Source organism: Mustela nigripes, chromosome 2 (assembly GCF_022355385.1).
Source record: "Mustela nigripes isolate SB6536 chromosome 2, MUSNIG.SB6536, whole genome shotgun sequence".
NCBI classification, from domain to species: Eukaryota; Metazoa; Chordata; class Mammalia; order Carnivora; family Mustelidae; genus Mustela; species Mustela nigripes.
The window spans coordinates 204312342-204383726 of NC_081558.1; the positions used below are offsets into that span (position 1 = coordinate 204312342).

General features: G+C 40.8%; 1 protein-coding gene across 2 annotated transcripts; it reads left to right on the plus strand.

The window, feature by feature from the left end:
* The first annotated feature begins 3583 nt into the window (after window positions 1-3583).
* On the plus strand, window positions 3584-48570 carry BACH1 (BTB domain and CNC homolog 1). Of its 2 annotated transcripts, none has more exons than XM_059392230.1 (5): window positions 3584-3770; window positions 27413-27706; window positions 29257-30603; window positions 32246-32452; window positions 44930-48570. In XM_059392230.1, exons 2-5 carry the CDS (start codon window positions 27473-27475, stop codon window positions 45386-45388), a joined length of 2247 nt encoding a protein of 748 aa, XP_059248213.1. In that variant the 5' UTR covers window positions 3584-3770; window positions 27413-27472; the 3' UTR covers window positions 45389-48570. The 2 variants fall into 2 exon arrangements, with proteins under 2 accessions (XP_059248213.1, XP_059248214.1); XM_059392231.1 differs by lacking the exon at window positions 3584-3770 and adding an exon at window positions 4830-4918.
* Window positions 48571-71385: the final 22815 nt, after the last annotated feature.

Below are 71385 nucleotides of genomic sequence, written 5' to 3' on the forward strand. Positions count from 1 at the left end.
TCCCTTCCTTATCAACACCAATATTTCCTAGAGGGGTAAAACTGGCCTCTGTTGACAACACTGCTCTAGGTGAATAAAATGATATAGGCCAGAGGTGAGTTAAAATACAGCCCCTCTACCAACTGTGTCACTTTTACTATATATATATATACACACACACACACATATATATTATATATCCTTAGTTTTGAAGAAATTTTTATTATTATGGAGTAGAATTTAATACTTGCATGAATTTTAAAGATAAAATATCAAGAGTCAAGGTTATATAGTCCTTGATGTGAACGTCAACAAATACATATAACAAAGCTATCGGGCTGGATTTTTCTCCGTTCTTTGCAGGCATGTGACCTTGGCTGAAGGCACTCTATGTGCTGTTTCTGACTTAGCAACATGCACAAACGTCACTGGCTCCACAGGAAAGCATTTGCATCAAACATTTAGTAACTTCAGTAATCTCATTCATTCATTATATAATAAGCATACTGTCCAGCATGACCTTCCAAGAGAATAACATTTTCTCTACTTCATTATATAAATATATGCCACAGAGTGAGGGAAATTTGGGGCACCATCAGTCTGTAATTGTGGGAAATTTTAAGTGTCAGGTCAGGGAGCTTGAAACAGGCTTAAGATGAAAGTCTTTTCTATAGATTTTTTCTTATTGAGCTGAACTTCCCTCTAAGCCCTGATCATTGGGTTGCGATTCTTCTTACAAATTAGGGGATGAAAAAGAAACTCCCTTTCTTAACGAGGAGGGCGACACAAATTTCACAGCCACTGTTAGTCCACTCTGGCCTCCGATTGGTTTTTGGAGGCACAAGGATTTTTCCATGCTGGGATTCTTCATTGAACCGCTTTGGTTGTCATTAAATCTGGTGTCTGGGCAGCACCACTTTCACCAGTTTGGGTCTTGTTCCACGAAGCTCTTCTCCAATACGGTCTTCTTTTTTCTCCTTCATCTGCCTTTTTTGGTTGGTTTGATCTTAGACTTTGTGCACATCTCCAGCCGGAGGTTACATCTCTATCCCCTTTGTTTCAGATGTCAGGTGAACATGAGGGCATGCTCGCCCATGCTGTTTCGGGATGTCCTCCTTGTTTTCTAATAAAATATGTTTATTTTCCACGAAAATCTCCCAATCAGGGACAGGGGAGATATGTTTCAATCACAATCCCTTTGGAGGGAAGACATGTCAACTGGCTGTTTTTCAAGTTGGTGACACTAATATTTATTTCTCTTGGTAATCATCTGCAGTTTAAAGCCTATTTTTTGATCCCCTTCCCTAAATATTGTTGCCTGGACAGCACATGAATTTTTAAAGACAAAAGGAGCTAAAGCAACAGAGATGGAGTGAATGAAGTTCTCTGGAATTAGCTTCTAAAAAGAATCATATGACTTGGGGCACACCTGGGTGGATCAGTGGGTTAAAGCCTCTGCCTTTGGCTCAGGTCATGATCCCAGGGTCCTGGGATTGAGCCCTGCATTGGGCTCTCTGCTCGGCGGGGAGCCTGTTTCCCTTCTCTCTCTGCCTGCCTCTCTGCCTACTTGTAATATCTGTCTGTCAAATTAAAAAAAAAAAAAAGTTTTAGAAAGAATCATACGACTTAGAGACCTCTAGGCACTCCCGTCAGCCCATGGAACAAAGGCCAAACTCTAAGAACAGTGTATGATGCCCATTCTGACCTGGTTTTATTTCATTCTCTAATTTAATTTTTACCCTGTCCCTACTACACACTATAAGCTCTAACTCAGTACTTCTCAAGAGTGGTTTGAAGATCACCTGTGTCACTATTAAAAATGCAGATCCTTGGATAATATTTAGACCCATGAAATCAGAATCTTTGGGGCAGGACCCAGGCATCTGTATTTTACAAGCACCCAGAGATTCTCACACTAAAATTGGAGAGTCATTCCTAGCTGTCTTGGTCTCCTCACCACATTTGTAAAACTTTTCAAATAATGAAGCAAATCAGAGGTTGTGCTAGAAAATATCACCACTGTCATTCAAAGGAGGAAGAGTTCCTCCCAAAGGGGAGGATCTGTTCTTCATCTAGAAAACAACTGTACAAGTGTGGGAGGAAAGAAGAACCTAATTTCATTGGCTTAGGTAGAAGGAGAGTGAAGACTTAGAAACTCTAACATGTGGAAGAACCAAAATCCTTTTATAGTCTGTGTTCTCTCCTCATTTCTCAGCATTTCTTTGTCCCCCACTGTGAACTCTGGCAGTCTGGAATTCCATCGGCCTCCTACCTCTGGCCTAAGAGCATGTTGCACACTGCAGAGCTCCAATCTTCCCAGTTAAGATCCCATGCAATGCTGTCCCCTGCCCTGATTTGAAGACACAATCACTTGACTCCTTGCACTTGTCACTTTCTCACGTATTCTGGATGAAACTCCGCTGTCCCTAACCTGTGAGTACACATTCAGTCACGTTAGTGAGAATACCTGACTTTACTATCTTGGTAACGTTTGTTTGTCCTGGGAGCTCCAGGGCTCTCCTCCTGTGTTAAAAAATGAGTCCCCACACCCTGGTGCTGCGGCTCTTCAGCCTCCAATTTCTCTCCATCTCCTCTCTCTCTCCGCTTGAACTCAAAGCCAACAGCAAAATCCCTTTGCACAGACAATTCCAACTCCAATCAGGTTGGCTGGCACAGTCTCAGTTCTCTCTCCAGATTGATAAGCTTGGGCTTTGCCTCGTGTGTATCTTTTCGCAGAGACAGTGCTTTGCACTCCAGAGGTGCTAAATGGCTTGGGACAGAGTTTTAAAACTGACAATTGGATAAACACCAGAATAAGCATCGGAGGAGGAAAGCCTGAGCAGGGCTCGAGCTGACCTGGCTGACACCACTGGGCGCTGGACCTGGCTCCAAGTTTCCTGGCAGCCACGGCCTAAAGGGGAACACCTGTTAGGCGGACGCCCTTATTTTCTTTGTCAGACAGCAGAAGTAGGGCTGCCAGATGCTTTCTACAAAATCCTGAACGCATTCGATACGTCCTACCAGCAAGCTCAAATGCCACCTTGAGAACCTGGGCGCCCAGCCACCAGTAAGGCATGGCAGAGGAGGGACCTCCTGTTGTCCGGGCTCTTGGCAGCTTCGTTCAATTCTGAGCGTCCTGGCAATGCTTGGGTCCACAAGGCCGTCAGCCTTCTCCTTTCTGTGCACCCTTGGGAAGGAGGAGGAGGTGGTCCTCGGTGGCTTTTCCGTGCAGGCGGCGGACTGTCCTCGCAAAGGGGAGCCGAGCGCCGCCCCCACCCCCCCCCCCCCCCGCTGCCGCCGCCGCCCCTGGGAGGTCTGCTCCGGGCCCGCGCAGTCCCTGCCCACGACCTCTCCCGTCGGCCTCGGGAGGGTGCAGCCGCTGCAGCCGCCGCAGCCGCCGCAGCCGCGGGAATCCAGCGGGCTGCAGCCCGCCGATTGAGGCCTCGAGTGAGGGCGGGGTCTCCGGCGGGAGCGGGGCTTAGCGCCGCGGGGTGGGCGGGGCGGGGCCTCGCGAGGCGGACCCACGGGGCGGGGCCTCCGGTAGGCGGGGTTTAGGCACCAGGAGGTGGTGGCGGCCGCCGCGGCGGCGGAGGGGAGGGGAAAAGAGGGAGGGGAAGGGAGGGAGAGGGAGGGGAGGGGAGGGGAGGGGACGGGAGGGGAAGGGAAGGGAGGGCCGGGGAGGGAAGGGGGCGGCCGGCCGCGGGGAGGGAGTGAGTCACCTGACCGCTGCCCGCGCCGCCCGCTGGGCTCGCTCGCCGCCGTCAGTCGGGCCGCGCGGCGCCTCGGCTCTGGTGAGTGGCTCGGCGTCCCTCGCGTCCTTCCCGGGAGGGTCCGCGCGGCGGCGCGCGGTCCGGGCTGCCCGCCCGTGAGGGGCCGCCCGCGGGCCGGGCCGGCGAGGCGGGGAGGCGGGGAGGCGGGCGGCGGCCTTCTGGGCGGGGGGCGGCGGCGGCCCCTCTTCCTGGAAGTGGCCTCGGCGGCCGGAAGGGGCGACCTGCCTGCGCCCCGGGCTGCGAGCGCGCGGCCGGCGCTGTTGTTGACCGGCCCGCGCCGCACTTTCCCCTCGGGCGGGCGCGGTGGGCGCGGTGGGGCGGGGAAGCGGCCGCGGCCGCGGGGCGCCCGGCGCCCCCGCCCCCTCTCCGGCGCCGGGGTCCGAGCCCGGCCCTCCGGGACCGTGTGACACATCAGCACCGCCCGCGCGGCCGGCCCCGGCTCCGTGTCGTCCTCCCGCCGCCTCCCACCGCGCTCCGCCGCCCCCGACGCGTCCCGCGAGCTGCCCGCGTCCGGTCTGCCCGGCCTGGGTGTCTGCGGCGCGTGGAGTCGCGTTGAGAATGGCCGAGGTCGTGGCCGGAGCAGAAATGCCACCTTGCGGGGCTGGGTTGAGCCGAGATGGGTTTGGGAGGACCGGACATCGCCGAGCTCCCTTTGTTGGAGTTTTGCCCACACGCTGTAATTAAGACTCCCACGGTGTGGTGAGGGTGGGCGCCCATGGCCGAGGCACCCGCTTTGTGCCTGTCTAAGGGAGCACGAGTGCCACTGCCTTCTCATTCTTGCGCGGCGGTTTATGTCACTGAGTAGTATTGTGCGGAACGCCTTTGTGCAGCGAGCCTTCTGCGTGAAACTTGGGCCGATTTAGGTATAGTGTAGTAGGAATTGTGAAAGACGTGTGGGGGGAAAACAAGCTACTGTGCGATGCTCGAGGGAACAAAGGCTGTTTTGTAGGGATGCTTATCTCTTTGGAGAACTGTGTCCGTGTTGGGACTGTTACCCTTGGTGGATGCCACTACTGGGTCTTTGTTCCTATACTTTAACGCTCCTTCTGTCTAACTGGAGGCTTTGCGTTTAGAGCCATCCAGAAGGACAAGGTGGGGGGGACACACCGGACGTGTTGGTGACCGAGCACTTGAGCGCTTCACATGGTCAAGCAGAGAAATGGAAAGAGGTGGGCACGCTGGCTTCTTCCTGGTCTTGGGTAGTGGTGCAAGGGCTGGGCTGGGTTGGGCTTGAAGGCACTTGCCACTTCTGTCTTTGGCTAAAGAAGCCTGGGGAGAAAAGGACTCTTGGTGAGTCAGCTTGGAGTGGGATGGCTTTGGTTTAGTGACTGCATTGCATGGTGTGTTATTGTTGTTTAATATGGCTGGGTCTGGTGGTTTACCATTGTTCAGTATGTTGGTTGGATAACAAGGTAGGATGATGACTCCTTAAAAAAGTTGGGTTGCTGAGTCATTCACCCCAGCCTGAGAGGTAATTAAGAACAGCTGGTGCAGATATGCTCATCACATGCCTCCACCATAAAAGGCCAAGGAGCGCTCAAGAGGGGCTGCTTCGGAGGGCTGAAGGGGACCCAGCCAGGGTTGTCTGTTTTGATACAGGTAAAGAGTGGGTGAAGAGCAACAGCAGTCTTAGGAAGTGGCCAAGTGGTGCTGAGGTTGTGTTTAAACACAGAGCGGCCTCATGACCTACTGCCTGAGAATGAATTTGTGCTGGAGAGAGCTAAAACTGAGCCAGAAGTTTACAGCTAGGGGTAACCTAATAACAGGATTGTCATAAAAATATTTACTACCATTACTGTACTTAGTTTTTTGTTTCCCTCTTGTGGTTTTGTTGTTATGTGGTTTATACATTTCAAAAAGTGAACTTAATTTGTTCCTCTTGGTTTTCTTGGCCCTTGGCTCTTCATGCATATAGTACTAGTTTCTGGTGGAGAGACAGGGGTAAGGGAGCGTATGAATGGAATTGGCAGGTTGCATTGGGTCAAGTCTAGAAGGAGCTGTCTAATGAAAAGTAAACCATATATATATACAAATCTCATTCTCTTGGTTATGGTGCTAGAGTGTATTTGCATCTTAGTTCATTACTTCTTGCTGTAAAAATGACCCAAGCTCACCAGACAGCCCCCTTATTAACAAAGTTTAGGAATGGAAAATGTGGAAGTTGGGGGGTGGGGAGGGCAGGGACTGGCCCTTACCTGTGGTCAAAAGAATGACTAATTCTTACTGATGGTAATTCACTTAAAACATTTTGTAAATGGAAAAGTAGTTAATTTTGTTGCTCTAAGTTTGAGACTATAGGAGATTAGAAAACATGAATTTTTCAAGTAAGTATTAGGATCTCCAAGGTGAAGTGCCGGATGATTCATTTGGAAGAAAATAATAAAACTTTGATTTTTACAATTTTAATTTTATGTAAAACAAGGAAGTTTCAAGATACAGATAAATAGGAGTCCATACATATTATAAAATGTGGGTACGGGCTCCTCTTTTACTGTTGGGGAACACAAAGAATTTGTTAACCGCCGCCAATATCATTCAGCAATTGGAGTATTTTTTCAAACTTCTGATTTCCTCTTAAGAGCTACCATTCTTTCAGAATACTCTTAATATTCATTCAATTTTTATTGCATATGTAGTTCTATTCTTTTTTATGCTGTACTTTAAAGATTTGAAGCTTGAATGTAAATTTATTACATTGTTGGTATCGGGAGTGGAAATAAAAAACTCAGAGTTGCTCTTTACGTATGATACCATGTATTTTGAATTTGGAAACAAGCCAGCTGGCTGGTTTGTTAAATATATGCGATCTGAAGTGTAGTAATCTGGAAAAGGGTGCAGTGGGAGCACCTGAAGATAATGTACACATTGGATTAGGACTTGGATATAACAAATTCTTTTAAAAGTTATTTTGTTCTGTTACTCCTTGAAGCCATTTTTGGGGGGCCGAGTTTACATCTGTTTTAGTAAGGATTAATAAGACTGCATATTCGGGGTGCCTGGATGGCTCAGTTGTTAAGCGTCTGCCTTAGGCTCAGGTCTTGCTTGATCCAGGCTTCTCTGCTCAGTTGAAGCCTGCCTCTCCTTCTCCCATTCCCCCTGCTGTGTTCTCTCTCTCTCTGGCAAATAAATAAACAAAATCTTAAAAAAAAAAAAAAAAAGAAAAAGAAAAAGACTACATATTCAGTACATCACTTGGGAAGTGGAATTTCCCCCCCGTAGGAGAATGTGTGTATTTAGAAAATCAGTTTCTGAGTATGCTAAGATTCAGTTAAATCTTGTAGGTCGTGTGCCTTCTACACTCCTGTATTGTGAGAAATAATGTTTAGAATAATGATTGCGAAGTTCTTTAAAATGACCAGTTGTCAGAAGTTCTCTTCACTGTAGAGATCTCTCCAAGACTTAGGTGTTAACGAATCAGCTCCTAACAATTTTCTAATGTTCTGTTAATGGGAGCATTGCTTTAATCTGAAAACTTGCATTTCTTGAGGGTTCTGTTAGATGGAGGGTTGTATTTGTTTATTTATGTATCTATTTACTTCTTTATTTTAAATATTTTATGTATTTGTCAGAGAGCAGAAGGGCGGAGAGCTGCAGGCAGAATAGGCAGAGGGTGAAGCAGGCTCCTGGCTGAGCAAGGAGCCCCATATGGCACTTGATTTCAGGACCCTGGGATCATAACCTGAACTGAAGGCAGACACTTAACTGACTGAGCCACCCAGGTGTCCCGGAGGGTTTGTTGTATGTGGTGGAATAGTTGACTTAAGAAACTTTCAATTTAAAAAAAAAAATGCCCAATAATCTCCCCAAACCAAAGGGAAACTGAGCACTCTTTGCCAGAATCCAGGCCCCTTGAAGAGATGAAACATTTCAGAACTGCAGATGAAATAGACTTACAGCACCTTGAAACCCAGACTTCTGGCTTACTCATGGACAGCATTAACGAAACTGAAGTTGCAGGTTCAGTCAGCGTGCAGCTGACAGAGAAGCAGTAAGCAAGGTGGTTCAGAGTGGGAGATCTGGAGCCAGACTGCCTTGGATCAAGTTCTGGCTCTCGTTACTTACCTGCTCTGAAGCCTTGGGCAAGCTGCTTCCCCTAGTTGTGCCTCCCTTTCTCATCTTCGAAATGGGGATGATGATGGTGATAGAATGTATATCCTAGAGACTATTTGGACAATAAATGCATTAATATGTGTTAAGTGTTGGCTCCATCTTAATACATGTGTGGTGTTACTATCTGTTCACAATCAGAGGGAAGTGCTCTGTTACACAGCCACATTCTGTAGTCTCTTTGAACTGAATCGCAACCACTGATCATCAGGAAGACTGAAGAGAGCATGTGGATGTGCAACACGTTGATACTACTGGAAAAACAGCCCCAGTGAACATTCTGATGTTAAGTCAGTAGCAGGAACTCAAACACCCAACTTCTGATGGCAGGGAACACAGGATGTGGCTTTTTTTCTAAAAGGATCTAACCATCTCAGCAAAGGCCTGCAGGTGGTCATCACCAGTTGGTTGGAATTGGCTTTTGAAAAAATAAAAGCACTTTCCATTCTGCATCTAGTCAATTCTTTTTTTTTTTTAAAGATTTTATTTATTTGACAGACAGAGACCACAAGCAGGCAGAGAGGCACGCAGAGAGAGAGAGAGGAGGAAGCAGGCTCCCTGCAGAACAGAGAGCCCGATGCGGGGCTTGATCCCAGGACCCCCGGGATCATGACCTGAGCCGAAAGCAGAGGCCTCAACCCACTGAGCCACCCAGGCGCCCCGCATCTAGTCAATTCTGTATGTAATAGTTGAGGACTCTGGTCTGGCAGGTTTAGTAACCTGTTCACTCCCTCCTTGCTTATTAATATCAGGGCAGACTCATTTCTAAATTCTTACTCCTGACCAGTTTTGGGGGAACATTTGAAATGTAAATATACCTGCCAGTTACTTCTAAGTATTGTATTTTCCTGAAATGACATGCCTATGCCAAGATAGAAAAATTAGCCATAAGAAACAGTGGATATGTTTATCATATGGCTTCTTGCACCTGTAGGTCATTCAGAAAGGTTGTGTCAAGCATTCTGACCATCCTTTAGGCTAGAGTGTGAGTTTCTTTTAATTTATTTATGTATTTATGTATGTATATAATCTCGACACCCAATGTGGGGCTTGAACTCACAACATGAAATCAAGAGTCACGCGCTCTTCCACCCGAGCCAGCCAGGCGCCCCAGAATGTGAGTTTCTTGATGTTGAAGATACTTATCTTCTGTTTTATCTCCCATGGAACATTGAATGTGTCTTGGCTGTGTGTGTTGCAGACTTTTGGTTGGTTGCTGCAGTGGTGGTATGGTATGGATTCCTTTTAGTCCTGTGGTTTTCAAACTTGGGAATTTTTGAGAGTGAAGGTGAGAACATGTGCTGTACCTCTTATGTTAAATGTGTAAGTTAAAACGTTTGATCATTTAAAATTCTGCTTTCTGGGGCGCCTGGGTGGCTCAGTGGGTTAAAGCCTCTGCTTTCGGCTCAGGTCATGATCCCAGGGTCCTGGGATCGAGCCCCGCGTCGGGCTCTCTGCTCAGCAGGAAGCCTGTTTCCTCCTCTCTCTCTGCCTGCCTCTCTGCCTACTTGTAATCTCTGTCTGTCAAATAAATAAATAAAATATTAAAAAAAATAAATAAATAAAATTCTGCTTTCTGTTTTCATTATTGATATGAGTATAGAGGGAAGCAGCTGAATTTATTAAATCATTCTTTTGGTTCATCTCCTGGGACAGAAAGAAAATTCATCTTGTGACTTCTTTTTTACCTTGTAATTGACTTAGAATTGAATTGAGCAAAATGTAATTTGGATTGTCCAGATGTTAGACCTCTTATGTATCTAATACTTTTCCGTCATATCCTCACTCCTTTAGAACAGATTCTTTGTTGTATTTAGGATCAGGGACAATTTAGAGAATATTAATGGGGTAATAAAAATTGCCCCAAAGCAAACATAAGGCAGAAATAGGAGTTGCCAGGAACTTGGTTGCTAATGACTGTTGTAGGAGCACAGTGGGCATGCTGTGAAGTTGGCAGGCTGCAGGTTTCTTTCTCAGCACTGGCACAGTTTAGAAAATGTTACTTTAATGCAGTTGAACCTATGTGTGAATCATGTTCTATTAAAAACTAATTTTCTTAATGCTGTGGAAACTTAGGAAGTATTCAAAAGAATATTTTTGTAATAAAGTTTTTATTCCCAGCTTCTATCTGATGAAGTTATTTTCACTTTTTTTGTTACTTCTTAGATTGGATCAGAGTTACATTAGACAGTTATAATCCATTTCCCCATTTCCCTTTAACATGGAATTATACTCAAAAGTGTTTCATATAATGGAGCTGACAATTGACATTGACAGTATCCTACCTTCATGGTAACAGACTAAATAGTGTGGTGAGGGAAGTGTTTTGCCCCTCTCTCTTGCCTTTTTTTCGCATTGATCTTTTTACTGACTTGCCTGCCTCCAGGATTCCAAGGGGGAAGTGGGTTTTGGCCTCAGAGGTGAACTTTTAGGGTCCTGTTGAAGAAATGGTGATAGGCACCCACTCAGCTTCCTATTTACTGGTATCTTCCTATGCCTAATGCCTTATTCCTTCTTTAAAGTGTGCCATCATCTTTTGGAAGTCAGCTGTATCAGTGAAGGAAATTATGCATCAGAGAGTTTGTTATAAAATATGCCTATAAAAGATTTATTAGTCTTTGAATAAATTTATGAGGTTATAATTATTAGGTTGTCATTTTAGAGTGGTTTTCAGTAAGATCAGTGATTTCATTAGTGTGTATTTTTCACTTAAATATTATTTTTCAGAAATGCAAAGTGGTTATCAAATGTTGGCCCAAGACACTTTTCATTTTCAAAGAACCTAACATTTCCTTATTTATTAAATTTTTCTGAGGAGTATTCCCAGCATGGTTCAGGGTTCTCCTACAGATAGATTTATCACTTAATTAGAAGGTGAATGAAAATATTCACTGACTTTTAAAATAACTTTTTCCACATTAATGGAAGACTTTTGAAGTAGAAAAGCATTTTGCTTAGCTTGATAGGGTTGCATACTTTCATTCCCAGCCTTTATCTAGAGAAATCAAATGAAATGATAGGGATGAGTCTGTAGCTACTCTAATTTGGCCTATTTAATGGTCTCTTTGTGGTAAAGGATTGTCGCAAGTTCTGTTCAAACTCTAGATATAGTTCTTTGGGTTTTTAAAAAATGTGTTTTGCCCCTCCTGGCGTGTCTGTTGCTATAGGCCTGGTTTGTTGTCTGTTCCAGACCCCAGGGGGACCTGGGACCCCTTTTCCTCTCTGGAGCAGGTCCGCAGCGGTGTACCCGCATGGCAGGCGACTCAGAGACCTGCCTTCCTGCATTTGCTTCTCAGGCCCTTGCCCTGTTCCTGTACTCAGTTAACTTTGAGCAGCTTTCTTATCTCTGGAGACTAAGGAATAATTGTGATTCTAAGTTTCAAGGCACTTTGGTCTCTTATCTTTCTGTCCGTGGTGCTCCTCTCCCCAGACTTAAACACAAACACATAATCAGCTTTTGTTGTATATAAGTAGTAGGGTTGGTAAATTCATTTCAGCATTTGTGGTATGCCTTTGTATTAGGTATTGGGTTTATGTTTGATTAATGAAACAAATATTTATGCCTTTTTATGCTAGGAACTTCTATAGATATTGGTAGTATAGAACTTCTTACAAGTTATTGTCTAGTAGACAAGCCATGTAATAGCATGTATTACTTTCTGTAGTAGCAACATGTAGAATGTGCCTGGGAGCCATAGAATGTAAGAAACCTAAGTTTTAAGAAATCAGGAAAGCCTTAGGAATGTCAATGATGAATGCATAGTTGAACAGAGGAAACAGTTTGTTTTGACATCTCTTGAGAAGTTTAGCATTGAAGAAGAGTAGAGAAGAGGGATTTTAGTAGGGGGAAGTTGGGTCAGGAAGGGTGTGTGTTTGTGTATGTATGAATTTTAAAAAAATGTCAGTAGGAAAAGGTTGAAGATGCAGTGTGTATCTTTGCTTTGTTCTTGGTTAGTTCCTATTATGGTTGCAAGGTGGCTGCTACAAGTTCAAGTGTCGTAAGTCAGTGACTAAGTTCCTTGGAAGAGGACTATTTTTTCCCCCCCACGGGATGTCTCTTAAGTAAAACCTGCCCCAAAAGCCTTATAATAGATGCCATCCTGACCTTCTCTCTGTTCATGGGCCAGCGTTTTACATAAGCCCATACCTAAATGAGTCAATATCAAGGGAAATGAGACCATCACGATTAGCTTAAATGGGTCATCGTTCGTCTTCGTTGGTACTGGGACCTGCTTCCCCCGAAACACATAGCCTCAGGGAGAAAGTAGATTTGTGAACATAATCAGAGGTTGGTTAGAAAATGAGGTGATGAATGGTATTGGGTGATCAGTGGTGCCCTCCTTGCCTGCCACTTAACCCATCACTACAGACACATACTTCTTTTTAAAAAATTTTTTAATTTTATTTTATTTTTGCTATTGAGTTGTATAAGTTACTTACATATTTTGGATATTATATATTTCTTTTTAAATTTTTTAAATTTTTTAGTAAACATATAATGTATTATTAGCCCCAGGGGTACAGGTTTGTGAATCTCCAGGTTTACACACTTCACAGCACTCACCTTCCCCAATGTCCATAACTCAACTCCACCAACCCTACCCCCCCCCCCCCCCCCAATCCTCAGTTTGTTTTGTGAGATTAAGAGTCTCTTATGGTTGCAGACACATACTTCTGAATAGAAAAAGAAAATGTGGTTGTCTCTGGATTTGGAATTTTAGGTGACTCCCCCCTCCCTTTATCATCTTATTATATTTCTTGACCTTTACAGTCAGATTAAATAAATTTTATTTAAAAATATTTAAAAATTGAAAACAAAATGCCCATTTTACAAGAAAAAAAAAGAAAAGAAAAAAGAAAAAAAAACCCTATGGAAGTAATCTAAATCTATTTCTTTCAGTACTCCAACAGTTCTAAAGTTCTGTCATTTCTTAAGGGGAAAAGGAGAATATACAATTAAGTTTTGTAGTTTCTGATTGTATCTATGCCAAGAGAATCTCTCTCTCTCTCTCTCTTAATCTGCAGGACATGTTCTCCTGTGATATCTGTGGCTCTCCTGAGTGGTGAGGCTAGAGTGGCTTGAATAGAATGGTTGATTCAAAAGAATGCCCACTTGGATGGGCAGGATTCTTTGGAACCCAAACTCTTGAGTTACAAACAGGAGCATCTTGTTTCCTCTCCACACACATTCCCCTAGTAGGGGGGAAGGTGATCCTGTGGTCAGTTCATTAGTTATTCTTTTGGGACTTCAAGAATAAGGCCACTTTAGGTTTATATAGTGTTCTTCGTGGTATGTGAAAGGCAAATAAATAAGTACACAAATAGCATTGTAAATTCACAAAGTAGAAGCTAATTGCTAAGAGTTTTTCCTATTTAATAATAACTGAGAGGCTGTGATATAGATGGTAAGTGTTTTGAAATGGTATTAATTTTTTAGAGAGAATTTAGAAAGACTATATATACTGCCAAAATAATTGTCTTAGGTAAAAAGCAATTAATATTTATCTACTTAGTGTTCCTTAAATAATATTTGTACTGAGAAATATTTCAGCTTTTTTTTTTTTTAATAGGCCTCATATTTACTTATTTGACAAAATCTTATAATTACTGTATTTGGGAAAGTGGCTATGAGGGTTTAGGTAGAAAGTCTACAGCTTGGATATCCCCGTTTAGAAATGGTAATTTTGACTTCCAAGTTAATACTGTAGCACTATGGTGACTGTCAGGGATTAGTGGATCAGGTTATTTTTAAATAAAGCATTTCAATTTCATACCCTTACTTAATTAAAAACAATTTCAGATCTGTGATTCATGTAATATTCTAATTGTTCCCCTATAACTGCTGCCTTATTTAATTAAAATTGATAACTTTTTAAAACCTTTTTTTTTCTTTAACTCACATTTATTATGAATTGGAATAAGATGATGTTTAAGGAAGGGTGGGGAGTTTGAAGGCACTTTTTTTGTTGTCTTTTTTCCTCCGCCCCCCCCCCCAGTTGCTTTGCATACTGTATGTGTTAACTGTTAGATCTACAGAGTCATTCTGACCTTGATCTAGCTTTGGGACTTTGACTTCCTCTACACAATCAGAAATAAATAATTTGGATCATGGTTATGCTTTTTATAGTTTGAAAACAAAGTGACATATGAAGAATTTATAGTATTTCATTTGACTGTAGGACATAAACACTTAATACTCTATATGAAAAGTAACTTTTAGTGAAATACCTTATAGCATTCTGTCCTTGAATTTTCCATATATAGTTGAGTATAACTATAGACTTTTGACTTTAGTTCCGCATAGTTTAATGTCAGATTCCTTTTAATGATACATGAGATTATTTATGTAATCCAAGAAGTGTTTTGGTTTTTTTTTAAGATTTTATTTAATTATTAGAGAGAGCACAGAAGGAGAGGGAGTAGCAGACTCCCTGCTGAGCAGGGAGCCTAACTTGAGGCTAGATCCAGGATCCCAGGATTATGACCTGAGGCAAAGGCAGATGCTTAACCCACTGAGCCACCTTGGTGCCCCCTAAGAAGTATTAATCAGAAATTAATTAATCAGTATTGAATAATAAAGGGAAATTGGTTATTTCTTGAACGCCCTTTTAGTCTAACACTGTTCTCATCACACGCAGGATACTTGAGGCATTTCCCTCTCTCCCTTATTCTTCCATCCCTTTTCACTTCACCCACCCTGTCCCCCACCACCCCAAGAAAACCTGCACACATGTGTCACTTAGGTCATGCATGTGAATTGGAATGTACTATTTGGATGTGGGGGTAGAAGTCCTCTGTAGCCTTTAAGTTACTGACCCCCTCAGGGTTTCAGTTTCTGCATCTGTAACAGAAGTGGGGAAGCAGGTCATACTGGATGAATGTGTTCTTTTAATTAGAAATGCTTTAGTTCTGTGCCACTGGCAGTTATCTTGAGCAGACTTTCCAGTTTTAAAGATTTCTTTTTACCTTGTTGAGATCTTAAGTTTACTAAATTTTTATTCTTCCAAGATACAGGGGTCTCTGCCTTTTGTAACTTAATTCTTGGGTTTGCAGAACCTTTTAAAATACAGTTTTCTGTTGATCACTTGCATAATGATGGCAGTAATAATGATAAAATAATAATGATCTTGTGCCAAACACTGTGCTATTAAATGCACCAAACCATTCAATCCTTAGAGTAAGTGTTTTTCTTATGGGAAACCTGAAGCATGAAGTCAGGTAGCTCACAGAAGAACACACACCTGGTGGGTAATACCGGCAAAGCTCTAACTGTATTTAATACTGCTGTTCTTTCCAGAGATATTCTGCTGGCAGTGTTAAAATAACCTAAACTGAATTTTCTTCTGCATTTCATAATTCTCTGTGTTTGTTTAGCTCTTTATCCCTTTTAAAGGCCTTTGTGAGACAAAATAGGTTAGGAGCTACCTACTTAAGTCTAATGGATGCACATTTGCCCTTGTTTAAATAGCTACACCTGACTTGATGCATCCTTCCTCCTTATTTTCTGTACAGAGTTCTTTTTCCACATTAAATCATCCTTTATTTGAGAGACCTATATAGTTTCCTTTGTTCTTTCGTATTTACTGTGAAGATACCAGTGGAAGCTCCTGTGTTGTAGAGTTGCCCATGCATTTCACACATAGTAACAAACCAGTACCACTGATGACTGGAGGAAATATCCATTATAAAGGAGGAAAAAGTATTTGGCATTCTTTGGAATTGCCTCTTTGGGAGCCTTCAAGACAAGAAATAAATGTCAACTGCATTTTTTAATGAAAGTACATTGTTTGATTTATAGTTGTCTATTGTAGTATTTTTTTTTAATTTAAATTCAATTAACCAACATACAGTACATCATTAGTTTTTGATTTAATATTCAGTGATTCATTCGTTGCGTGTAATACCGTGCTTATCACATCATGTGTCTTTCTTGTTGCCCATCACCAGGTAACCAACCGCATCCTCCTCACCTACCTCCATAGCCCTCAGTTTTTTTCCTGAGTCAAGAGTCTCATATGGTTTGTCTCGGTCTCTTATTTCTTCTCCTTCAGTCTTCCCTCCCTTCCCCTATTGTCCTCTGCACTCTTCCTTGTGTCCACATATGATGAAACCATATGATAACTCTCTTTCTCTGATTGACTTGTTTCACTTAGCATAATACCCTCCAGTTCCATCCTTGTCAATGTAAATGGTAGATAAGTCATCTTTTCTGAAGACTGAGTAATATTCCATTGTAAATATGAACCACATCTTCTTTATCCATTCATTTTTCTGGTTATAAAGTATCATGTATTTATAGTTAAGAATTTGAATGCAGAAACAAAAATTACCTAAATGTAACCATTGTAAATATCTTGACATACATTCTAACTAGAGGTGGGGGGAACCAATATTTCTGGAGCCGTTAGTGTGCAATGCCAATTAGATATACAAGTAGTAATTTGAGTATGTAGTTAGGTACATGAATATGAAGTTCAAGAGAGCTGTTGAGATTAGACCAACTATAATTATGAGAATATACCATTAAGTCCATGAGGGATCCTCTTCTTACTTTGGGTCTGAATGAGTTCACCTAGGAAATGTGTGCAAAGAAGAGGAGGTACCTGAGGACTAAGCCCTGGGCTCTCCAGGGTTTAGAGATTTGGAAGAGGAGGACAGTCCATCAGTGAAAATTGATAGGTGGCTGCCAGCAAGGTAGGAAATCAGGATTGTGTATCCTGGAAGCCAAGCGAAGAAAGGAATTCAGGGAGAGAATGCTCAACCTGTTGAATGTTGCTGAGATGCTGTGTAAGAAGACTGAAAATTTGCCATTTAGCAGTAGTTTCCGTGGAACGGAGGGGGAAAGGCCTGGTTTTAGTGGGCTCAAGTGAAACTGGGAAGAGAGGGAAGTGAAAATAGGGAGGATGTAAATGGCTCTTTTGAGGACTTCTACGAAGGGGAGTAGAGAATTGTATTGTAGATGGAAGGGCATTGCGAGAAGAGCCATTCTAGTATGCTCTGTGTGATAACGGGAATTCTCTGTGTTCGTCTGTTTTCCTTGGTGAGACTGTAGAAACTTGTCAGTTTTACTCGTCTTCTCAAAGCAACAGCTCTTGATTTCATTTATCAGTTCAACTAAAAGCAAATGCAAAATTTTATTATGTGAGTAGTTTTCTTGGTGGAAAAAAGTTTCATCAGATTTTGTAAGGCTCTAGTGGTTTGGCAGTTCAATAGTTCATTTCTTTAGAAGATTTTTGAAGAATCTGTTTCAGTTGGTATTGCTATCAGGATAAAATATTAAACCATATGTATAACATTGTTCCCAAGTGAGAAATCTTACTCTATTTCTTTACCCTCCCACCTTCTAGTTCAGTCAGAATAATGTAAAATGTTAATTAAAGGTTGATTTTCCTCTTTGTCAAATTTCTTTTCTACTTGGAAAATCTTCAAAAAATTTAAGTCTCACAACGAAGTTATCAACAATTTAGGCTTAACTGTGTTTTAATATTTTTGTTTACTATTTAAATATCTTTAAGTTTATGTTATTAGTCAAAGTATTACATGTTTTTGGTTTAAAAAATATGGAAAGATTTATCATGAAGCAACCCTATCTGTTGTACCCCATCCTACCCCTAATTCTGCTTTGTGGATAATATTCATCTTTACCCATTTCTGCTGTGCAATTTTTTTGGTAGTTACCTGTGTATCTCTAAGATGTTTAGACCTCAGTTTATGAACCTAATATATTATCTGTTGACTTCCTTTTACTCTGGATATTAATTTTGTTGCTTCCACCATCACCCCACCTATATTTGTAATCTGTTATTTCATTTGTTCTTGGTCACCTCTACCACCCCAGAATTTATTTTTTAATTTGGTCTCACTCATCCAAGGAAGTACTTTTTTTTTTTTTTTTTGACGTATCTTTTGACTCCACATTGTAAGTCATATAGAAATACTAGTTTTCCTTTCAGTTCTCTCTGATTCCATCTCCCAGCCTGTTCATTTTACTTTCATTTTGTCAAGATTAACAATGTCTATATTCCATCTATATTATTTATATTATGTACATAATATATATATCTATATCCCTTTTATAATTATATTAATTATAACCATAATTAAGTCTTCTGCTATTTGTCATTCTGAACGTTGAAAACCAGTTAAGTGTCCATATTCTCATGCAGGGGCCCTGGAAAGCTAAGCAGTATGCTATTACACTTCTTTAACTAGAGTTCCAGTGTCTTCTTATGCCACTCAAAAAAACTTTCTAGCATCAGATTCAGATAATAGCTAACATTTACTCAAATAATAGCTAACATTTAATTAATTAGTCAGTAATTCTTGAGCAGTCATTATGTGCCAGGCACTGCTCTAGAAACATTATGTGTATTATTTTATTTGATCCTCCCAATAGAAAGTAGTATTCTTGTCCCTACTTTACCTAAAAACAGAGGGAATGCCGTCAATGTACAGGACAGCCCAGCTTGCCAGGGTTTGTCATCGAGCTGCAGAATGCTCTTCCATGCTGTCCGCCCTCGCGATCTCTAGAGCAGAAAGGCGCTATGTTTGTATGGTTCTGACAGTCTTTCAGTCGTGGGTGTGCCCTCTGATAACCACCCTGTGCCCTTCTTATCTATAGCCCCTGATTTTGGGATCCTTGGATGTCTTGGGGTCTTGGGTAAATACTTAGAAAGTGGTGTAGGAATGAAGGGTGCCCTTAGAGGAGGCTGAGTGAGTTTGGGAATTTCACTCTTCTGGGGAATTTTGGGGAATTTTCACTCTTTGCTTTTTTTTTTTTTTTCCCCTTTGAGTTTCTTATATGAGCCCGAAGTTAACTGGGATAGTAACTACCACACCTCCTTTACTGCCCATCAGTTGCTCATCTTAGAAAACTTACAGTTAACATAATATTTAATGGTGAATTATCAAAAACTTATAAGGGAATAAGGCAAGAGTGCCAGCTCTTAGCGCTGTCGCTCTTCAGTCATTGCAATAAGGGAAGAAGAATAACTCTAAAGATGAGAAAAAAGTAAAACTGTCTCTGTTTGCAGATTGACTTGATTATGGTACATAGAGACTCATAAAGAATCTTCAAAGCAACTGTTAAGACCTGATACGTGAATTAAGTAGGATTGAAGAATTCAAGGTTAATATTTAAAAAATTGATTTTTTGTTTACAGTGTAGCAGCAGAAAACCAGAAAATGAAGTTTAATAAACAGATTCATTTATAGTAACTATAAAAAAGTCCCATAAACTAGTTAAGAGTAAATATAACAAAAGATATGCAAGACCTCTTTACTAGAAACACCGGAATAATGCTGAAAGAAGAACTAAGTCAACGGGGAGATTTGCCATGTTTCTGCATGAGAAGACTCAATTTAGATTTTGGTTCTCCCCATATTGGTATATAGAGTCACTGCAATCCTGATAAAAATTCTGCTGGCTTTAACAGTTCAGTAAGAAAACAGCCCACTAAACATGAGCAGATAAATTGAACAGATTTTCACAGAAGAAGATATACAAATGGCCAATAAGCACATAAAAAGATGCTCAACTTCAGTGGCCATCAGGAAAGGTAAATTAAAACCACACTGAGATACCACGGTACATTTATTAGGGTAGCTAAGATGAAAAAAAACTGAATACCAAGGATTGCTTAGAATGTGTAGCAACTGGGCTTGTGCACTGCTAAGGAGCAGTTCAGAATGATACACTTGCTTTGGAAAACTGCTCAGCAATTTCTGAAAAGTTAAACATAAACCTACCATATCACTCAGCTCTTCTACTCCAAAGGTATTTATTTACCCAAGAGAAATGAAGTATATGTCCATCTGGACGTTCACAGAGGCTTTATTACAGTAGTCCCAAACTGGAAGCAATGCAGTTACGTCCATTTTTGTTAGACTCGTCCATCAGTAGTTAACTAGATACACAAAGAGTGATACAGTCATACAATGGAATATTATTCAGCAATAGAGAAACATCTGATGTATGCAGTATGAATGTCACTAAGCTGAATGAAAGAAGCCTGAGGCAGAGGACATAATGTGTGATTCTATTTATATAAAAATCATAGAAAATGCATGCTAATCTACAGTGACATCAAATCTTTTGTTACCTGGAGCTAGTAGGACGGGGAAGGAGAGAGCAAACGGGGCATATGGAATTTGGAGTGATGAAATTTATCTTTTTTTAAAAATTTCTGTATCTTTATTGGTGGTAGTTTCGTGCCCATATGCATGTGTCAAAACTCACTGAACACTTTAAATAGTGCAGTTCTATGTAAATCATACCTCAATGTTGGTACAGAAAGTAGTGGCTGACAAGTGGTTTAATTTACCTTTCCTGATGGCCATATTTTCATAAGATGATCTATTTCACTTGAGATACAACAGTCTTATTAAGGATCAAGTAGCCGCCAAATATGTTAAGCAAATAAAAGACTGCTTTGTTTTCTTTAAATTCTTTTCAGTTAAAAAGGTATAATCGTGGTGTCTGTTATTCTTGTTTTGGTTCTCGAGCTCGGGTTTCCTATGTTAATTCTTTTTTTTCTTCCTTTATTCCTTTCCAAGCTATTTTAAATGTACTACGCACAGTTATCAAAGTTGAATTTGTTGACTTGGGAAGTAAAAAACCTTTTGTTTCTGACCTCTGAGTTGGTGAGTCTGTAAATAGGGTCTTCACACTTCTCTAACCGTTCAGATGTCTTCCCTCTGTGTTTAACTTTAGCTCTTTCATTTCAGATATGGAATTAAACCAAGAAAGTACAAAAAAGATCCATGATTAAATGCATAATTTTTAATTCGAGGAAGAGTAAGTGGAGAAAAGTCCAACTTTCCCTTTGTGGAAGCAGGGATTGAATCATGAGCTGCAAAATTTTAGTGATTTGCTCACCTTCTCCATTCTCCACATCTCATTCTACAAAAGCTGTGGCAGGGGTGCCTGGGTGGCTCAGTGGGTTAAAAAAGCTGTGGTATCTTTAGTCACATAGTTAACATCGATTTCCATTTTCCCATATGTTATTATAAAAGTCCTCTAAAAACAACATCCATGTTTTGGAGCTTTTATAAGGTCTTCTGCTACTTACTCAGATTTTTGTTTTGTTTTCTATTTTCACTCAGTTTTTTTTGATCTACACATTTGTATATCTTATCTCTTCATACTTGGGATTTTTTCATAAGAGGAATGGATTTAGAAAATGGGGTTATCAGATATGTTTAAGCAAGTATGATGTTTAAGATCTTTATGTTAAAAACATAAAGAAAATAGCAAATCTTGGAAACTGAGTTACTCTTCCTGGCTCTTCCTGGAAGATGACTCAGCTCTGAGAATATAGGAAAGAATGTAGACTTAAATTATTGTCTCTGATTTAAATTCCCACAGGCTTTTTTTTTTTTTTTTTTTTAACCTATAATATATTCTTTGCCCCAGGGTACAGGTCTTCTCACAGACTTTTTGATGTTAAGCTTCTTTCCAGATTGGGAATGGTAATAAGAAAAGCCCTTCTTTTTAAAAAGACATTTTTCTGTGGGCATCTCTACCTTACATTAAAAGCAAACTTATTTATGTATTTATTTATGCATTAATATATAAATATATAAAGGCTTCAAAAGGAAAGACAAAGAACTAAAGGTGTACACCCACAATATTGTTGGGTCTTTGCCATCTACTTGAGCAATAGAAGACAAGGTGCACCTAACTGCAGAAGAACACTCAAACGCTAGGTATCTTGGGTAGATTGTAACAGAAACTGGCTTAGGGGAGCTTGAAGCTTAGGAGGGAGCTGAGAAGGATGGTGTGCTAAGAGGAATTTTCCTGTCTTCTGAGCCTTTGGAGACCCTGACCTGAAACTGAGTGAGGTAAAGGTCATTGTGTGATGCAGTTGGTGGTGGGCAGAAGCAATAAGGAGAAAGAGGTAGAAATTACAAATGGCCACTGGAGAGAAGGGGAGGGAGGTTCTGAGGAATTCTTCCTTAGATGAAGAGGTTTGTAGATGAAGAGTATTGTTTTTTCTATAAAGGCCAACTCAATTGCCCATTTTGCCGTATGGGATGTCCAATTGATGCCCAACCACGTCACCCCCCCCCCCCCACACACACACCCTCAGCTAACAACTGTTTTGGAAATCATCATTTTTCATTAATTGAATATTATGGTTAAATGAGAATTGACTAGGAAGTAGTTTTTGTTTGGAGAGTTATTGCAAATAAATACTTTTAGGAATGTTCACATTCCTGTGTAAATTGATTATAACGATCATTGTCATTGCTTTTGCCCCAAGGCATCATTTTTATTTTGAACATCTGTAGGTGATGTTCTTGAATGTAGAGACTGTTTTTTACTTGTGTTTTCATGGCACTAAATCTGTTGGGTAGCTCGGTATACACTTGTAGAAAGGACATTCATCATTGTTCAGTGAAGATAAAGGATGTTTGGATGAGAGTTTTTGTTTTTGTTTTTCCTTGTAAGTGATTCCTTAGTTATTTTGTGTGCCCTTCCACACTCATAATTAAAAACAAGAAACCAAAGTTCTATGGGTATTTGAGGGAAACAAAATTCCAGCTCTTGTATGTGTGGAACTTCATCCTCATACAGTTACTTTCTGAATTTTGGTTGTGAAGCATCGTACTTGGTCCATGATCAGATAACCACTTTAGGCTTTTAAAAGATTTTTTTAAAAAGTAGGTTATCTTTTAAATTATGAAAATGGGATGAAACCATAGCATTTTGTTTATTTATCATTTTGAAAGCAAAAACATCAACTGGTGACTTTTAAAACTTGAATTGTGTATGTTGAGCAGAGAGCAGAAGTTATTTCTAAATCGAAGTACAGGAAGCTTTAAAATGCTTGTTCATCCTTTATCAGCATTACTGAATGAATCAGCAAGCTACAAAGGTCAACAAACCTTTATTTTGAATTATAACTGTAGTTATATAGTTATATATAACTATATATATGTAGTTATATAGTTATATATAACAGTAGTTATATTTCCAGGAATAGAGAAAAATTCATGTGTAATGTAAGAATCTAAGTTTGGTGTTAATAAATTAACAGTTATGAATCTGGAAGGTTCCTTGGGTGGTGGTGTATTTTACCTTTTAGGTTTGAGAAATGTTACAAGGTCACACTGACAGATGCTAGAAGGATGTGTGCCAGTCTTTAGTCATCATGTTATTGGGTGAAAAAATAGATTACTGACCACTTAGGTGGTTTTCAGAATTAGGAAAATTGATTTTCAGATTAACTTTCTGTAGTACCCCATATTGATGAGGCCAGGGTCATGATGTCTTTGTTCATGCAAGTCAGCTGTACTGGCTTTATTTATAGTTGCCAAGTTTTGTTCTTCTTTGACCAGTTGTTTTGCAGATACGGTTCTGGCTCCCAGAGGCGGGCTCTCTTTCGCTGCTCCTGACTGTGAGAAAGCTGGTATCCAAGGACTTTTCTCGGAGTGCTGGGCTTAGTGGCATTGTTCCTATATATACCAGAATAGCTGATTGCAGTGTGTTTGGAAGAAAATGTAGATGCTCTGCGTTCTGGATTTGTAGTAAATATGTGAAATCATTCATTCAGAAGCAAGTTCCTGCATGGAATCAGGTACAGTTATGTTATGTGCTTGAGTTATGGCAGAAAACAAGTCAGACAAGATTTTGACGTTTAAGCAGAGACCTAAAAGGTGGGGAGTTAGCCAGCTGAGGAGTAGGAGAAGTGCAGGTTGCAGGCACAGTGTGTTCAAAGGCCCTGAGGTGGAGAGGAGCTTGGTTCCCTGGGGCAAGAAGAAGGGGTGGTGAGGCAAGAGAATAGCAAGAGAGACAAAACTCGAGATAAGGCTGGATTTTTGCAGGTCTGGAGGATGGGCTAAGGATTTAGAACTGATCATAAGAAATTTGGAAGACAATGTTAGGTTTTGGCAAGGGAGAAATCACTTTGATGTGGGAGAGCACATTGGAGGGGATCTAGAGGGGATTGAGGGGGATGAAGCTTTTGTTATTATTACTGTCATTAAGAACAGCTGATACTTCGTAGTTGTTTGCTCTAGGCCCGGTACTGTGCTAAACCGTTTATCCTTATTGTCCATAGACACCTCATGACAGTCCAGTGAGGTGCTCTTGTTATCCTTATTTTACAGGTGAGGAGACCAAGACCTGGCAAGGTTAAAGCAGCTTGCCCGAAGGTCATACAGCTAGGTAATGGCAGAGCTGGAATTTGAACCTCGTGTGTGGAGTTAGCCACTGGACTGTGTTTTCCATGCCTGAGATGGTGGTCCCTTGGTGGTTCTTGAAATCGAGTGGATCACAACTGGAATTTATTTATTTATTTTTAATAGAACAGAGTAGATATTAGAGTACTTTGCACTAGTAAGGATAAAATATTAATAGGTGAAACTTAGTTTCACTTTTTATTTAGTGTATTTGTACATGTGTGAGCTTAGACGCCATTACCAAAGGTAGGCAGCACCTGTCTAGACTAGAGCCAGTGATGGCTTGGACTAGAATTGTGGCAATGCAGATGGAGAGAAGTGGGTTTCCGTGTTGAGAAGCAGAGGTAGCAGGTGTCAGTGAGAGATTGCCTACAAGGGCCGAGGGAGGTGTCAGTTGAGTCCCAGGTTCTGCGGGGAGCAGGATCAGTCATGACATGCATATGCTTAGTCCACTTAAGCGAGACACTTTGGGTTCTTTTGAGAGGCTCTTTGTTGTACTACTGGGGTCACTGGCTCCTCTCTCCTTGGCTTATCTCCCAAATCTGTATCTCACAGCAAATCTCTAAATTGGCTGAGAACTTTTGAAGTGATCTGTCACCCCAAACTGCCTAAACAGGAGGGCTGAGCCAAGAATAAATTCTTTCTGGGATTTGAGGTGAGTAGTGAGGGCTCATATGTGTGCTGACAGCAGCTTCAAAGTGAAGGTATGGGAACTGCTTTTGTTGTGGTTTTCTTGAGAACCAGCGTCCCTTTAGGTTGCAGTGTTGAAGAGTCCAGAGTCCTCTTTGTTGAAGTTCAGGTCCAGTTCATTTGATCTTGGCGCTCTGGGAGGCTCATTTCCTTATTTTCATACACAACCTTTTAGTAATACTGTGGGGAGGGAGTACTGCAGTGACTTTCTCTACTATGTGTTCAGCAGCTACTAACGGGAGACAAATACGGAGTAGTCGGTACTTGGTATGACTCCTCATTCTTCGTCTTACTGGTTTTTTGACCACAGCCAAGATTCTTCTTACTGAGCCTCAGTTTCCTTATCTGTAAGGTTGGGATGATGTAAGAGCCTCAGTGTCATAGGGCTATGTTGAAGAGTAGGTAAGGGAAGCTGTGTCAGCACCGCAGGCCTGTGCCTGGTACAGAATGATAGCTCGATGAATATTTGCTTTAGTGTTTTAGGATAGTTTCTTGAGAGACTTAAGCATATGAGCGACGTCTGATGGGAAAAAGCTGGCATAGAGAGAGAGTTTGGGCATACGTGAGAAGAGAGTGTTAGGGGAAGGTCCTGGATTGAAGAAGCGAGGGTGCTTTGAGGTCGAGAGCAGACACCGGGGACTGTTTTCAGTAGGAGAGGTGGCCTGTGGAGGTGGTGGTGGGGGATAATAATTTCTGAGGTTGGATCCTCGTTGTGGTTGTCTACTGGGAAGGACACTTACTGAAGACAAAAGTGTCCACTTGGAAGGCTCTTGTGGAGAACGGGATATCAGGGCACACGAAAGAATTGATGAACAGTGCTGAGGCCATGAATTTATAGTGACCCCAGCCTGTGTGTTTTTATGATTTTGCCTGGCTGTGCAGAGGTCAGCAGAATGACAAGATGTAAAAGTAAGATTAGTCTAGTTACAGGGGTTTGCAGGGCAGATGCCTGAAACGGATAAAGAGGCTGGGGACTTGGGTGCAGAGACAGAGAAAGGTAAGCTGTTGAGTCTGGCTCTGCGGGGGGAGGTGTACATCGTCTTAGAGAAAGTGGAGGGCGGTGGTCTGTGTGGCACCACACATATGGGGCACGTGATCTCTTTGATAGTTCTTCCTCACGATTCCTAACTCTAATTCCTTGTTTTGGTAAGTGAAATACTAAGACCAGTTGCCAAAGGGAATTCACTACTCTTTTGAATGGGCGCAATCCAGAAGTTAAGTTAGTCCTACTGCCTGTTTTGCAGTCGCCGTGATTTTATGTGGTGTGCTGAACCAGTGAGTGATCCGTTGTAAGCCTTAACCTAGGGCAGAGTTCAGCCACATAACTAGACATTTTGTTTTCATTGACTACTTCTGAAGAACTCAACGTTTTAGCTGTATTGAGTACTTCAAAGATAAACACGTAAGGAAGGTAGAATTTATAGATGAATTTCACATGTTTGTGACTAAAACAGCCTGTCCGTGAGGCAGAAGTCACCCGTACCCGTGATCTGGACCTGGAGTGCCTGAACACCAGTAGTCCTCTTGTCTCCTCTCATTTTCGCTTGGCGTATAATGAATCTGGGAATAAGAAAGTTTATTCAGTCACTGAACTTTTGAGGACCTTCTTGTTTTAGGCAGTGCAGTAGTTCAGAAAAACAAAAGTGAATGACAGGTAATACGTGTGAGGAGTTTCTCAGTCTGATCATGCCATAGAGAGGTATGCATACACTCCTTGGGCGTGCTCGCCACTGGCCTTTGGGCTCCGGAGGAAGATACTAGAACCTCTCTTTTAATTTCTTACTTTCAGTCTCTGTTATATAATAGATCCTGTATAAGAATAGTACACGATTGAACTATGTAGATACAACATATATTGTGGCTATCTTATTTGCTGGTAGTTTGTATATGATAAAAATGGTGGTTATGATATGTCATAATATTTAAAATATGGTGTATTTTAAAATACATACACATTTTTTGATGACTTATCTTTGAACATTTTCAGCAAACTGAGAGTTTCTGTGTATGGTAAATCATGCTCTTAATGATGAAATAGTTGTACTCCGTTTCCTCTATTTGTAGTGTAAAGTATGACTTGTTCTGTAAAAAGACTCGTTAAGATCTGGCTTGACAGATTTGAGTCTTTTTCTCAAGTCATTTCTTCCTTATGTTGGAGGAACTTTACCTTATGTAGAGTGTGTCTCTTGTTATAAAGCACCAAAGCCTCCTGCCAGCTGTCAAGTGTTGGAGAAGGGCGCCTGGAGAACCGTGGGTCCATACGCCTGTTCTCCTGCCAGGCCCATCCCAAGGGTGACCTCTGGGGAACGAGGCACACACGCCCATTCATGTCATAAAGCAACAGGTTTGGGATCCCACCCAGAAACTTCCCGGACCAATGAGTCTGTTTGCTCATTGGAGGTGTTTTGTCAGGGTGAATGACTTACTTTCAGAGAACATAAAGTTCTTCCCTCCCTCATCCTGAGATGCTTTTTCCTAAAATTAGAAAAACTAACTAAAAATGGTGGTGAAGGACCTATTTTAAATGAAATAAAGTAATAAATATGTCTAGGTTCTCTAGGGGATTTTGTTTTCATTTTTGTTTTTGTGATGAGTAATTTCATTTATATTTGACACTGTCATTTTTAAAAATACTTCTAACAAGACTTTATTCAAGTGAAATCTTGCATGTGTTTTTACAGGTTTGATGACGACGAGAAGCATGCTTTCACTGAACTTCCCGACACCATTTGTTATGCAGAATGTCTCTGAGTGAAATTGCGGTTTTTGCCTATGAATCTTCGGTGCACAGCACCAATGTCTTGCTCAGCCTCAATGACCAGCGGAAGAAGGACGTGCTGTGTGATGTCACTGTCCTTGTGGAGGGCCAGCGGTTCCGTGCCCACCGATCTGTGTTGGCGGCGTGCAGCAGTTACCTCCACTCGAGAATCGTAGGACAGGCTGATGCAGAGCTTAACATTACTCTACCAGAAGAGGTGGGAAAGAGGTCCTTGGTTCTGGAAGCTTCCTTATTTTAGTTTAACTGAACCTAATTAAATCTCTTTATGGTTTATAAATTTAAAAAATAAAACAGTCCTTCTTGTCATGAGGCTGAGGAGCAGTTCCCAGGTTCTGTAGCAACTCATTTCTTTAACTTTTTTCATGGAAATTACAACATTTTTACATGTAGAATTGTTAGTTTGGGATGTTAGTTAACAATATTAAGCAAGCAGTTGAATAACTTTACCTACTATTATATTCTTTTTTTTTTTTTTTTTTTGAAAGGGAGCATATGTGTGAGTGTGGAGCAAAGGAGAGGGAGAAAGAGAATCTAAGGCAGGCTCCACACACAGTGTGTGGAGCCTGAGGCAGGGATTGATCTCACAATCCTAAAATCCTGAGCTGAGCCAAAATCAAGAGTTGGCCGCTTAACTGACTGAGCCACCCAGGTGGCCCTATGTTATTTTCTGATACAGTGACCAAAGCAGGGCACAGCCAGTGGATTGTAGACATTGGGAGAGATCATGCTTAGAGTCATGGACACACTGTCTCACATTCTCTCCCTTTGACCTTTTCCTGTAATGGGAAACTGAGTGGGTTTAGGGTTCTAGAAATCATTTTTGACATGGCCTCATGGAAAGCAGGTACTCCATAAGTGTTCTACTGCCCCCCTTCTTCTTTCTTGAGATTGTTTCTGTGCATTGGTAAACCAAAGGTGATTTTGTGTCATAATTGTGGAGCTTGGTTTTACACATGTCTTTCACAGCAGCCTGTTTGGAGCTCAAGCATGTAAATGTTTCTGTCCTTGTTATGTCCTGCCTCCAGGAGACCTCTCACAGGTCTGCGAAGTGCTGGTTACACTCACTCTTACTCGAATAGAATAGCTTGCTTTTACTTAGTGAGTGAACGCAGCTAGAAGAATGTTGAGCCTTGGGACATTGGGACACAAAATAGCAGCTGTTAAGAGGAGTTTGGAGAAAGTATATAGAATTTTTTTGTTTATGACGGGTCTGTGTGGGCAACTCTCTCATGGATACTAAGCCTACATACAGTTTGGCTTATGCTGGCCACCCGTGCTTCCATGAAATTGTCGTTACAGTTTGGGGAATCAACAGATTGTCACTTCTGTGGCAGAGATCAGTGAATAAGGCAATACCAAGAAAATGATAAAGGCCAACTGTAGGTTAGCCATTGTTTTTAGAAGGAGCAACACATATCATAATGGCTGTGTTTAGTGTCTTTACCTCATATGAGTAAAACTGTAATTCATGTGTCTTTATATTCATGTGGAAACTGCATAGGTATCTTAAATCATGTGTCACTTCCATAAAGTGGAGGGTATGGTTCCAGTGAATGGGGTATGTTAAGCATGCTTTTCCAGACTCCTAATTAACTTTATATTTTCTAGAAGAATATTTTTACTTTCAAATTAAAAGACTGTTTTATCATGATCCAAGTAAGTTATTCATCTATTTCCCTTCAGCTTTTCTTTATCTACTCGACTGCTTTCCAGTGATGCATTTGTTTTTATTTTGTATGTTAACAGGTGACAGTGAAAGGATTTGAACCTTTGATTCAGTTTGCCTACACTGCCAAACTGATTTTAAATAAGGACAATGTGGATGAAGTGTGCAAGTGTGTGGAATTTTTAGGTGTACGTGACATTGAGGAGTCTTGCTTTCAGTTTCTCAAATTTAAATTTTTGGACTCCACTGCTGACCAGCAAGAATGCCTAAGAAAAAAATGCATCCCATCACACTGTCAAAAAGCAGACCTTAAATGTTCACTTTTGGACCAGAGGGATTTAGAAATTGATGAAGTGGAGGAATTTTTGGAAAATAAAAATGTCCAGACTTCTCAGTGGAAACTGCATAGGTATCAAGCAAATGCAAAAGTATCATCTCCTCTACAAGACAGTGCCAGTCAAACCTGTGAATCCATGTGCTTAGAAAAAGATGCTGCTCTGGCTTTGCCATCTTTATGCCCCAAATACAGAAAATTCCAAAAAGCTTTCGGCACTGACCGAGTCCGTACTGTGGAATCCAGTGTCAAGGACGTTCAGGCTTCTTCTGTTCAGCCGAATGAGACACCTGAAAATGAGTGTCTGGGAAGAATCCAGGACTGTGCAGATCTGCAGGTGACTTTAAAATGTGAAGAAAGTAGATTAGCAACAGAACATGAAGAAACCAAGAAGGAAGATCCTGCTTCTCATTGCCCGTCAGAAAAATCGGAAGTGACTCCTTTCCCCCACAATTCTTCTGCAGACCCTCATGGACTCTATTCTCTGTCTCTTTTACACACATACGACCAATATGGTGACTTGAATTTTGCCGGAATGCAAAACACAGCAGTGTTAACAGAAAAGCCTTTGTCAGGTACAGAGGTTAAAGAGGAGAAAACATTTGGTGAAAGTCAGGATTTACATTTGAAATCTGACTCTGGCCCCAGGGAAGACAGTAGCCTTGCCTCTAGCGATCGGAGTAGTGTGGAGCGAGAAGTGGCAGAACACCTGGCAAAAGGCTTCTGGAGTGACATTTGCAGCACAGACTCCTCTTGCCAAATGCAGTTATCCCCTGCTGTGGCCAAAGATGGCTCAGAACAGATCTACTCGCAGAAGCGGTCTGAGTGTCCCTGGTTAGGTATCAGGATTAGTGAGAGCCCGGAGCCGGGTCAGAGGACTTTTACAACGTTGAGTTCTGTCAACTGCCCTTTTATAAGTACTCTGAGTACCGAAGGCTGTTCAAGCAATTTGGAAATTGGAAATGTTGAGTATGTTTCAGAACCCCAGCAGGAACCTTACCCATATGCTTGTGTGATTAGCTTGGGAGATGACTCTGAGACCGATACTGAAGGGGACAGCGAACCCTGTTCAGCCAGAGAACAAGAATGTGAGGTGAGGGGAAAATGTGTGTGTTGTTAAGTCCTTGTTTTACCAGTGTTAATCAGGGTTCACTCTCTGTCAGCTCCTGTTGTGCCACTAGGGACATATGAGCAGGCTCAGGCAGGGGGTTGGAAACCCATAGGCCATATGATCAGTACCAAAAGAGTGTGACCAAGTTTGAAGGACTTCTCTGTTCATATATTTCAAGCAGGTATATTTATGTTTGCCTTGGAGTGGATTCACACATTGGCTGTATAATGGTTTAAATCGAATACTGTGTCCCAAGAGGGGGAAAAAAAAAGAGTGTGACTGTGACATGGTAACTGCTGGAAAAATGCAACATATGTTCCTATCTCATTCATTGCCACAGGATCCCTGGACTAGTCACTTAGCAGTGACTTAGTAGTGACTAGGTGTAGGAATGTGGCTTCTAATGCTGAGTTTTCTCTGCCTTAGTTTTTCAGAGCCATTAATTTTTTTCTTATTTTCCTTAGCCATTTCAGCCACTAATTTAATGTCTTAATAATTCAGCATGAGTTACATGTAGCTGGTATGGTATTAACCTTACCAAGCATGATCTGTGTAGTTTGTGTACAAATGTTTGTATTTGATAGCTGCTTTTTTGTAAAACATTACCATAGTTCCAGTGATAATAAATGCTTGTTGGTGCTTTATCATTTTCTTGAGTTTCTAGCTGTTGGATGACATGGGTTTAAAAGAGGGACTGATGTTCTCTCCGTCAACCCATCGCTGGCGTGGCTTGGAAGGGAGGTTATAGGTGACTGAATTTAAGAAGTAATATGTACGCATGAGATATTTCTATAGATTTATTTATGGCATTTATAAACCCAGTGTTTGAAACTATGAAAATAATATTAAGAAAAATAACATTTAAGAAATCTAAAACATTTTGTATAACTAGTTTCTCTAAGTTTGAAAGACAAATTAAGTAGGTTTCCAGAGAAACTTGATCAGCGTTTTGTAAGCATTTTTGATATCATTAAATTGACACACAGTTTATTAAAAAAAAAAAAAATCCTCCTTTTTCCAAATTTAAGTATGTTGAAAATGACTTTAAAATATTCATAAGGCTTTTCTAACCATTCCTATACTGGAAAGTGAAATGTGTAGATTTTTCAGTTGAGTTATATGAAACTACTATTCTCTTGACAGAAAACTTAATTTTCTGAAATGCCTTAGAAATTACTAGTGTAATTATACCACTGTTCAATCAGTGCTACCCAGTAGTATAAGTGAAAGTATAAAATAGATTTTTTTTTTTTGTTTGGTTAAGCACATTAAAAACACTTTAAAAAAGAAGTTTAAAGATATTTTTGTGTTACTAAAATACCCTAGTAAAAGAACTTAAATTCTCTTTATTTTAAATACATGAATATTTGTGTTAATATTTTTATTTGCTAAAGAAATATGCTTCTCAATTTTCTTGTTTTCTGAATGCTCTTAAATAATCTAGAAATATCAAATTATCAGTTATTTTTTATAAGGGGTTATATAGAAATTGGAAATAGAGGTCTTTCTTTTTTAAGTTTAAATAAAATTCCCTGGAAAATATAGATGTGTATCTTCCTCTTCCTAGATTTAAGTGTAACTCCATATTATGGCAACAATTACTCATGTTTATTTTACATTCTAGGTAAAACTGCCATTTAATGCACAACGAATAATTTCACTCTCTCGAAATGATTTTCAATCCTTGTTGAAAATGCACAAGCTGACTCCAGAACAACTGGAATGTATCCATGATATTAGAAGAAGAAGTAAAAACAGAATTGCTGCACAGCGCTGTCGCAAGAGGAAACTTGACTGCATACAGAATCTTGAATCAGAAATTGAGAAGCTGGTAAGGATACAAGTTTCTTGCTGCTTAAAATCTACTAAATTCATTCATTTTTTCTTTTTTATAGAGGAAATCGCTGTTTCAGTTCCCAAGTCAGCTATAATGCTCAGTGATACGTTCATTTCAAAATTTACCAATTACCATTTTAAGAAAATAAATTATATGACATTTTTAGAAAGTTTAAGAAATGAGAAAATGAAGAGTTTTCATAGACTGTTTTACTTATGTGAGAATTCTACATTTTTAGGGTGTTCTGCTATAATATGTAAATTGAGAACTATTTCTGGGTGTTTTTTTTTTTTTTTTTTTAATTTTTTATTTTTATAAACATATATTTTTATCCCCAGGGGTACAGGTCTGTGAATCACCAGGTTTACACACTTCACAGCACTCACCAAATCACATACCCTCCCCAATGTCCATAATACCACCCCCTTCTCCCAAACCCCCTCCCCCCGGCAACCCTCAGTTTGTTTTGTGAGATTAAGAGTCACTTATGGTTTGTCTCCCTCCCAATCCCATCTTGTTTCATTTATTCTTCTACCCACTTAAGCCTCCATGTTGCATCACCACTTCCTCATATCAGGGAGATCATATGATAGTTGTCTTTCTCTGCTTGACTTATTTCGCTAAGCATGATACGCTCTAGTTCCATCCATGTTGTTGCAAATGGCAAGATTTCATTTCTTTTGATGGCTGCATAGTATTCCATTGTGTATATATACCACATCTTCTTGATCCATTCATCTGTTGATGGACATCTAGGTTCTTTCCATAGTTTGGCTATTGTGGACATTGCTGCTATAAACATTCGGGTGCATGTGTCCCTTTGGATCACTACATTTGTATCTTTAGGGTAAATACCCAATAGTGCAATTGCTGGGTCATAGGGCAGTTCTATTTTCAACATTTTGAGGAACCTCCATGCTGTTTTCCAGAGTGGCTGCACCAGCTTGCATTCCCACCAACAGTGCAGGAGGGTTCCCCTTTCTCCGCATCCTCGCCAGCATCTGTCATTTCCTGACTTGTTGATTTTAGCCATTCTGACTGGTGTGAGGTGATATCTCATTGTGGTTTTGATTTGTATTTCCCTGATGCCGAGTGATATGGAGCACTTTTTCATGTGTCTGTTGGCCATCTGGATGTCTTCTTTGCAGAAATGTCTGTTCATGTCTTCTGCCCATTTCTTGATTGGATTATTTGTTCTTTGGGTGTTGAGTTTGCTAAGTTCTTTATAGATTCTGGACACTAGTCCTTTATCTGATATGTCGTTTGCAAATATCTTCTCCCATTCTGTCAGTTGTCTTTTGATTTTGTTAACTGTTTCCTTTGCTGTGCAAAAGCTTTTGATCTTGATGAAATCCCAGTAGTTCATTTTTTCCCTTGCTTCCCTTGCCTTTTGCTCTGGGTGGTTTTTTAATGATAAACAAATTACGGGTAATTTTACTGACTGCTTAATTCTTTTAAAAAAAGATTTTATTTATTTATTTGAGAGAGAGAGAGTGCATGCATGAGTACAAGATAACGTGAGGGGGGCTGCCCACAGAGGCAGAGGGAAAAGAAGGCTCCCCACAGAGCAGGAAGCTCAGTGATGTGGGGCTTGATCCCAGAACCCCAGGATCATGACCTGAGCCGAAGGCAGATGATTAACCAGCTGAGCCACCGAGGTGCCCCACTGTCTACCTAATTTTTAGTATTTGGGTAAAGATTAAAGAAATGATGAAACACTTTAATCTCTTTGTGCAGTGTTTGGTGTCTATAAAAGCTAATGTTCTAGTTGTTGTTCATTTAAATGAACTGTAAACTTGAATAACTTGTTTTGGTTGCTACCAGAACAACAACAAAAAAAAAAACAACTTGGATCTTTCATCTAAGGGAAAAAACTCATATGCTGATATGGATAGAAATTTTAAGATCTAATGAGACTCTTAAGTAGAAGAATGCTTACTTTATTGAATCTTGTTATTTACTCCACCATCAAAATAAATTAATTGAAAAATGGATTCATTTGCACCCAAGTTTCACTGTTCTCCTAATAGTTGGTGGAAGGAAGCACTGTATGAAAGAAAATAACTGTGATGGAGAAAGCGGGGAAACCAGCCCCTAGAAGTAGTAAAAACATTCTTTGAATATTTGGTTTTGAGTCTTTGTTAATTATTGGTGAACGTTTAAAATTGTGATTGTAGCAAGTCTTCAAGCACAAACATTCTAGCTATGAATAATAATAGTGTAGCAACATTTTAGTAAATAGAAACAATCTGTCCAGGAGATGCATCCTTATGTTATGCTGTATCTGATTTTTATGATAATGCTGTGATTTCCTCCATTGAATCTATCTTTGCCCTCATCACAGAAAACAAAACAAAATAAAAACAAAATAAAAAACCAATCTGTGCCTTTATATACCTTCAGAAGAGAGGAAAAATAAAAACTTACTCCTACATTGTGGTCAGTACCCTAGTTACCTGTTACAGTAATTTGGTACTGGCTGTAAGAAACAAACCATCTGAAGCATGAATGAATGACTTAATGAATGCATTTGTTGTAAGGATAGAGGTGTGTCCCATATAGAGACCAAAGAATGGAGCAGACCTTGTAAGTAGCATAGAACGAGCAAGTGGAAAAGTGCCAAGAACCCAGACAGTCTAATCTCTCAGCTCATCTCTCTGCACCTGCCCACGTGGCACTCCGTGGGTGGCTCTCTGTGCCACCAAGGGAGGAATGGCTGCAGTGTGACTTCCGTATAGTTCACTCTTCTCCAGGGTCTAGTGCAGATGGAGATGACAGTTTTAGTTCTAAATTCCCAAGCTGAGAGCCCCCCTTGGGCAGGCAGAGTGGATAGTCTGCCGGGGATCTGCTCACCCAGGTGTGCACCGGTCCGAGCTCAGCCCAGTTACGTTCTTCTCCCCAGTATCACCAGAGAAGACATGTTTTTTTTTTTTTTTTTTTTTTTTTTTTTTTTTTTTTAGCAGAGTGACTTGCCTTGTGCTTTAGCTTCCTTGAACTCTGCCCCATCCTTCATACTGCTCACCGTTCTAGTAATTTATCCAGGCACACTCCAGTTGCAAAAGGGTAAGGGGCACTTGTAAAGTTCAGTCTTGCCACAGATCTCTCTCTCTGGTGAAAATAAGCGGAGAGTGTGCTACTTATTAGCTTATAGGACTAAGAAAGCTGGCCCTTTTCCTAGAAGTAAAATAATTTGAGCCTTAAGGTATTTTATTACATTAAGAAGTTTGCTTAGAATTTAGACCCTGGTTATTGGGTGATGTTATGGGTCTTGTTTTTTTGGTAAAGAGAGCAGGACCTATAGTAGTTAACAGCCACACTTCTACCACAAGTTTGTGTTTAGTAGTATGGAGAGCTGAGAATGTGGGGGACAGATCTGTTTGTTTGTTTTTAGATGATACTCTTTGGAAACATGGCCAGTAGACCAGCAGTATTTCCCAGTATTTATAGTCTGGGTGGTATTTTAGCAAACCTATTTAAGGGAAAATACTTGTTTCATAACTAAACAGCCATGTTACTATAGCCAGTATAGCCACTAACTGATTAGGTTAACATATAAATAAATGCTCAGTAACTGGTCTGGTAATATTCATGTGAAGGGTCCCATATTTCAGTAAGCTTCAGTCTTCGGCTGTTGGCTATAAACTTTTTGTGCTTTGTCCTAAGAGTAATAGCATAATAGACTGGATGGAACAACACATGAAAGAAGTGTTTTGGTTACAGTAAGAACAGTGATTCTAAAAAGTCCTCAAGATGGGTCCATGGAATAATGATCATATAGAAAAAACACTTTAATAGTCTGAGTGTGCTGGGAAAGCGAAAGGGTGATGTTAGTTCGAATTCAGTAAATTAATGAGCTGTATTTCTCAACAAGAATTCCTGTCAGAATCTAACTGGAACCCTTGAAGAAAAAGAAAGATGTGTATTTATTTAAATTGATGGTAATTCTAACATTTATTTAAAATTTGATAGTGTATTAGAGGTTAGGTGTTTATTTGGCATTGCATTCACAATAAGGATTTTGAATATGTATAATCTACAAACCAACCAATAACACGGCTTTTTTTTTTTTTAAACCAATATACAAAGTTCAAGAATCATTCAACTTCTGTTTATATATTTGGCTTACAAAGCTCTTATCTTTATAGGATTCTTTGTAAGGCCCGTGTTTCTTTTTTTTCTGGAACATTAATTCCAAAGTTAGCAAATAATATGTTTCTATACCATTTTGGCCTCAAGGAAAGGTAACCCTGAAATCAAAGGAACTCGGCTTTTAAAGATTTTATTTACTTATTTGACAGAAAGAGAAAGAGAAATCACAAGTAGGCAGAGAGGCAGGCAGAGAGAGAGGGGGAAGCAGGCTCCCTGCTGAGCAAAGAGCCGATGTGGGACTCCATCCCAGGATCCTGAGATCTTGACCTGAGCCGAAGGCAGAGGCTTAACCCACTGAGCCACCAAGGCACCCCAAGGAACTTAGCTTTTAAAGAAAAAAATTACCAAAGTGTGTTTCTCTTAGATGGCATCAAATACTGATTGATATCAGAATCAGAATCTTCAGAAAAGCACTTGAATTAAGACATCATTTTGTTTCATTGCCGTTGTCCATTGAGGGTATAGGAGTACAGAGACCTCATCTGTCCTTAATGTTTGCATCTTATGGGGAAGATTACATTATTTTATTAAAAATAAACCTGTTTTAGCACAGGTTAATAATAAACCACATGCTACTGGCTGCTCTGCCCACATGCACACTGCCATCTCCAGACACACCCACGGGGCCCTTCTGGATTTGCCCATTGCCGTTCTGTGATACCTTTGAGCAGCACACGTTGAAATGGGGTTTGTGGACCATTGGCATCGGAGTTATCTGGGGATGTCCTTTCAAAAATGCACTTTCCTAAAAAAAAGATCAATAGGAAGATAAAATGCATGTTCCTTAATCCCACCCCAGAGCTGAGAGAGGGCCCAGAAGTATACATTTTATGTGTTTCCAGGGAAAATCTTTATGCCCATTTAAATCTGAGAGCCTGTTGCACTGGGACACAGAGTTCAGATGGAGGCTATGGAGTCAAATGGCCGGAAATTTTGTCTGACTACTTTGGTAGCTTTGGTAGCTCTGTGGCCTGGGGAAATTATTTTACCTCTAATACCAACGTTCCCTCATTGGCGATATGGGGATAAGGATAGCATCACCCTCAGGATCGGTGCAAAGATCACATGCCATTAGGGATGGGAAGCTTTTTGTATTACTCAGCACATGTCCAGGGCTCAACAAATCTTGTAGTATTTTTTTTTTAAGAGTTTATTTATTTGAGAGAGAGACAGTGACAGAAAGCATGAGCGAGGAGGTCAGAGGGAGAAGCAGACTCCCCATGGAGCTGGGAGCGCGATGCGGGACTTGATCCCGGGATCATGACCTGAGCTGAAGGCAGTCGTCCAACCAACTGAGCCACCCAAGCGCCCCATCTTGCAGTATTTTTAAGTAAAAGTAGTTCTCTCTTCTTTCTCTGAGCATCTGCCAAGCATATTAAATGTTGTGCTGGGTTCCAGGAAATCAAAGATAAACGAGAGGTAGTCCTTGCCAATAAAATGCGTGTATTCTCAGAGGGAGCCTGAGAATGTGTTCTCATGTTCTCTTTAGATTTCGTCTTCCTCCCCTGCCTTCTGAAAATTTCAAGCTTTCAGGAAAGTGAAATGAACAGTGTAATAAACAACCTCATGTCAATTCAACAGTTATTGCCAGTTTGTCACATTTGCTTCTCTGTTGGTCTTTCTGGGCAGATGTATGTCCCTGCTCTGGTTAGGCTGGTCTGTCTGTGTCTCTCCCTGACAGTCCGTTTTGGTCTCTTTCTAAGCACAGTTGGTTGATCTTGGTCTCACTGTCTTTTCTCTCTTGGTCTCTGTTGCTCTTCTTTTATTTTCTGAATCATTTAAAAGCCACCACATTATGACATTTCACCCCTAAATGCGGACACATGTATCACCTAAAAAATAGACATTCTTACATATCTTTACCAGTATTTTTATCCCACCTGAGAAAAAAATAAATCCTCAATATTATATTTACTCCCTATTCAGATTATGCTCATTGTTCCCCAGATATATTTCATATATACACTTTTTTCCCCAAACTAGGCTCCAGTCATCACAGAACACATCTGGTTATGCCTTTTAGTCTCTCAGTCTAGAGCGCTCCCCATCCCCCTTTTAAAATCACAGTAATTTTTTTGAGGAGTCCTGGCCAGATTTCTCTAAATGTCCCACTTTTAATAATTGATTGTTTTTAACAATTAGTTTTAGCTCGTTCTTCCATTTTTACATAAACTGCGAAAGTTTACGATGTTGAAGTGAAGTGAAATGTGAACTGGTGTTGTGTCCTCTCTGTTGTGTTGTGGAGGGGGGGCACGCGCTGGTAGGGCGGCCCACTTGCATAGGTGCGGATTTTCCAGGTTATGTTTTTTCCTCTGTAATTGCTCAGTAATCTGTGAAGTATTACTTAGGCCTGTTCCCTGCTACTCCTACATTTTTTGCTTTCTAGTATATGTTGGTGACCTTTACCATGGATGTTGCAAAATAGTGACTTTTCCAGTTCTCTCCTTTGTTCCACTCACACTCAGGCTTAATTGATACTCCTCTTTTCTTTTCTTTTCATTTCATTTATTTATTTATTGGTATTCCTTTTATTTATTTTTATTTTTAATTTTTTGAAAAGATTTTTACTCATTTATTTTAGAGAGATAGAGCATGGAAGGAGAGGGAGAAGCAGGCTCCCCACTGAGCAGAGAGTCTGATGTGAGGCTCGATCCCAGGACCCTGGGATCATGATCTGAGCCAAAGGTAGATGCTTAACTGACTGAGCCACCCAGGCGTTCTGGTATTCCTCTTTTAAAAATAGCTTTTCTTTCCTCCTGTTTTCCTTCCCTCCTACCACATTCTTTTAGTAACACTATGGACTTAGGGATTGATTTTTTCCTAATTTAATTTCTTACAGTCCATAGTGGTCATTAGCCTTTTTGATGTTGATATTTTCTCAAACTTGGCCAAAGAGAGCCTTCCCCCGCCCCCCTCAAGCCAGCTGCTGTGTCCTTTTGACATGACCCCATTAGTGGTTCTGTGCCCCCTGGAGTAATATGTCACAGGCTTACCTTGGATCTCCTGTGTCCCAAGATTTGGAATCATTTCTTCAAAATTCCCTGATTCCTTTTAGCAGGTATTCAACTTAAGAAAGCATGCTTTTTGCTGGAGTGTGTTGATCTGGGAAATGTGTGTGTGTGTATGTTTATGTATAAAATCATGTGTACATTCAGTATGTTTATCATGCTTTGATAAATAAAAGTAAAAACATAATAGAAATCACAAGTTCATGTAGATATTTTCAGTAAAAATTTCATAGTATAGAGCTTTTCTCTTTGCTTCTGTGTTTGTCTTTTACCTCTTTCCATTACAGGGAAAATCTTGGCTCCCGGTTATATTAATATATTTTCTCTTTGCTTTATGCAAATATATTTATAATATAATGACTACATATATATAAGTATAAAGCAAACAGGAAATATTTTGTTAAAGTAATAGTAAATATAATTATATGTTAGTATAAAGTAAATAATAAATGTATCATAACTATATTAGAATTATATGTTAAAAATATATAATTATATATTATATGTAATAGTCACAAAATTACAGCATCAGTATTACTATTAACAATAAGCAAATGGAGCAAAATTTAAGATTTGTTTGCCTTTTTTTGTCCTTAAATATATTCCATACTATTGAAATTTAAAAGTTTAAAAGTTATTTGAAGTAATTTTTTGTCTGTGCTAGCAATTTGATATATGATAAAATTAATTTGTTTCTGTTTGTATTTATTACTGTGATTTGCTTTTCAAAGTTTTTGTGTAATTTTCAAATATATAAAGCATTGATACGTTTCAGAAGTTAAAACTATGTTTTAAAAAAGCTGTACTCCAAAGTCTTGATCCCATGATTTCCCTATACCCTAGTCATAGCTATTTCCTTTGGGTAACTTTTTATTAGTCTCTGAATTTTTTCCTTGTGTTTTTTTTTCCAAAAACAGGCTAGTATTTTATGTTTATTCTTAGTACTTATTCTTTCTCCTACTTTTCTCTTATTCTTTCTCCTACTAAACATTCTATATGTACTTTTCTGTATTTCACTGTTTTCACTTAAGAAGTGGTTTACAGGAAATACTTTTTTTAGTTCAAAAAGGTTGTCATTTTTTTTTTAAGATTTTATTTATTTACTTGTTTATCTGTTTATTTAGAGTGGGATGGGGTGGAGGCAGAGGGAGAGAGAGAGAGAGAATCTCAAGCAGACTGTGTACTGCGCTTAAAACCAACTGTGGGGCTCGATCCCATGACCCTGAGATCATGACCTGAGCTGAAGTCAAGGGTCACACACCCAACCGACTGAGCCCCCAGGTGCCCTGAGGTTGTCATTCCTTTTACAGCTCCATATATTCAGCTGTGACTATAGCACAGTGTCCATACCAGTTTCTTATTGGTGGACATTTGGGACACTGCAATGAATAACTTTGTACATTTTTGTGTGTGTGTGTGCGTTTAAGGAGATCTATCTAGGGATAGATTCCTAGAAGTAGGATTGTTGGATCAAGGGTAAATACATAGTAATTTTGTTAGATATGAATAAATTCTGCTTAGTAGAGGTTGTAGCATTTTGCCTTCCCACCAGCTAGCTGCATCTGTGTATCTGTCTGCCCACAGCCTCAGCAAGGAGTTTGTCCTCAGCTTTGGGTTTTTTTATCTGATCGTGACAACAGTTGGTATCTCATGGTGGCTTTTTTTTTTTTTTTTTTTTTTTTAATTTGTTTGACAGAGATCACAAGTAGGCAGAGAGGCAGGCAGAGAGAGAGAAAGGAAAGCAGGCTCCCTGCTGAGCAGAGAGCCCTATGTGGGGCTGGAACCCAGGACCCTGGGATCATGACCTGAGCTGAAAGCAAAAGCTTTAACCCACTGAGCCACCCAGGCGCCCCCTCATGGTGGCTTTTATTTTTGTTCTCTTATGAGTGAAATTGAGCATTTGTATTTATACTTTTTTTTTAAAGATTTTATTTATTTATTTGAGAGAGAGAGTGTGAGAGAGAGCATGAGATGTGGGAGGGTCAGAGGGAGAAGCAGACTCCCTGCTGAGCAGGGAGCCCGATATGGGACTTGATCCTGGGACTCCAGGATCATGACCTGAGCCAAAGGCAGTCGCTTAACCAACCCAGCCACCCAGGCATCCCGAGCATTTGTATTTATACTTTTAAGGGCCACTTGTATATTTCTCCTGTTTATGTAGAGGCTTTACATCATAAGGAACCATTAATCACCATTTCCTAGTAGTGAGTACTCTTTAACCTAAAAAATTGTCACTGTCAGCTAGTCCTTTTGGTGCCAAAGTCTTTTATCCCTTATCTTTATTGGATGAGTTATATTTAAAATGTATTTTTTAAACTTCATGTGTTTGAATATTGCATACTAGCTGTTGAAAATGTGGATTTGAATGTAAATTTGTTGTGATAAAATGTGGAATGGCACCAGGATGCCAGTTTTATTTTTCTTATAGATCTGTGTTTAAAGCCACAGTACCTCAGACTTGTGCTTTATATGATTGTATTACAGGAAAATTAAAATATATTATATAAATAGGTAGGAAAATAAGCATATAGTAGAAGTAGATAGAGAAATTAAAATATATGGTATACATAGGCAAAATATATTGTAGAAATAGGTGTATTGTACAAATGGAAATATAGAATAGGTGTATATAGGAGAATTAAAATATATTGTAGAAATAGGTAGAATAGGTAAAAAATATAGTTGCTGGTAGAGTATGTTTGGGAGGTAGCTTTAATAAGATACTATGATGCAATTAAGTTGAATTATTTTCATTTAATGAATATTACCAAAGTAAATTTGTGTTTTAGAATTAGAGTGAAATGGAAAAATCCGTAACTGCCTGGAAACTTACCTGTGTGGGAGTTTAAGTGCAGGGGAAAATCTGGGAGCATTTAATCATGGTAGAGTTCCAGGCTTGTACCTGTTGATTTTAGTTGTAAGCAAGCCATTCCGTATGGGACACACACAGAGTGTCATGTCACCCGTTATTTAGTGGGGTAGGAGTAGGGAGAATGTTTAAGGTCATATCAGTGTTTATCTAAAGATAATGAAGTTATTAAGTATTTGTCATCTTTCTAGTATCTGTAGGTTTAAAGTAGCCATTCTCATTTCTGGAAGAAAGCTTAGAACTCATGGTTTTGCTTAGCCATGTTTAATTTAAAAGACCAATCAGCAGTTAACACTTCATCTTTCGGGGGCGCCTGGGTGGCTCAGTGGGTTAAGCCTCTACCTTTGGCTCAGGTTGTGATTCCAGGGTCCTGGGATTGAGCCCCACATCAGGGGCTGGGTGGGGGGTCTGGTTCTCCCTCTCTCTGCCTGCCTCTCTCCCTGCTTGTAATCTCTCTGTGTCCAGTAAATAAAATCTTTAAAAAAACAACAAAGAAACACTTCATCTGTTTCTGTTTAGAATGGAGACTCATTCAACTTCGATAGAGTAGTCCGTGGCTGAGTATTGTGACTCAGGAAAAGTACTTCTTATTTTCTTCTAGAAGCTTGGTTGCCATCCTCATTTGGTTTGGCTTTTAGGAGGCCATAAAAAGAAGTGGGCACTGATCACATTAAATATATTCCTTCTTGGGCAGGTAGTGGTAGGCCCTGTTCTTGCCCTCTCGGTACCTGTAGATTCATTTTATCAGAAGCCTACAACTGGCAAACTTTCTGTAACCAAAAATATACTGTCAAACACTGATTTTGGTTTTATTTATTTACTCATTTATATTTAAAAAAATTTGATATTCTTGACCTGTACCTGTATTTTCAAAACAGAACAATTCTGTAAAAATATGAACAAACTAGAGAATACTTGATGATATAAAATCGAGTACTTTGGGGTGGTGGGTGGCTTAGTTGGTTAAGCACCTGACTTTGGCTGAGGTCGTGATAACAGGGTCTTGGGATCCAGCTCCACGTCAGGCTCTCTGCTTAGTGGGGAGTCAGCTTGTCTCTCTCCCTCTGCCTCCACTTGTGCTCTCTCTCTAATAAGTAAATAAAATAAATTAAAAAAATACAATTTAGTACTTTATATTCAAAACATTAGATGGCCTTGAAATATTTAAAAACTATCAATAATTAGATTCATGTATAATTGTTTCAGAAAAACTTTTACGTAAAACCGTAGCAGCTCTTTCATATAAAGTAGATTTCTTTTTACCATTTTAGCTGTTTTTGCTCCAGAATAGAATCCATTTAAAGGATGGTCATTGTTGATTATCACTCTGAAATAAACGGTCTGATGTTAGCATCCAACCTCTGCTCTCCAGGGCCTGCCAGTGAGCAGAAAGTCAAGAGAGTGTCATTAAGTTGCATAGGAGAAACCTTGGACCTATCAACATTTATTTACTCTTAATTTATAAATAACTTGATTATTTGGTTTCCTAGCTCATACTAGGTAAGAAGCAATGCAGTGGTTGGTAGAATAAGAAGGACAAAGTAGGACCTTGATGGAAAGAGACAGCATCAGCAAGTGATGGTGGACAGGAAGGCAGGAACCAGGAAAACTTTTGAAACATTCTGTGGTTGGATCTTTCCTGTAGGGATTAAAAAAAAAAAAAAATTAAGTAGTAATAATAACAGCACAAAAAATAATAATTAAGAAGCATAAAATTCCTCCCCGAACTCCTCATATTTGAGTAATTCACTCACTAGCTTTGTGACTCTGAGCACATTAAACTCGGTGTCCCATCCGTGAAATGGGTTCATTAGTACTTAAATCAGCAGAGTCATTGCATGAATGACAGATGAGATTGCATATCTGAAAGCATTTAGCACAATATCTGGCGTGAACTCAATGCTCAGTGATTTGAGTTGCAATAGTTATGAGGACTGTACTCGTATTTTTGGTTATATTCCGTCTCAAATGTCAGGCCCACCCACATTTGTTTACAATCTGCAAATCCAGAAAGCTCTGAACACCCAGCAGGTTTGTCATGAAGTATTTGATCAGAAAACCGATGTAGGCTGACATTGGGCTGTGTCCTCCTATCTCCCACGTTGTGCATAATTTTATATTTTAATGTGTTTTATCTAGAAATGTGAAGATGTTTGACAGTGGGGGTACTGCCCCAGACCCTGCTAAAGGGATTATGTGTGCATCCACGTTGTCTTCCTAAAATCTGAAATATTCTGAATCCCGTGATACATCTGGGCCTCAGAGTTTTGGATGAGGGATCATGGGCCTCTGAGGTACTTAGTAGATTTTTGGATTGAGTTGAAAGTAAAAATTCTATGTGATCTTATTTAATGAGAAGACGACAGTAGATACGAAATGTTTGGTTACCTTAGAAATGTGGATTGAGCTACTAAACACGAGTCATTGTCTCCTTCCCCCTCCCAGCAAAACGAAAAGGAGAGCTTGTTGAAAGAGAGAGATCACATTTTGTCCACGCTGGGCGAGACAAAGCAGAACCTCACTGGACTGTGCCAGCAGGTCTGTAAAGAAGCAGCGCTAAGTCAAGAACAGATCCAGATACTTGCGAAGTACTCCGCTTCAGATTGCCCGCTCTCACTTTTAATTTCTGAAAAAGAAAAAAGTACTCCTGATGGTGAACGTGTGTTACCGTCCCTTTTGAGTTTACCCGAGGGGCCCCCAGCAGGGCCACCCAGCTGCGAACCAAGCGTTTGCCACCCCAGTGCACAGAGCGGCGGGTCGGCGGGCTCTGCGCCCGGCCAGGAGCCCCGGGCCGCTGCCAGCACTGCACCTGAGCAGGCCGGGCTCGGAGAACCGTGCCAGCCGGGAGGAGGCATCTCTGATTTCTGCCAGCAGATGACGGATAAATGTACTACTGATGAGTAAGCTTGCATTCACGCCCTCCATACCACTCATCTACTGCAGTTTCAATGTCTTAAATGCATAATATAACTTCTGTCTCTTAATGATACTGTTTTTTGCCCCTGGTAGTTTGCTGTTAAGGGAGTTTCTCTGCAGTTAATCCTGATTTTTCTCTGATTTCCATGAGATGCAGAAATTACATGCCTCCTGGATCCCAAAAAACCACCTGTGAAAAAGCAGTAAGGCTTTAAAAGCTCATGTTATTAAGAATAATAACAGTGAGTAGTAACTTCCCAGCACGCAAAATAAGTTTGAGAATGAAAGCAGCGTATCAGTCCACAGTCTTACAGCCTGAAACGTCTACAAGGTTCCTCCTGAAGAAGGAGCCCGCAAAAGTGTTGTAATCTGACCTTTCTGCACTGCACTGGGTTTAACAGAAGATGCCTCCCCGAGTCATGCTGGTGGAGCTCAGTTCTGCCTCGAAGTCAACTAACTGAGAAAAACTCGTGTAGAATCGCAGTGTGTGAACAACACTGTCTTTCCTGAATCCTGGAGCTCTGCTCTTCTCCCACTGAAGCCAGGGATTGGTCAGCCTACGCCGCGACTGCTAACTTCCGCTGGAAATAGGTAGGAGACAGCAGCATGCGGGTGGCCTGAGGCAGAGGCTCCTGCTCTCCCTCGGTGTCAGCTGCAGAGATTCTGGCTGTGTCAACAGGAGAAGTGTGCTCCCTCCTTTCTTCCCTGCAGTCTCTACCACATCTAGGTCCATGACGAACGTCCTGACGTTCTCCTTTTCGAAGAAAGAGGACTTGGGATACAGTGGCGTGAGGGATGCGTTGGCAGCATTGTTGTAGCCTCCCTAGACTCCCGGAGAACTTTCCAGAATCCAAGGCTGTCGGTCTTTCCAGCAGAGGTCACCTGTGCATCTTTCCACCACGGGGAAAGACGACTGCTGACACTGATCCGGAGCAGCAGTTTGTTTTTCCTCCTATTTTTGAAGTCCCGTGGTTTGCTTGTACAAAGCATTATTGTAGATAAAAATGTATCTGCAAACATAAAGGTTTGTGAAATAGGATGAAACTCAATCTTGTTCCATTGCGGGTTTGAATTTGGGAACCAGAATTAATGTTTTTTCCCCAAATCTGGTATATAAGGGCACACCAGTCATTTTGACTTGGGCATTTTGTAATCGGGCCTTGCACTCATTCAGTCCTGTTTGAAAATAAAGTTTTTATAATCTCAGCGCGTACCCCATAACATTTTGCAGTGGTTCTTGGCCATTCTGATGTTACAGGCTTGTTTGGGAGTCAAATAGACCTATAGATTATGAACCTTCTCAACAGTTTTTTCTAAAAATTGCATATATTCACGTAGGCAGAAGCATTTGCAGAGCGGAGTTTTAAAGGGTACACAGGAATAATTGACTGTGTTGGACTGGAAAGTACTGAATTTCACCGAGATCAGGCACCCGAGAGGCTTTAACCTCTTGCATTCTGAGTCTAGTGAAGTCACCTGGGTAGCTGACCCTGGAGATGAGCATCCATCCTGCAGGAGGGAGTCTGAAGCAAGCAGACCTCTGTCCTGACAGCTTATGGGGACCAGACTTACTACTTCCGAATAATTTTGTCAAATGTTTATCCTTTTCAATGGGGTGGTGGGTGGTTGGGGGAGATACTGCTAGTGTATTTTCAGTGGTTGTATGTTATCTCTGTTACTGACTTAGTTGTAAGAGAAAACTAGTTGGGCTTGCTTATTTTCTAGAGGCTTTTATAAGTACTCCTAAGAACTCGTCAGGGAGAGGAATTCTATGATAATGCATCCCATGCTGCACAGACTTGTGTGTGTATGCCCTATCTATGTAATATCCCCATGTAGCTATTTCTTTGATACTTGTAATTTTAAATTTTAACTTCAAAATATAAAATAATATAAAAACTTTTCTGGTTTACAAACTGTAAAATCTTTTACAAACCAGTGGAATCCTTGATTTCCTACCTCAGTGTACACTCAGCTGTTTGTCATATCAGTTTGTGTATGTGCAAATGTCACATAACCTTTTGCTTTAACGGCTACTGTAAATAACTGCTTTGAAAGGTTACTTAATATTTTATGATACAACCCAGTTGTCTCCAGAATTTAAATATGATTTTTAAGACACTTGGTTTAAATTTCTCTCTGCATATAAACAGTTCAGCATTAGGGGTTTATTTTAATGATATTCTGATTATTGGCCAACGGTAATATTTTGTAAAACATAGCATTACTTTTAATAGCCAGCATGTAATACAAGTAACTACACTACCTCATACCTACATGATTTTCACATTGTAATACAGAGGGACAGAGAGAAAAAGATTTTATCTTTGTTTTTCGGCCATAAGGTGGGGAAGTTTTCTATATATTGCATAGCATTACACATTTATGCCTATTTTAACATTAACTTCTAAAGAAGTTTTTTCTAAGAAAGTTTGTTTTGATTTTTTTTTTTTTAAGGCTGCCGAAGAGGACAAATGACAGGATTATGTATATACAGTGTATATCTTTTCCTTCATGCAGAATTTTGGAAAGGTTGTTTTCAGTTTGTATATGGCATATTTACGTGATCATTGTTCCTTATTTTATTAATTGGCCTTCTCAGTGCTTGATTATTTTCAAGACATTTATGTCTGACTCAGTAAAGTAACATTACCTTAAAATTGCTTTCATTGTTTGAATTCTACAGCTATAGCAAATAATCTGTTAAATTGTTACATCCAGATCAAATACGGTTGTAAATTAAATCTTGGTTCTCCATCTGTAAATTTAATCACATAATTTACTGTAGCTTAATGCTTAACCAGTTTTAAATAAGGAGTTAAATATATTTGATGCAGTAGACGATACAGGTTGCATGTGGACACTTAGCCACATTAACAACTTGGGAAAAAAAAATCAAACAAATGGCAATGCTATAATGAATTCTCAGGTGAACTTTTTTCAGTTTTGAAACATCTATTTTGAATCTGTAAATATTTTAAGTGTTTTATTAGGCATGTAATAAACTATTCTTTGAGATCTATTGGGCAGTTTGAAAATTTAAAGCCATAATGGAAAAGTTGGCATTCTGATGGTAAATAAACGGAAATAATAACATCTATTGATTTTTTTGTATCTTTCACAATATAATTTTCTAATAATGCAATAAAACCATTAAATTTATATATCCATTTCCTGTTAAGGTCATGATTCATTAAAAGTCAACTTTTATAGTATTTAATTTGCATTCTTCTTCAACGTGCTTATCCAAATGTAGCAAAACCATAAATGTTAGATATTGGTTGATAAATTGACAGATAATAAAATTATCTAAAATTGCCTCTAATTGAATACAGTTGTACATTCCATTTCCATTTTCTCCCCTTTCATGTGAATTTACTAATTTTATGCTTTTGGTCCAAATCAGTATGACTTACAGAATTTGTATGAGATAATCTTTCATTGTTTATTATGCTTGGAAAAAAATATTCCCAGCACTCAGATAGTTAAGGAAACACAGATTTTAGCCTGATTACTGATTTACTTAATCTCCATCTTCAGATAGAGTTGTAGGGTTTTTTTTAAGGGTTGTTAGGGCTTTTAAGGGGGTACCCTATTAGTCCTTAATTTTATCTATCATCCATCCGTCTGCCTATCTATCTATCTATCTATCTATCTATCTATCACCTATTAAGTAGGCTTCACGCCCAGCATGGATCCCAGTGTGGGGCTTGAACTCATGACCCTGAGCTCAAGACCTGAGCTGAGAGCGAAAGTCATTTGCTTAATCAACCAAAGCACCCAGGAGCCCCATCCTCTTAATTTTTTAAAGATTTAAAGATTTATTTGCTAGGTTCCATTCAACTTCTAATCAGGCCTTGTAATTGAGCTTGGAGCAGCTGCTCAGAGCTATTGGCAGTCTAGAGCATGGTCTGGACCATTTGAGAAATAAAAAGATGGTAGGTGAAGTCCACATTGCTGATGGAGGCCGGGTTGTAAGACAGCTTGAGAGCCGCTTCGCCCAGTGAATTTGCTAAAAGCAAACTCTGGAATTAGGCAGACTTGCAGTGTTGAGGCCTGAGAAAGCTGCCTCCGAGGGATGGTTTCTCCTTTATGTGGACTTCAGCTCTGCAGTGCCAACTGTGGACGAGCCACGTGCACCCGACACGAGTCCCTCCACCATTCCTTCCTTGGGCCTGAACACAAAATGGCACTTGGGGCAGTGGATGTAGTGCTGGGCACACTGGCCTGGCATTACTGGTCAAGAGCTAGAGCCTTGCTAGCACTCTCTGCTGCATTGGACTCTAGCTGCCTTGAAACAGCTGGAAGAAGCACATGTTCTTCCCAGGTTTGCCTAAAAGCCTGGCATAGAGTGCTTTGCGCCCTGGAAACTGCAGCAGTGGTGCCCGGAGGGTCCCTGCTGAGCTGAGGGCCTGCTGTTGGTATTTGGACATCCACAGGCCTGCTGCTTGCAGCTTGACTTAACTGATGCCATGTTGCATTCACTTTCCAATTTTAGTATATGTGCTGCCGAAGCGAGCACATTGCATTCACTTTCTAAGGCTCCTGCTGTCCTCCAAAGGGTGCCTTATTGGGGATATTCCTTCCAATTTAAGTTCGCAGGTAGTAGATTTTAGAAAGTGGGCATTGACAGACCAGCATTGGGGGGAAACTGATACAAGGAATCTCTCCATCTGCTTTCCGTATCTCAGAAACCTGAGTGTGGACCATAGCTTTTGGGCATGCTACGCACTGTGTTCTGGGAGTAGAACTTTGCCTGGGATAACTGCTCTAATGGCTGGAGATTGGCCGACTTTCAAAACAGGTGGTGCAAATGCTGTGGTGATCTTGTGTATCTCATTAACTCTGAGTCACTTTAGACTCTTGGCATTGGGCCAGTAAACTTCTGCGTCCCTGAAGGAATGACACTTTCTATGATGGGTGACCCACTCCTTTACTAAGGTCTTCATGCCTTTTGCTTAAAGGCTTACTCAGCCTTTTCAAAGGCCCAAGGAGGGCCGTTCGGACTCCACAGAAAGTCCCATTTGGTGAGTAAAGCACCAGAAGCTCCATGACCCTCCGGATCCAAAATGCTCACAGGATGGTCTAAAACCTCTCACCCAGGCCACCTGGTCTACCGCGAACACCCACCTGGCCAATAGGAGACTCCACCTGTCACCAAATTTAAAATTCCCTGGCTTCCACGCTACAGCACCCGCCCACGTGACTCTGGATCACATATCCTATTCCGATGTTGATGGCTCCACGTCTCTAATACTGCTGCCCACAGGCCTCCAGAGGAGCATTCCTTATTCTCCTCCTGAATTATGAACAATTAGAGAAATAAAATGAGGGGATGGTGGATGGAAACCCAAAACAAAACCTCAGGGTGCTGATCAAGAATAGCTGAAGGAAAAGCTTAAGAGGACCTAGAGGAAGTCCAGGATGGGGCCAGTTTGCCAGGTCAGTTCGTCTCCTGTTGTTAGCGAGCGCCACACCCACAGACTTCCTCACTCATCAGCATGGATGTGTGTGTGTATGTTGGGGGGGGGGGGGTGGCAACCACTGCAGTTTTGAGAAGAATGACCCTGCCGAGCCAAGAGCAAACAGTTATTCTTCCCCAAATCATCAACGAGCTAGGTCACCACCTCTCCAGGGAAGGATACCTAAAGAGGCTAAGGGTCGATCTCCTCCCAGAAATCAGAGGTTAAGGGAACCATGGGGGCGGGGTGGGGAGGGGGATCGTGTGGAAGCAGCGAGGCTGGGGACTTTGAAAAATTTACAAGCAGAGAAGCAGCAAGATACCCATCAGAGAAGCCAGCCCCACCGGATGTCCGGGACCCACCCTCTGTCCTCCTGCCCTCCCGGGTGGCCTCTGTAGGGACCTAGGTTCAGGTTTACAAACAAAATGTGACCTGGTGCTTAAACCCAAACACCTCTTTTTCCTCCCTCCTCACCTCTGTTTTCTCTCCTGCTCTTGAAGTATAAATGAAAAGACAATGGAAAAGATTTAAAAAATTGAGCACAGCACATTCCTTTCTCCTTTAAACATAGCTGTCTTTTCAGCAGACGTGGCCCTCCTCCCTTCCGGGTTCACACTTAATCACTGTCCTGAAGGCCGGCTGTTTCCCAAAGAGCCGATTTCCTCCTTCCAGGAGGCAACACCTAAATGATTTTCTAGATACCATCTTGATACGCAGGTTTCTGACGTGATGTTAATCTCTTGCAAGGAGATCCCGTTAATACCCAGAGCACTAGTCAATATGGAAATATCCACTGTAATGTAATCTTTCTAAAGTAACACCGCTTTGGTCCACTTTGGAAACTTACTGTCTTTTTGCTTTGGACCGTTAATCACCAAGAATTGTCCTTTGTAAAATAACTATACTTAGGTTTGCTTGCTTTGATTTAAGTGATAACCTTAATGAACAGGACCACTACCAGTACCTTTAAAATAAATTTTTTTTTCTGAAGCAAATATTTTTAAATGCCCTGTTTGGACTTCATTTGAGCTTCATCTCTCATTTATAGAAGACCTCACTTATAGCTTCTTTGCAGCTGACACTTGAGGGGTCTGTGGTAGAAAACCTAATCTTCCCAAAAGTCTTCCATACTAATCCTAGAACTTTGGGTATCTGTTCAAACAGCTCTGTTTCAGCTGGACAGATAAATAAGATAGCATCGAGGAGGGGAACGTGTGGTGGAATCAAGGATGGGGTGTGGAATTTGTAAGAAGCAGGAGTGGAGCGCATATAAATTAAGGAGACCAAGTTGCTAAGATAAGATAGGAGAATTTGGCTCATATCAGCACTTAATAGGTTGACCTTCTGTTCCCTAGGGCCTGGGAGAGCAGACAGCTGCAAACATACTTTTTTTTTTTTTTTTTTTTTTTTTTTTTTAAAGATTTTATTTATTTATCAGAGAGAGAAGGGGAGAGAGCGAGCACAGGCAGACAGAATGGCAGGCAGAGGCAGAGGGAGAAGCAGGCTCTCCGCTGAGCAATGAGCCCGATGTGGGACTCGATCCCAGGACGCTGGGATCATGACCTGAGCCGAAGGCAGCTGCTTAACCAACTGAGCCACCCAGGCGTCCCTGCAAACATACTTTGAATAGGGTAAAGATGAAGTATGCACTTAAGGACTAAAGGAATTGCACAAATGGAGGCAATGACTCAGGGCACAGATCCAGGCCCTTCCACAAAGTGCTGTGGGGACGGATAGAAAGAGCACAGACCTGGAGCTAAGAGAGACCTAGTTTTGAAGCCTGGCCTTGACACTTAATCACCATAGAACCATGGGAAATTGATTTCTTCTAGACATTGTTTCTTATCTGTATATCTTCCATATTGGGTCTTCTGGCCCTTGTGATCAAAGTAAGATTGACCCAAACTTCCATTAACCCTCTGTGAAAATACAAATCAACTCTCCAACACACATTTATTAAATGCTGTCCTTAAATTGGAGAGGGAGCTGGATTTCTGGAGTGTGAGTGTGGGGATTAGCGGTAAGACTGGCTTAGAGTCAGTTTCATAGTAACCCAGTCTGAGATGCCTACTTCCATCAAATTAGTTCAAACTATCAGTTGTGTGCTGGGTTTGATACCTTGTTGATGGAGCCATTAAACTCAATGTCTTCCTTTAGTTCCACCAAAGTCAATTAATTAATATACCTACAGCTCTAGACTTTTATGAATAGAGGTGGCTTTAATTAAAATTTGGGAAATATTGTATTTATATAACAGTAATGTAAATGGCTGTGAAGAAAACACTATGCCTTGTCTTAACACCTTCCCCTCCACTGGGAAATTTTCATAGGCTGCTCAAACTCATGTTGTGTCTCAGCTTCATGCCATCCCACTGGCTCCTCTCTTCCCTTCGGCTCCTTGGTTGTCTGAGAGACATACATTCTTCTCTCTTGAACTTGTGGAGCAGTCAGTTGACCCCAGCCTTGGTCTCTAAGGACTTGCTTTCTACCATCTTCACTTACAAACCCATGCAAGGGCTCAGCAGAACAGAGGGCATTCATGGAGAAGGACCTGGCTTGTCCAGAAGGCTGCTCATCCATTCATTCAACAAAACTAAGCTCTAGGAGGAACCACTAAACACTGTTCTGGTTCCCGGGATCCATTAGAGAAGGAGAGGGACCCAAATCTCTGCCCTCACTGAGTTGATGTTCTAGTTAGGGTAAATGGGCAATAAACAAAATTATAAAGCATCTAGTATATTTGATGATGAAAGAAGGCACAAGAAAAACAAGCATAGGAGGATAGGGGATGGAAGTGTTAACTAGGTGTCAGTGGAAAGCCATCTGAGGAAAAGGACATTTGAGTTAAAACTAAAGGAGGTGAAGCAAGTTATGAATTATTCCTGGCTTAAGCTGTAAGCAGAGAGGGAGAAAGTACCAATCTTGTATGGTTGTAGGATCCAATGAGACCATGTATGGAAAAGTTGCTATTGGAAGACCAGTTAGTACACAGCTAGCATGTAGTAAGTTTTAGTTTTCTTATTAGATAGAATGGTTTCATTCAATACAGTGTCTTCTAGCTACAGGAGGCTATTTTTAACTTAAACTACTTAAAATAATATTAAAAATTCTTTGTCTCACTAGCCACATTTCGAGTTTTCGATAGCCATGTGTGGTTAGTGGCCATTTTGCATGGTGCAGACATAGAACATTTCCATCCTTTTAGAAAGTTCTGTTGGATAGTGTTAAATAGAATGTCTAACATTGATAAATCAAAGAAAATATAACAGGACCGTAATGGGACTTTGTTGTCTTAAACTTTCAGCTCAAGCCTCTAGACTCAGGACAATAGGAGACAAATAGGACCACAGACTAGAGAGACGTCAGCAGGGACACATCACGCAGGACTTACTAAAGGTCGCCCCATTTGCCAGCTTAGATAAGAGAAAGTTTATGATTCATTGAGAGATAAGATTCTTTCAAGTGAATTCATGGGAGTAGAGCATGCTGGGGGAGCAGAGGGGAAGCTTCTATTACTAAAGTCAAGAGGAGGGGCACCAAGAACTCCTCACCTAGAGATGGGATTGTCTGCGGGAAGGGGAGGCTGACTTCTCACTCCTGAATGGGTGCCTCTAGTCTGCAGAACCTTGAATGTTCCCTCTCTGTCGCTCTCAGAGGCAAGTTAAGAGAGGGTTCTTGGGTGAATCTGAGGTGAGTTCTTAGGAATCCGAGAGAGGGGAAAGTCTGCTGGTGGGAAGGCTGAGGAGAGAGGGCAGCTGGGGCATAGCCTGCACTGTCACCTGTGGCCACCACACACCGGAGCCCGCAGTGGGGCCAGGCGTGTGTCATAGGGGTTGGGAGGCTACAACCATATAAGGGACAGCCTTTATGACAAGGGACGAAGTCCATATGCAGTGAGGGGCAAGTGTCTCAGTGGAACGGTGGCTGTCAGCGGTCCCGGTCCGTCTGACACGGCCTCACCCACGTCCCTGGGGAGGATCTCTGAGGAGGCCCTGGCTGGGTCCCACGGTTGGCTATCTGCCTTGACAAAAGGGTCAACAGCCAAGCAGGAAGCATCAACAGGAGCTGCTGAGGAGGGGAATGAAGAGGCTGGCCCTGAAGGAAGAGGCCACGTACCTTTCCACGGGGCGGGTCCCAGAGCCGGAGATCAGCCACTGCCCGGAGCCGGAGGCGCGGGGCTGCTGGACCCAGGGTGCGCACCTTTGCCCCTGTGGGCATTGCTCGTGGGCTCTGGACATTTGTGGCCCCGCAGGCTGAGGGTTCCCAGATCTGTGGGAACACAAGAAGCCACCCTGCCGGCTTTTCGTGTGCAGCGACTGGATTTTCACAAACAATATACGTTTCAAACAGATTCTGTCCTGGGTTTTGGGATACCTAAAAAGGACAAGGGGAGATGGAGATGAGAAAGGAGTTGGGGGAAATTGGAAGAGGGGGTGAACCATGAGAGACTGTGGACTCTGAAAAATAATCTGAGGGTTTTGAAGGGGCGGGGGGTGGGAGGTCGGGGTACCAGGTGGTGGGTATTGGAGAGGGCACGGATTGCATGGAGCACTGGGTGTGGTGCAAAAATAATGAATACTGTTACGCTGAAAATAAATAAAACAAACAAACAAAAAACTGTTCTTAGACTCCATAACGATGGTAAAATTCTGAGATGTGCACCAGCCACCACCAGGGGGTAGGGAAGAGACATGGACAGGGTATCAGAAGTGGTGGAGGAAAAAAATCAAACTGTTAACTGGATCGTGTGTCTTCCGAGTTGGGCCCATTTCATGTGGCGGTGACAGCTCTAACTGCCAGGTTTCGTTTTCCTTCAGGGTCCAGGATCTTCTCCTGTGGCTCTGAGGCATCTGCTAGTGAAACGCGCACATTTTCTTCTTTATTTCCTATTTACGGTGCTGTGGTCTGGCTTTTCTCTCCCTGTCTTTCATGAAACTGGTTTCTAAAATTCACTTTGCAGTCAAGGACCTTCCCATGCTCTTCCTCTAGGTCCTTACCCTCGAGCAGGGCATCTGGGCATCTCCGAGGTATGGCTGCAGATTCTTCTGGCACTCCTCCTGGTGAAAGGGGGGGGTCTCCGTCTCCTCTCTTTGAATCTAGCTGTGAGTGCTTTGACCAATAGATCACAAAAGGCCATGCAGTTTTCCCTTAAAAAAATAAATTGGGTAAGTTGGGGGTGGCGGGTCGGGGAGATGAAGCATGAGAGACTGTGGACTCTGGGAAACAAACTGAGGGTTTTGGAGGGAAGGGGGTGGGGGTTGGGTGACCCTAGTGGTGGGTATTAAGGGGGGCACGTATTGCATGGAGCGCTGGGTGTGGTGCATAAACAATGAATCTTAGCACACTGAAAAAAATAAAATTAAGATGTTAAAAGAAAAGAAAAGAAATGTCCAGAACAACTGTTCTTGGACCCCTCAGTCACCACGAAGGAGCCCAACTACTCCAAGGCCATTAGGCAGTGAGAAAGCCCAAGTTTCATGGGAAGGCCATGTGTGGGCTCTTCCATCGGCAGTACCAGTTAAGCCCAGGCCTCAAGTCATGTCAGGCTCGGTACCAGATATGTGAGTCAAGAAACCTCCACATGATTTCAGCCCCCGGTCAGGCAAGCCGTGACCAGCTGTTTGAGTCTCTCCATCTGAGGTCTCTGATTGCGTGGAATAGAGATAAACCAGAATCCATGAGTGTAAAGAAAAATTATAGGGGTACCCGGGAGTCTCAGGCAGTTAAGTGGCTGTCTTCAGCTCAGGTCATGATCTCTGGTCCTGGGGTCGAGCCCCGCATCGGGCTCCCTGCTCAGTGAAGAGCCTGCTTCTCCTTCTCCCTCTGCCTGCTGCTCTGCCCACTTGTGCCCTCTCTGTCAAATAAATAAATAAAATCTTAAAAGAAAAGAAAAGAAAAGAAAAATTACAGTTACGGCACTGAATTTTGAGGATGATTTGTTACATAGCATTCGATAGCCAGGACCATAGACTGGAACATCTGGCCCGTAGACTGCCTTCTCTCCATTTGCATGTCTAATCATCACCGCAAACTTAAAATAGCCCAAAGAGACCTTCGAATACTCTTTTCTGATCTGAACCCTGCTCTCCTTCTGGTTGTTTCTGTCTCAGTAAATTATACCATTGCTCATGGCAAAATCCTTGGACTCATCCCTTATTTCTCCCTTAGCTTTATTTTTTACAACCCATCTGCCAGCAATGGCTGGTGGTTTGACCATAAAACCCAGCTCTAATTCCATTGAGGGGTCTCGTTGCCTGATACCAAGATATCATCTCTCCATGTGGCTGAGATGTCTTCCAACTCTTCTCTTGATTTTCCTCTCATGTTTTTGCTTTCTATTCTACACAAAGGAAAGAGGGGGATTTTTATGACACGGGAGTAGGTCACATCTCTCTTTGCCTAAAATGCTTCAGTGGTTTCCCTTTTTGAAAAAAAAAAAATAAATAAAATAGAAACTCTTTTCGATGGCTTTCTATCTTTTCTACCCCACCCATTACATTTCATATCACTTCCCTTTTTTGTTATTCTCGTTCAGTCAGAGGTCCTCCCCGTTCCTTCGATGTGCCAAAGTTTTCCTTCGTCCTTTATGGAGCACTTGAAAAGGAGTTGGCCAAGAACTTGGTTTGGAACCCTTTGGTGACCACTCCCCTCCAGCCTGCAAAGGCGGTTGACAAGGCTGAGAGGAGCTCTTGAGAAAAGATAGAGAATCGCGTTAGGAAGCAGCGCTCATGGGACTGAAACTCTAAGCTGCAGCTTAGGAAGAGGTGCCATGAGAAGGTTGTTAGAGAAGCCTTGGACATGAACCACCTAGAGTCTGGGGGACACAAAGGATTGGTACCAACTCATGAAAATAAAAAACAAGATGAGAGGTGGATGGAACAGCTTGGGCAGCAGGATAGAGAGCTACATTTGAGAGGAATTGGAATTGTGACTGGTGTGGGTCAGAGCTGTAGAAGTATGGAACCCAAAGGAAAGCAATTAGCTTGGGCTTATTTCCAAAGGGATCCTCTGTAAGAGGGTTTCAGCCAGGCAGCAAGACAACTTTGAAAAGAAGCTGAGATTGACTCTCAGGTACAGCCGCTGAAGAGGAACTGCAAGTAACCAAACAAGCAAGCAACCAACCAACCTGTGGAGATTGAAACAATGAGCCGGAAGTGGGGCAAGAGGCTTGGGGAAGAGCTTTCTGTGCCTTCTCAGGTGAAGAGGCAATTGCACGTGCAAAAACTGAGGGACAAGAGGGGGGCTGGCTTACTTGTATAACTGCGAGGTGTTTAGTATGGTTGAATGCTAGGTGTGAGAGGGGCGGGGTGATGATGGCTCCAGATGGAGGAGTGGCATGAGACGAGCTGGGAGAAGTGACAGAAGGGTCCAGATTTTCTTAAGTATGTTGTGAAGTTTGGAATGCATCTTAACGACAGTGGGAAACTGAAAGTTGCAATCTGACCAGTCTTGTGTTTGGCTTTGTGTTTGACTTTCAAAGCGGCTTTGGCTCTAGTGAGGAGAATGGCTTATGGCATGAAAGAGTGGAATTGGGGAGGTCAGTGAGAGACTGTGGTGACAGACAGGAGACTGGACTTTGTTGCCGTGCCAGCAGGAATGCAAAAGAGTGGCCAGATGCACAAGACATTTAAGGAAGAGGTGGTGGATTTGAGGTGGGAAGATGACTGGAAAAGAAGAAGAATCATGGACAACGAATCCCAGATTTCTTTCTTGAATAATGGAGTAGAAGATGTTGGTATTCCATGAGGTGGTGAGTACAAGATCAAAGCAAAGGTTTGAGGGACAGGTGCATATTCAGTGATGAGTGCACAACAGGTGAAGGACAAAGTGTGCAAGCTGATATATAAGAGTTGAGCTCAGGAGGCAGAGCTGTGTCAAAGCTTCACACGTATGCCATTAACATATAGTCCATGTTTGAAGCCATGTGTGTGGAGTGTGTATTGTGAACAGAGAAGATGGTCTAGGGAAGATCCCAAAGGAATCTGCACTAGAAAAGGAAAGAACCCACAGAAGACCACCAAAGGGAAGGAAATATCAGAAGACAGGAATAACATGGAAGAAGTGTGTTAGGAAGAAAAGTGGTATTAAGAAGGACAGGACAGGGGCTCTTGGGTGGCTCCGTGGGTTAAGCCTCTGTCTTTGGCTCAGGTCATGGTCTCAGGGTCCTGGGATTGAGCCCCACATCAGGCTCTCTCTCAGCAGGGAGCCTGCTTCTCCCTTTTTCTCTCTCTCTGCCTGCCTCTCTGCCTACTTGTGATCTCTGTCTGTCAAACAAATAAATAAAATCTCAAAAAAAAAAAAAAAAAAAAGAAGGCCAGGACATTTCCACTGATGATGAAATGTTCAGACTGAGCTTGACCATGACCAAGTCTAGGGGGACTGGGGAACTTGATTAGTGGGAGGCAGAAAAGCAAAAACAACATCTATAGGAAATACTTGTTTTGCTATAACCAACAAATGCATGAAAAGATCTTCAAGTACAATAACAAGAAGCTGAAATAAAACCAAGGTTTTACAGTCAAAGATTTAAAAGATGATCCAAACTTAATGTCAACAAGTAGGTGAAGAATGAGTACTATCGTTTGAGAGGTAAATTGGTGCAAACTAACTAATGGTGGTTTGACAACACCTACAGATTTATTCACAAGATTGTTCCAGATATTATGGTTTAGTTGGAGAAATGTGGCTAGAACAGAATGGTAGGGTGACGAAGGCTTAGGGTAGGGGACTCCCTGCATATTATAATGGGTTTGTTTTCCTCAATTTATTTTTTTTATTATAGTAAAATAAATACAACGTAAAATTTATAATTTTAACCATTTTCAGGTGTACAATTCGGTGGCATTAAGTGCATTTCAAATGTTATGCAACCATCACCAGTGTCTATTTCCAGAAATTTTCATTATCCAAACTGAAACTTTCTACCCAATAAATAATAACAATTCTCCCCTTGCCCAGCCACCATAACCACTATTTTACTTTTTGTCTTTATGATTTAACCACTCATATAAGTGGTATCATATAATATTTATCCATTTGTGTGTAGTTTATTTCACTTAGCACAATGTTTTTATGGTACATCCACATTGTAGTATGTCTCAGAACTTCCTCTTCTAGGCCAAATAATATTCTACTGTATCTATATACTACACTTTCTTTATCCATTCATCTGTTTCAATATTTTTTGTTTGTTTTGAGTATAGCTGACACACAGTGTTACATTAATTTTAGGTGTACAACTTAGCAATTTGACAAGTTTATGCATTATGCTGTATTCACCACAGTATAGCTACCATATGTCCTATTATGTGGCTATTAAAATATCAATGACTATATCCTCAATGACGTTTTAAAGTAATGGTCGTTCTAGTATTAATTACTTTAAAAATTATGGAGTATTGTATTAACCATTATGAGTAAAGAGAACAAGCAAACACATTTGTTGTCTTGAATATGGAATTATACGTAAAATAAAAATTAATTTGGTTTTAAGAAGGGGAATGTGAGATACAGATGAATGCAATTAAATGAGTATGTATTAAATATGTGTACTCTAAATACATATTTTATAATATAATATATATTAAATTTAATGACTGTATAAGGTGAGTTACTGAGTTAAAATAAGGAGAGAAAGTTATGCATGTTTCTCCATTGACTTTTGTATGACTATGTATTCTCATCTATTAACTCCTGCATAATTTCAAGAGAGAGATTAATGTCTACTTTTAGGCACTACCACTGAGGAAAACCTAGAGAAGTTTCTGTACATAGGATTGGACTTTCCATTTCAGGGGATTGAGGGAGTTTGGGTGTGGTTTTTTGGAATTGATGGAATGTCTACCAATTGCATCATCTCTGGAGAAAGAACTGAAAAATGAACTATTTGGTCTGGTTTAGTAATTAGCTGAAATTTCTAGAAGCTTCCCCATGTAGGAGCTGAGTAAGTTGAATATTTGTGAGCCCAAGTCACAGAAAAACAAGTTATTGCAGAGAAACTGGGTTGTGTGTGCAAATACCGTGACTTCCTTTTGAAATACGATTCTGAATCTAGATTTTTGCCTGGAAGTCCAAGATAAGGAGAAATTTCAAAAATACTTCAGTCCTTTCTTTTGAGAAGTTAACCTGTTTAAAGCATAATCTGTTAAAAAACACAGTAGTTTCTTTTATGAGGAAGCTGTGTGCTTTTTTAATGAGGCTTTATGATAAAAATGTTTTTCAGTAGTAGGGAAGACTTTAGAAGTAGGAAAAGTGAATCATATCTAGTTATAGTAACTTAGAACCAATTGTGTCTCTTCCTGTGCTGCTTTTTTTTGTTTGGAAGATAGAGAAAATTTGAAACCCACTTCTGACTATATAGAACTTTATAGAAGCAATGTGTTTTTTTAACACCATTTCTGTTAAATTATTTATTTTTCAATTCGTCTGTAGCTTATATGTGAATTTATCTTATATAATAGTCCAATAAAGTAGATAGATATAAGATATTGAAATTAACAGCTTTCCTATTTATCAGCAATAGTCAGCCAGAAAACATCCAGATAAAAGGGTTACCTTATATAATGATAAAAACAAAATAGCCATTTCTAGAAGTAATTCTGGTGAGAAATTGCTGAAACTTACTTAAAATAAGTTGAAAAGCTATTTTTGAGAGATGTCATGGAAAATTTAAATAAATGGAGAGTGATACTGCATTTCTGAGTGGGGAGAAGGGTGTATTAGTCAGCTTGGGCTTCCATAACAAAACACCACAGACTGGGTAGCTTAAACAACAGAAATTTATTTTCTTGAAGTTCTAGGGGCTGGACCAAGGTGCCAACAGGATTGGTTTCTGGAGAAGCCTGTCTCCTTGGCTTGTAAACACCCATCTTCTAGCTGTGCCTTTACATGGATTTCTCTATGTATGCTCACAGAGAGAGATTTCTCATGTCTTTTCTTCTTATATGACGGCAACAGCAGCCCTATAGGATTAGAACCCCACTCTTAGGAACTCATTTAACCTTAATTACCTCCCTAAAGGCCCTATGTCCAAACACAGTACCACTGGGTTTAAGGTTTCAACATATGAATTTTGAGGGGACACAGTTCAGTCCAAGCAGAAGGAAAATGTGCAGATGTTGGCTGTGGCCAAACCCATGAATTTCCAATTAAAATACTAAAAAGATTTTTGTGTGTTGGCAGGGTTGTAGAACTTCAAATAAAATTACTCTTCCCTTTAACTGAAAAGATAAATACTTCAACACAAATTAATAAAGAAGATAAATGAGGGTAGGTCGAGGTTGGGAACATTATTCACACTATGTACTGAAAATATTATAAAGTTTCATAAATTAACACTGTGGAAATGGGCTAAGGTTAGCATTTCAGTAGAACAGAATAGCTATCCCTGAATATCCACTTTTAAGCATGTATAAATATATTTATACATGATATATTATTATATTATTATTTTATATTATATATAATGTGTATTAATTATATGTCATATGTAATATTTATATGTAATACAATATGATATATAAAGTATGTATTATATATTTATAAACTTATATATAAACATATATATTATACACATGAAATATATATTTCAGTGTTTATATAGTATAAAATATACACATGAATCTTCAGGAAAGAAGTTTATATTTGTGTGTGTGTGTGTGTGTGTGTGTGTGTGAGTGATAAATGATGCTAGAAAATATGGCAACTGAGGAAAAATTCCTTACTTCACATCGTACTCAAAAACAAATTCCAGATATATAATACTTAAATAATAAATCAAATCATAGAAAGATTAAATGCAAGTGAATCTTTATCCAACCTTTGACAATGCCAGTACTTTGTAAACTCAGAAGTAATGGCAGTAAAAGTATATGGAAGATACATTTTAGTAGATAAAAGTAAAAACTTCTGTATGTTTAAAAAGGAGAAATAAAAAATAATAAAAACCGTTTGTTGCCTGAATGAAAGATGTCATGGCAGCATGTGAGGAAACATTTTAATTCATAGTGCGGGCACTCCCTTTGCATTGGCTGGTTGCCATGTGGTTACTGACTCTCTTCCTGATTATGTAAAATATGTATGGATTCAAGGGTATGTGTATGTGTGTGTGTGCATGTATGTACAATGGTGTGTGTGTATATGTATGTGTGTGTAATCTGCTCTTTAAACAGCATAATCACATATATTATTTCTCCTGCCAAACTGTTTTGAGGACCACCGTGTCTTACCTACACTGTGGAGTGTCAGGCTAGGAAGATCGGGACCTGGGTGGGCTATGAGCCCACCTCACAAAGGCCAGGTCTGTTTTCTCCTATGAATCTGTTGGAGTTGCTACAAGTCTTTCCTGTCCCATCATCTCACTGCCACTGTCTCCTCGAGCCCTTTGAACTCTGCCCCCTCACCTGGGTTCTTTTCTTAAGCTTTCCTGCTGGAATGGCTGGTCCTGGAAGATGCGCAGATGCTCTATCCAGGGCCCAGGGAAGAAGGTGGACTCTAACCACTACGGTCATGTCACTTTTTCTGCGCTTTTCTTCATGGGTAGGGGCTAAAGGGAGCTGCGAGGTGATGGCAATTAAGCATAAACAGGAAAACGATTTTAGTAGCAAGTTTAAAGCAGTCTCCCAAAGGGCTAATATCCTTCCTATATGACCATATGGTAAGACTCAGTAAAAAGAACACCAAAGTTTGAAGGATGGACAGGTAATAAACATGAACAAGCAAGATGCCAAAGAAAACAGGGATACCCAGCAAGCATCCATTCAAGGACTTTGGGGCCAGACAGCATGGGTTAACATTCTGCCGCCTCCCCTTGTTACCTGTGTATCTTTGGGCAAGTTAGTTAATCTTTCTATTTCTCAATTTCCTCATCTGTAAAATGGGGATGATGATGGTACAAATAATAAAGTATTAATAATAACAGCTACCTAACATGATTGTTTCAGGTACCAAGTGATTTTATAAATATAAAGCTCTTAGACTATTCTTAGGACATACACTATTTAAATGATATAGATGATGATTATTATTATCTCATTTGAAACGTAAAAAATGCTAAGTAGAAAAGACAATGGATCGAAATTTTCTATTAAATTAGAAAAAATAGGAACAATGAGGGGTAGTAAAATTAGTACTCTCACACAGGGGTAGGATTTAAAATAGATTTCATGAGAATATGTATGCATGTATACACACACACACACACACACACACACACACACATAAGACTCAGAATGCAATAGTACGCAGCCATAAAAAGATGAGACCTTGCTCTTTGTAGCAACACAGATGGACCTAGAGGGCATTATATTAAGTGAAATAAGCCACACTGAGGAAGACAAATACCCTATGATTTCACTCATATGTGGACTCTAAAAATAAAAAAAATTGAATGAACAAGCAAGTCAGACCTATAAATACAGAGAACCATCTGATGGTTGCCAGAGGGAAGGGGGTGGGGGGTGAGTAAAACAGGTGAAGGGGAGAGGGGAATACAGGCTTCCAGTGAGGGAAGAAGGAAGTCCTGGGAATAAAAAGCGCAGCATAGGGAATACCAACAACGATATTGTAGTAGAGTGGGGACAGATGGGAGCTACACTTGTGAACACAGCACAGGGTATAGAGAAGTTGAACCACTATGTTGTACACCTGAAACTAATGTAATATTATGCATCCACTAGACTCATATAAAAATTTTTTAAGCAAAAATAAATAAAATACATTTCATGCTTTGGGAAAGCAATTATTATTTAAAACACTTTTAATTAGCCGTAACCTTTGACCCAGTAACGGTACTCCTAGCAATCTATTTTGAGGCATAATCCTAAAAATTCCTTTATGTATCAAGATGTTCATTGTAGTGTTATTTAGTCTAATAAATACTTGTGATTTCCTTTAGAAATAGAAATAAAGAAATCCCTATACATAGACTCAAAACTAAGATTTATTAAGGGCGTATCTGGTGTCAGACACTACGTTCAGTGCTTTTCATGCATTTTTTCATCTAATCCTCAGAATAACTTCAAAAGGCAGATATACCATTTTTATCCTCCTTTAAGAATTTTGTTCAGCTAATAAACTGTTTATGATAAACATGGAATAGAAGGAGAAATGCTCTTGGCAAATGCTAAGTATAAAAGTAAGACACTTATATCAGTCAGTATTATTATAAGCATGCATATTAATATCTCTCTGTGGATAAAAAAAATTGAAAAGAAGTCCATCCAAGGTGAACATTTGTTCTTATTTATTCAAATTGGCTTTTGTCAGTACACATGAATCTAAAGACAGTAACTACCACCACAATAAAACTGTCAAATATAATTTTTTTTAAAGATTTTATTTATTTATTTGACAGAGAGAGAGATCACAAATAGGCAGAGAGACAGACAGAGAGAGAGATGAGGAGAAGCAGGCTCCCTGCTGAGCAGAGAGCCCGATGCGGGACTCAATCCCAGGCCCCTGGGATCATGACCTGAGCCGAAGGTAGAGGCTTAACCCACTGAGCCACCCAGGCGCCCCACTATCAAATATAATTTTAAAGAATAAAAACCTGAAAGAGAAAAATGTAAGGGTATGACAGCCAGAAATCTAAAAGCAAGAAGTCATGTTTCACTCAGCTGAAAGCCAAAATCCTGTTGGTGGCCTCCAAGGGCTGCCATTTTGAACTTTGTCCCCTTTTCTCTGGTCTCCCTCCCCCCACCCCAGCCTTGTCCCTCTCTTGGCTCCCCAGTTCCATAAGACTCTTCTTTCTCAGCACACTAGGTGTTTTTACTCCATGGGCTTTGGCTCAAGTGGTCCTTTCTCCTGGAATGCTTTTTTTTTTTTTTGTAGATACCCCTAATGCCCTTCGGGATGACATTTGTCCCATGTCCCCTTTGCAGTGAGAATCCCCTAGCTCAAAGTGCATCCTACCTTTACCCTCTCTTCCTACTTCCAACCCCTGTCCACCACTCTCAATTTTCTCTTTCCATAATACCCGTCACCTTCTAACATACTAGAGGTTTAGCCTGTTTCTTTTGTCTAGGACTTATGATCTGTCTGGCTCTACCAGAGTGTAGGCTTTCAAGGGCGGGAGATTTGAGTGATCCACGCTGCACCTCAAGTAGCCAGGACAATGTCTGGGACACAGGAGGATGTCCAAAATGTTTGTTGAATATTACTGATTTTGGTGTCCGGGATGAGAGAAAGGAAGAAGAGTGAAAAAAAAAAAAAAATTCTTAGTTGAGCTCTGGGCAATGTGAGCAGTGGCTTCTTTGGAAAGTTGTTATAATCTTATGCCTTTTGTCTTACTGGTATTGGTGACCCTATGGCACCTGCCCCCCCCCCCCCCCCCCCAATTCCCCAAGAAGAATTGGGTTAGTGCAGCTGTGATATTATATGGCTTGATTTATCTAGGTTTATTCTGCATGTAAATCAATCGATGTCTTACAGCGACTTTCACATGAAGAAAGCTCCATAGTAGTCTACTTTGGAATGTACTTTGGTCTAACCCCCCCCCCCCCCCACTGTTACTCTTTTCAACTGTTCTGGCTTTGTCAGAACTTACTGCACATGGTCTCTCTTTTTTCCCAGCCATAGATGGCAGCACACCACTGCCTACGATCAGATAAACAGACTGAGTTCGTAAGTCAGAGCTGTTGGTCAGGAGAGAGCAGCTAATGAGTAATCAGTCCAAGCTGAATGGCAAATTAATGTCTTCATTAACTGAACTAACTGCCTTCCTTTATAAACAAGGTCAGGGTATTTATAACTATGGTGCATTTCATAAAGCAAAATGCATCTACACTAATGTAAGTTCGCTAAGGAACCCATGATTTATCTGCAGGAAGCATATGCAAAATCTTACATGGAAACCATCTTTAATAAGGATCGCTACCATTCTGATGTCATCATTAATAAAAGTCACCTTTGCTACGTAGCCTCATTTTTCTTACATAGGGTAAATGAAAAGGGGATTGCCTTAAATACAAGCCACTCATTCGGGATATTATTGGGTGGCCTGTTCCAAATCAAGTTCTTAGTAATAAAAATGAAGTGTGATCCTTATCAATCAAATATGTCCACCACTTAAGTTAGAGAAGTTATTTAATGTTTAGATTAGAGTGCACAGGTATAAAGCGTGATGTTTACTAACCTCTGTATGTTGCATGTGACATGCTTAATCTTGTCATCATTGTCAGAGAGCTATGTGAAGAGTTCAGAAACTCTTCTCACAATGTGACCAGACATCAGAGACCTGGTTCTAGATCAGTGCTGTACAGCAGAAATATAAACGAAAGCACAGGTGTGAGTTACCTGTGATAACTGCATTGTGTATTTTAAGTTTCCTATAAACCACACTGAAAAAAGTGGAAAGAAAGAGGTGATGTTAATCTTAATTCTGTATAATATTTCATTTAACCCAATGCATCTAAAAATACTTAGCAGGTGATCAATATAAAGATTATTGAGATATTGTACGTTCCCTTCTTCTATACCAAGTAGTCTAAAAATCTGGTGTATGTGTTTTACCCACAGCTCATCTCAGGGCAGACTAGCCACACTTCGAGTGCTCAATCTCTGTGTGTCGCCAGTGGTCACTGTAATGTCCAGCCTCATTATTTGTTATGGTTTGAAGTGCATCTCTCGAAAATTGGTATGTTGAAGGACCAGTCCCTAGTACCTCAGAATGTGACTTACCTGGACATAGGGTCTTAACCAAGTTAAGATAGGTCATTAGGGTGACCGCAATCCAATATAACTAATATCCTTGTCAAAGGAGAAAATCTGGGACAGACACACAGAGGGAGGACAGAGGTATGGGTGATGCGTCCACAGGCCAGGGAAGGCCGGAGACTGTGAGCAAACCTTGGGGCTGGAGGAGAGCCCAGGAGCCCTCAGAAGGAACCCACCCTCCAGTCCCTTTGATTTTGGATTTCTAGCCTCCAGAATTGTGCAACAATTCGTTTCGGTGTTTTAAGCCACCCTCTTTGTTGTACTTAATTAGTACAAAGAACCAAAGATAGTTCCTTTTTTGGTAGTGGTGATTTTATTCCATAACTCTGTCTCTTTCCTTTCTTGTCTTGAACCTTTTCTCCTCCTCTTCCTGAACTTCCTTCTGTGCTGTCTGTCTCTCAGCAGACTCTCCTGGAACCTTCCTTCAGGGCCTACATGCCAGTCGAGCATTTCCACTGCATGAGAGCGAGAGGCCTGACTGGCTTCAGGCCCCTAACAGCCGTTAAAAGCAACAGCGTCCACTGTTCTGTCCTCTGGAGCTGCTGTTATGTGGGAAAGTGCTGAGCGAGAAAGGGCTTTGAAGCCACAACTAGGTGAGAACGAGCATTTTGTGCATCTTACTTGCACATAGTCAGCACTCAAAGATGGAATCGTTAACAGACAGAGCCGGTCCCCAGCTCAGGTTTGGTGCTCGCTGATCGAAAATCAACACTCCAGAGACAAGTGAGGTCTAAAAAAAAAGGTTGCTTTATTCAGGGAGTCAGCAACCTGGGAAGATGGTAGACTAATGTCTCAAAGACCATCTGACCTGCCCAGGCAAATCCGGAGAGTTTCAGAGGGGGTGGGGCATGGGAAGAAATGGGGTGGGGAGGATGCGTGTAGGAGACGCAGGTGGCCAGGGGGTTCTTCATGGGTGGCATCAACTTGAACAGACTTGCTGTTTTCAAATGTACCCAGGCCTTATCTGCTGGGAGGGTCTGGTTCTTCACTCCTCAAGGCCAGTGGTCTGCAAATCTCAAAGAAAGTAAGTTCGTTCTGCTACAGATCAAGAGACTTAGGTCAGCGAGCAAGGAGTGCATAAGCTTGAAGCATGTTAACCCTTAAAGCCTGTAGGAGAGCTGTTATAGGATAAGTGTCCCCGAAATTATTTTGATTTCTTCTCCTTGTAATTATTTGTAGCTGCCAGCGTGACAGAGGGAATGAGGAAAGTGGATAGGGTCCTGACATTTCTTTTGCCATCTGGCAATCGTCAGCTTTCCAGCATGGAAGGTATCCTTCTCCAGCCAGGCACACATGTGTTACGGGTGACACAGATCCCACCTCCATCTCTAGAAATGGGGCCTAATGTGTACACGCGCGCACACACACACACACACACACACACACAATTGGTTCTGTTTCTCTGGAGAACCCTAACACAACTCATTGTTCTTACTAATTCATGACCAGGGAAAACTTCATACTTTATAGATGTCATAAATGCTTAAAAAGATGTGAGGCAAGGGAGAAGGCTTCTGGCACTTAACCCAATTTCCTCCTCAAACAGCAAAAGTTGGATCAACATATGCCTGTAGTTATAAAGATGTAACATAATCTTTGGAGTCTTCAGCAGCAGAATCCTAAAGGGCCCCTGAACTCCACAGTCTTTGCCTTGCTCTAGACCCATCCCAGCTGTTTCTCCTAAGTGCTCAATTATCTGCAGATTGTTTTCAATTCATCCAGGGTCCAGTGGAAGACCACTGGGGCGGTATATCAATAGAGCTGTCCTTGGAAATAATGAAATTTGAAAATAATTTTTGGCCGCTTCATAAATGAAAGCTATCGATCCTCAAAAGGCCTTTCCTGGGGAGGCCAGGCTGTGGACCCTGCTTCTTTCTGCTTGACACTGAAGTGCTTGGCTTTCAAATGCTATTATGTCCTTTCCCTAGCCAGGAGCAGGCAACTCCTTCCCTCCTGCAGCCTTCATTCCCATGGATCCTGCTCTGATTTTGGATGCGTTCCTTTGGAAGCCCCCATTGGTGTCCTAGGGCTCTCCGCTCTGTTGCATTCTGCTTTGCTCACCAAAGACTGCCCGCTGTGGTGGCTCCTAGTCTGTTGGGGTCAAATGCATGTGAAACTCCCACTTCTCTGTACTTTCTCTAGCTGTGAGTTTTAATCCCTGATCTGAGCCTCTTGTTCCCTTCTCCTCGGCCTCACTTTTCTGGTGGATTTCTTTTTCCATCTACTCACATTAATTCTGTTCTTCCCAGCGCTCTGCATTTGGCACCAAACAGGAGTTTGCTCTAATCCCTCGCTGGGAGCTGTTGCAGTCAGCCAGATGGCAATAAGATGTTAAAAGCAGCCCTTTGAACCTGTGAATTGAGAGACAATACTCTTTACATCCCTGGAAAAACAGTTCTTATTTTGTTTTAGTTGGGGGTAAAATGATATTTTTAAAAATTCTACTTTCTTAGTTAGATTTTAAGTAACAGATTAAGAATAAGTAATAGATTTTATCTACTTGCAAATATGCTTTTTAGTATTCTTTATCTAAAGAAGTATTGGTGTTTCTCAGAGTTTTGCTGAATATTACTTTTTTTTCCCCTTTCTCTTCAGTTTCTGGTGGTAATGGAGATTTAAATGACCCGTGGTATTATTATTTTCTGTATTAAATAAGCTCACATTTTTAAAAAAAGGATTTTATTTATTTATTTAGGAGAGGGAGGGCACAAGCAGTGGGGAGGGACAGAGAGAGAGAATCTCTAGCAGACTCCCTGCTAAGTGGGGAGCCCCGAGCTAAGTTTGGGCTCGATACCCCAAACCTGAGATCATGACCTGAGCCAAAATTAAGAGTTGGACACTTGGCTGAGCCTCCCAGGTACCCCAACTGAACTCACTTCTTATGTTAGTTTAAAATGATGGATGACTAGAATATTTGAAATTTGACTCTGAATAGAAGGTTATCATTTTTGTCTGACAATGAGCACCAGTACTCTGTTCTTATGGTATCTGATGGGAGACACACATGGACCTTTGAAACAAGCAGGGTCAGAGCATCCTTCTTTGGGACTTTTCAAATTGTAGCCAGGAGAGAGAAACCATCTGTGTTAGTTAGCTATTGCTGCATAACAAAGAACCATAAAATAAAAGTGGCTTAAAACAGTGAGCATTTATTAGCTCATATATTTGCACGTTGGTTGGGCAGGCTCTGCTGATCTCATCTGGGCTTCTGTACATGGTTTCAGGGTGGAGATAAGTCGACTGATTTAGGCTGTGGCACTGGGGTGTCTGTACCCCACACTGCAAGTTTGCATGTGTGTTGTATATGCCTCTTACCTTCCAGCATACTAGCTGGAGAATGAGCTATAAGAAAGCAAGTGACAATATGCAAAGTCTTATAGACCAAGGCTTAGAAATGGCACATTGTTGCTTCTGCCCATATACTATTGGCCAAAGTCCCATCGACAAGCCCAAAGCTGGGGCAGAAGAACACACCACCCATGAGGGGACCACGGCTAGTGTGTGGATACATGGAAGGATGAAGAATTGAGATACTGGTCTTCCAATACATCACAACAACTTCTTTCCTTTTTGTTCATGGAGCATTTGGGAATGAGCTCCATGTGGAGATGTCTGTCTACAGTAGATGAAGACAGAGTCAAATTCTACATGGAAGCAGATGGGAAAGGAAGGTGGAGAGTTCTGATAATATTCTTTTTTTTTTTTTAATTTGAATTTGACCACCTAAGGCCGGGTCAAAGTTTTTTTTTGTTTTTTTTTTTTTTTAAAGATTTTATTTATTTATTTGACAGAGAGAGATTACAAGTAGGC

Coding starts and splice junctions, on each gene's coding strand:
- BACH1 (XM_059392230.1), top strand. CDS start 27,473: ATGTCTCTGAGTGAAATTGCGGTTTTTGCCTATGAATCTTCGGTGCAC. Junction 27,707..29,256: donor ACATTACTCTACCAGAAGAG/GTGGGAAAGAGG, acceptor GTATGTTAACAG/GTGACAGTGAAAGGATTTGA. Junction 32,453..44,929: donor AATCAGAAATTGAGAAGCTG/GTAAGGATACAA, acceptor TCCCCCTCCCAG/CAAAACGAAAAGGAGAGCTT.